The 60948-nt window shown below is 39.0% G+C and overlaps 5 protein-coding genes and 4 non-coding genes across 11 annotated transcripts; 2 read left to right on the top strand and 7 right to left on the bottom strand.

Annotated features, from left to right (window-relative positions):
- Positions 1-1020: 1020 nt before the first annotated feature.
- On the top strand, positions 1021-23591 carry LOC122639291 (glycerol-3-phosphate acyltransferase 9). The gene is made up of 12 exons (XM_043832112.1): positions 1021-1428; positions 1585-1642; positions 3856-3974; positions 8691-8790; positions 18583-18678; positions 18813-18909; positions 19219-19306; positions 19392-19488; positions 19843-19928; positions 22087-22206; positions 22395-22493; positions 23492-23591. Exons 1-12 carry the CDS (start codon positions 1322-1324, stop codon positions 23538-23540), a joined length of 1116 nt encoding a protein of 371 aa, XP_043688047.1. The 5' UTR covers positions 1021-1321; the 3' UTR covers positions 23541-23591.
- A 2519-nt stretch (positions 23592-26110) lies between these two features.
- LOC122641224 lies at positions 26111-26179 on the bottom strand. The gene has a single exon (XR_006329871.1). It is a non-coding gene; the product is annotated as a small nucleolar RNA Z105 (small nucleolar RNA).
- A 58-nt stretch (positions 26180-26237) lies between these two features.
- Positions 26238-26337, bottom strand: LOC122641229. The gene has a single exon (XR_006329875.1). It is a non-coding gene; the product is annotated as a small nucleolar RNA Z161/Z228 (small nucleolar RNA).
- A 598-nt stretch (positions 26338-26935) lies between these two features.
- On the bottom strand, positions 26936-27062 carry LOC122641174. The gene has a single exon (XR_006329824.1). It is a non-coding gene; the product is annotated as a small nucleolar RNA snoR80 (small nucleolar RNA).
- A 140-nt stretch (positions 27063-27202) lies between these two features.
- Positions 27203-27293, bottom strand: LOC122641230. The gene has a single exon (XR_006329876.1). It is a non-coding gene; the product is annotated as a small nucleolar RNA Z157/R69/R10 (small nucleolar RNA).
- A 1962-nt stretch (positions 27294-29255) lies between these two features.
- On the bottom strand, positions 29256-29923 carry LOC122640341 (protein NDR1-like). Its single transcript, XM_043833501.1, has one exon. The coding sequence runs from the start codon at positions 29889-29891 to the stop codon at positions 29256-29258; it is 636 nt and encodes a 211-aa protein (XP_043689436.1). The 5' UTR covers positions 29892-29923.
- Positions 29924-32181: 2258 nt separating this feature from the next.
- LOC122640625 lies at positions 32182-32842 on the bottom strand. The gene has a single exon (XM_043833839.1). It carries the CDS (start codon positions 32801-32803, stop codon positions 32189-32191), a length of 615 nt encoding a protein of 204 aa, XP_043689774.1. The 5' UTR covers positions 32804-32842; the 3' UTR covers positions 32182-32188.
- Positions 32843-33315: 473 nt separating this feature from the next.
- On the bottom strand, positions 33316-38112 carry LOC122641084 (thioredoxin-like fold domain-containing protein MRL7L, chloroplastic). Its single transcript, XM_043834402.1, has 6 exons — positions 38094-38112; positions 37533-37758; positions 36897-37417; positions 33739-33820; positions 33538-33649; positions 33316-33455 (listed from the first exon to the last, which is right to left on the bottom strand). The coding sequence occupies exons 2-6, from the start codon at positions 37728-37730 to the stop codon at positions 33322-33324; spliced, it is 1047 nt and encodes a 348-aa protein (XP_043690337.1). The 5' UTR covers positions 37731-37758; positions 38094-38112; the 3' UTR covers positions 33316-33321.
- A 937-nt stretch (positions 38113-39049) lies between these two features.
- Positions 39050-40104, top strand: LOC122640639. 3 transcript variants are annotated; one of them, XM_043833855.1, is made up of 3 exons: positions 39050-39071; positions 39407-39632; positions 39749-40104. In XM_043833855.1, exons 2-3 carry the CDS (start codon positions 39435-39437, stop codon positions 39902-39904), a joined length of 354 nt encoding a protein of 117 aa, XP_043689790.1. In that variant the 5' UTR covers positions 39050-39071; positions 39407-39434; the 3' UTR covers positions 39905-40104. The 3 variants fall into 3 exon arrangements, with proteins under 3 accessions (XP_043689790.1, XP_043689789.1, XP_043689791.1); XM_043833854.1 differs by having other exon boundaries at positions 39052-39071; positions 39411-39632; XM_043833856.1 differs by lacking the exon at positions 39050-39071 and having other exon boundaries at positions 39399-39632.
- The last annotated feature ends 20844 nt before the right edge of the window (positions 40105-60948 follow it).

Here is a 60948-nt window from a genome sequence, read left to right as displayed (position 1 = left end):
ACTATCTATACAACTCTAGAAGCTTCTATTAGATTCTAAAGTTTGTTACATCTCTTGTAATATATCTAGGTTGAAAGCCAATAAAGAAAGTGTGGAAGATTAGTAACATCAACAATGTTTATGGGGTAATTCAATGAGATGGAACCACCTAGTTTTGTTGATGTGGTTGGCTATGACAGATTTAAATTGTCATGAGTAAATAGTTGTGAGGAGAGCTAGGATTCATTGTTTTAGTGGTGTGGAGAATCATCCACGCCACACCAATAGTAGTGCAAGAAACGACATCATCCTTACGGGGCCTAAATGATTAGAGACAAGAAAGAGAAAATAATATAAAAACCCATGTAAGACGGTGTATGGTACATTAGTTGTGGATAACTTTTTTTTTAAGAAAAAAAAAAAAAAGAAGAGAAAAACATCTATACTAACCATTCTTTTTAGGGGAAGGGATTCATGCAGGGTTAGTCGATCACATGAATTCCATCGACTATCTGTATAAAAAAAGGGGATTGTTTTGTCATTTCAATGGACACTTTGTCCCTATCCAAGGTCTTGTGAGTGCTCGTGCATGATCGTGCACAAAACTTTTTGACCTTATTTTTATTAGGTAGAATTGTAGAAAGAATGCTACCTGGTCGTGTGCGATGCACGGTCCTGCACCCAAACATAGGGCCACGTGATGGCACGAGATGACCCCGGTTTTCATTTTTCCATGGGGGTGCAGTGGTCATTTTGCGTGGCCTTGTATTTGGTCACAGGGCCGCACACCACACGCAACCAGGTATCGCTCTTTCTCCAATTTTATTATTAATTTTTGTATTATTATTATGTTGTTTTTTTCTGTCAATTTCCTTCTAACCAAACACAATTATAGATGTCCAAATCATTGAAATACGGGATAATTTTGCGTGTAAAACAGTCTAAAAGGGGTGAAATTTTCAACGAAAATGTTAGAAGTAGCGAAACGAATCCTTAAATTTCCTCATCGATGTGATATCTGAATCTAACGTCTACGCTCCCTCAAAGTGACGCAGTATTCACTATTCCCTTGTCGAAATTACAGATTTACAGCTTCGTCATCATCTCAAGCTCTCTCAATTTCTTCGACTTTCAATGGATGGGCAAGTGTCAATGCGTGTGGAATCGTTTTGGTGCGCGTTTTTATTGTATAGAATTCAGAGCCAGAGAATCTAAGCAAAGCATGAAAGAGAGATGCTTCGTTCTCCAATTTAGCGTTTAGCCCGGAAGAGCTGTGACAGCTTCCCTCTCCTTATCTCATATTTACAGATTGGTAGTTAGAAAACGAGACACAGAAGACAACATGAGTGGGCTTAACTCGTCGAGCTCGGAAATAGATTTAGATCGACCAAACATAGAAGAATACCTTCCCCCCGATTCCATCCAAGAACCTCACGAGAAGCTTCGCCTGTAATAATCTTCCATCTCTTGTTCCAATTTTATTATTTTTCATCGTCATTATTTCGTTCTTTTGTTTTTCTTAATCTTCGCCATCGTCATCAGCTCTTCCTTTTGATTTTTGTTTGATATATATTTTTTTAACCCTGTTTTAAATACGGTGATCAGGCGCGATTTGCTCGACATTTCGCCTGCTTTGACAGAGGCTGCTGGAGCTATAATCGATGTATGTTTCTTCTTATTCTTCTCAGTCCCTTATTTGGTGTTCTGGTGCTTTTCAATTGAGATCCTTAATGGGGTCGTAATTTATTTATGCAGTGATTTCGAGATTGAGAAAAGTACGACACTGTTCATGTATACCTGTTTTAGTATTTAGTCTCGATAAATTAAGGCTACAAAAGCAGGATGAGGTCTGCTTATGTAGCCTGTGCTTGGTAATTACCTTGAACAAAATGTTTCCTTTGTGATTTATACATTGCATGAACGTGCATAGAAATATGGGTATTTCCATTCAGCACTAAAATATCAGTAACTGATGGAGAAGGTTTCATTTTGCAGAAACCTTCCAAAAAAGACCTTGAATGACACCATTTATATTTTGACACTAATAAACAATTAAATCGACGCATCACATGAATGACTTGGGAATTCAAGATGAAATTAGCTCCTCCTAGATGGCGGCAGAACACTGTGTCATTTAACTGGGTTTAGGGGGAAATGCAGTGAGAGCTCTAGTCTTCCACTTGAAGTTATAACTTCTAGCCTGACCAGGGAAAATGAACATTTTCATGGAGAAAGTAATTCTTTCAAGTAGGTTATATTTTGTGGGTTTATCTTACCAAGGGAAGAAATGTCATAATGGACCTTTCTGATACTCCGCACTACCATCGCAAATATGAATACCGACTATTTTGTTTGCTAAGTTTTTTTTTTTCTCAGGCCAAGGGTACATCCTCAAATGATCTGTGTTGCATGCGCTACCTCTCTTTCCCCTCCCTTCATTGTCATGGGTCCACTTCTTTTTGGGTGCTTAGCTCTTATTCATATCATCCAATTGGGGGAACATATAGATAGGGATGTAAACGGGTCGGATTCGGCTCGGATAGTGCTATATCCGCATCCACATCCGATTAGCTTTCGGACGGATTCGGATAGTGCTAAACGGATACGGATACGGATACAGATCGGATATTTTATCCGTTTACATGTAAATATAGCTTTTCGGATAGCTATAGCCTATCCGTATCCGTATCCGTTTAGCTTTCGGACGGATTCGGATAGTGCTAAACAGATGCGGACACGGATACGGAAACGGATTTCGGCTATTCATTTACATCCCTACATATAGATAGGTGATGTGGTTTGACACACCTTTTGCTTGTTGTCCTTGATGTCAGTAAACCTTTTTGACAATGATGATTGTTCTTAAAATCTTTTTTTAAAACCTGTATGCAACTGAATATAGAATGGCTAGTGGTACTTGTTCAACTTTTGTAAAGGTGAAAGTGGGAGTAAAACTTCTTCATGAATTCCCTTACAAGAAGAGATTTCCTTATACTGTTGGATGCCAATGGCTACTTAGTAGGGAAAGCAAAAGCGGCATATTGGACGAGGGCAGTATTACTCTTGAATGTAACTTCTCTTTGATTAGGTGATACTTGAATTCTTAGGATTCTTATGCTTAAGAAACAATGGATTATATGATTTTGATGGCAGTGATTTGTCATTGTAGAATGGAGTGACTAAAAAAGGGCATACCCAGTGCACGAGGCTCCCGCTACTCGGCCACTGCGGGGTCTGGGCCCTGGGGAGGGTCATAATGTATGCAGCCTTACCCCTGCTCTCGCAGAGAGGCTGTTTCCAGTAGAATGGAATGACTGAAAGAGATAAAACCTTGAGGAAACTGCCAAATAGATTTAGTCCTACATTGGGTGATATGTCCACTACTGGAGACAAGTAGTCACTGCCAAGGCTGGATCTCAGGCTATGTTGGTTGAGCTTGGGTCAACCCCATCTCATGAGAAACAAATAATCTAATCCTAATGATTTACCAAAGTTTGGGACTGCATTCTGCTTCAGAAAAGTAATGAAATCAAGAAAAATTATTCAACCATAGCCTAACCAAGGCCTTAAAATTTAGAGAAGGGAAAATGAATTAGAGAACAAATTGAGAAAGGATTGCTTGATTGATTTGAACCAAGCTGTGAAAGACTAAAGTGTCATCTTTTTTTAAGCAGGTTATGCATTATTCTTAAGTCTTTTAATAAGTTCATGATATATGCACCTTGTTTTGTGCCTTGCACCTTTGGCCCTAGAAGGTCATGGCACATGTTTTCTTCTTTACAACTTTAGATGTTATTTCAATATCTTAAGGTTATTGCTATTATTATTTTTCCATGTTTACATGTAATCTATTGAAATTCTTCTTTTGATGAGCAGGATTCTTTCACACGTTGTTTCAAATCAAATCCTCCAGAACCCTGGAATTGGAATATATACTTGTTTCCTCTCTGGTGCTGTGGGTTGGTAGTTAGATATGGGATTATTTTTCCAGTAAGGTTAGATCTCTTTATCCGTGGATGGCAATTGCTATCTTCTCTGCAAAGGAAAAAATTAGTATTCTTGTTTTGATTTTGCTTTTGCTTATTCTGTTATCCTTAACAACATCTTATTTAATTATGAATTCTTGTTCATCAACATACTTTTTTCTCTTTTGTCAGTTGATGGGTTATAAACCACCAATTATTTGTTTAGGACATGGAGTAAAATTCAGACCAATGGTAGTTCGGAATCAGCAAATGAGAATGATGTGATTTGTCATTAATGACAGAGGTCCACTTTATTTATAATGAAGGCAGTGTTTGGTATGCATTCTAGGTCGATTACGCATTCTCGGATGGTTAAAACATCCGAGAATGCAAAATTGACATAGAATGCATTCCAAGAATGCATACCAAACATAGCTGAAGATTACAACCCAAGGGGCAAAACAGTAAAGAGGGAAAAATAAGAAAAACCCTAAAGTAACCTAAGGTAAAGCGATAATATTCTAATCCCACGGTTCTCAATACTCCCTCTCAAGTTGGTTCAAATATATCAAACATGCCCAACGTGGAGATCAGTGGATGTAACACCTTAAAATTCAAGCCCTTGGTGAATAAATCAGCTAATTGATTAACATAACTAACAAAAGGTATGCAGATCACTCATTGTTCAAGCTTCTCTTTGATGATGTGTCTATCAATCTCAACATGTTTTGTTTGGTCATGCTGGACAGGATTGTGAGCGATACTGATGGCAGCCTTGTTGTCAAAGTATAGACGCATGGGACCTTTATAAACGATTCCCAAATCACTCAATATTCTCTTGAGCTACATAAGTTCACAAATCCCTTGTGCCATGGCACGAAATTCGGCTTTTGCACTGGAGCGAGAGATGACTGATTGTTTCTTGCTACGCCACGTGACAAGATTTTGTCTAAGGAAGGAACAATAACCAGAAGTAGATTGCCTATCATCAATGGATCCAACCCAATTGGCATTTGTGAATATTTCAAGCCTTAACTTAGAGTTCCCATTATTGGAGAAGAGAATTCCCTTCCCAGGGGCAGATTTTAAATACCTCAGTATATGATGCACTACCTCAAGGTGAGATGTCCTGGGATCATGAAGAAACCTACTAACGGTACCCACAACATAGGCAATATCGGGTCTAGTAGGAGACAGGTAAATCGGTCGTCCCACGAGTCTCTAGTACTGCTCTCTGTCAATAGGGTCACCCATGTCACTATACAACTGATGATTGACCTCAATAGGAGACTTTGCAGGCTTGAATCCGAACATGCCGGTATCCTGGAGAAGATCTAAGACATACTTCTGTTGGGAGATGAAAATGCTCTTGTTTGACCTTGCAACTTCAATCCCAAGAAAGTATTGAAGGGATCTCAGATCTTTAGTTTCAAACTCCTTTGCAAGTAGTGATTTTAGATGGGAAATTTCATCATCACTATTCCCAGTGATCACTATGTCGCCAACATACACGATGAGGGTTGTAATCCTTGTTCCATCTCTTTTCACAAACAAGGTATGGTTGGCATAACTTTGTCGATATCCAAACTTCTGCATGGCATTCAGAAAACGACCAAACCAAGCCCTAGGAGATTGCTTGACTTCTTCAACTTACAAACATGACCAGCAACAAATGGGAATGAGAAATCAGGAGGCGGATCCATTTAGACTTCTTCAAGATCCCCATTTAGGAAGGCATTTTTGACATCCAATTGTTGGAGATTCCAACCCAAATTGGCAACACTAGACAGTAACGCTCTCACTTAATTCATCTTTGCTACATGGGCAAAGGTTTCTTAGTAGACGATCCAATGGGTGGGCCCTTTGCAACCAGACGTGCCTTGTATCTCTCAACAGTGCCATCGACCCATTGCTTGATAGTAAATACCCACTTGCATCTAACCAATTTCTTCCCTTCAAGACGAGGAGTAAGTTCTCAGGTACCATTTTTATCTAAGGCTTGCATTTCTTCTACCATGGCAGCCTTGCACTTTGGATCCTTGATGGCTTCCTTTCAATCCTGTGGAACAGACACAGAAGACAAAGAGGATACAAATGCCTGATAGGAGGGTGATAGGGACTCATAAGAGACAAAGTGGTTAATGGGATGCTGAGTACATGAATGAACTCCTTTTTTAAGAGTAATTGGGCGGTCATCATGAACATTAGTAACATCAGGCATAGAATCAAGGATAGGAGAGATGTTATTTGATGGTGAGAGTTGATCTGGTAGAAGCGCCACAATGGGTAATGATTGGTAGTTGTCCATGATATCCTTTCTCTTGGTTCTGCTCCGAGTATAAATTATCAAGTCTGGAGCAACAGGAGGTGGCAGTGTAATAGGAACAGGTGGAGCCGAAGCTGATGTCTCCCCTTGAACAGGGAGACTATCAATCACCCGAGTGGGTAACGGAAGCTCTTCCTCAAGACTCTCCCCTTGAAGAGGTGTCATGAAATATGGTTCAAAAATGATGAAAAGTGACAACCAGGGTGACATAAAGACGACGAGAAGGGGGTGATAACACTTGTAGCCCTTTTGGGAGGCCGAATAACCCAAGGAAAATACACCGAATAGCATGGGAATCCAGTTTGGACCATGAGGGAGAGGAATTATGGGCAAAACAAACACATCCAAAAATTTTAGGAGGAAGAGAAGAGGCATTGGTAGGGTCCGGGAGGAAAGAAATAGGTGTCTTAAAATTTAGGACACTAGAGAGAACCCCATTAATAAGGTAGTCAGCAATAAAGACAACATCGACTCAATAGGTTTTAGGGACACTAGTAGTGAACATCAAGGCACGGGTCACGTCCAGGAGGTGACGATTTTTCCGTTCAGGAATGCCATTCTGTTATAGGGTCCGTACACAAGAGGTTAATGCCATGGGAAAGGGGATACTGTTGAAAGCTACCATCAGTATATTTTGTACCATTAGCACTCCGAAGAACCTGAATAGTGGCATCAAACTGAGTGTGAAGCATGGCATGGAAAGATTGAAAGCAGGAAAAAGCATCAGATTTATTGTGTAAGATAAACCCATGTGAGACGAGTGCAGTTATCGATAAATGTAATAAACCAGTGAAAACCATTGTGGGCAACGGTCCTAGAAGGACCCATATATCTGAGTGAATCATAGAAAAAGGAACATCACTTTTAACATCACTGACATGATAAGAATCTCGAGTGTGTTTATCAAATTCACTCACATCACAATTAAGTTGTTCTAAACCACAAAGTTTAACTAAGTCTGGAAACATTGAACGCAAAATATGAAAAGAAGGGTGTCCTAAGTGACGATGCCAATGGTGAAGCTTGGTCAATGCACTATCAGAACAAAGGGTGTGAGCTGAGGATGGGAGTGGTACTGTTGGTGGAGACTCCAAGCAGTAGAGACCATCATGGACCCCGACCATACCCAATTGTTGCGCTCGTCACCAGATCCTGAAACAAGCAATGAGTGGAAAAGAAGTGAACATAACAATTCAACTCACTAATCAAGTGGTAAATAGATAATAAATTGCCACATAACTTGGGAAAATGTAAGACAGAAGGAAGAGAAAGATTGGGAGAACAGGAAACGGAACCTTTACCCAAAATGGAGGACATGGACCCATCGGCAACACGTACCTTATCCCGGCCAGAGTAAGGAGAGTAGGTACGGAAGACCTCTGAGTTACTAGTCATGTGGTCCGTAGAACTAGAGTCAATTAACCATAAGGGACCAGATTTGATGGGATTGATTGTGAAGATCAAAACTGAAGAAAAGGGATCTGAGATGTTTCAGTTCTTTTGCCATATCATATTATTCAGATTAATTGGTTTGTTCTGGCAGCAGGTTTCTTGGATTTTGATGGAAGACAGAGGTATAGAACTAAGAGGTTAATTGGATTGGTTGGGACTTGGGAGAATCGGGACTGTAAGAACTAGAGGCTTTAAGCACCAAGAGTGCATTTAGCAGTTGTTTGTCCTCTCAATATTGTCAGACTGATTTTCAGCGTAGAGCATTGTTTCCACATGCCATATTAGCTACAACAAAACATCCGAAAATATAATATTGGCCAACCAGGATTAATGTGGGAAGAGTCAAGAGTGAGTGTAAACAGAGTCCTATTGCAATTAGGATACTTTTCGCGTCCACAGTCCCTCCTAGCTCTTATTCCTTATTTTATTTATTATTCTGGTCAAGAATACACTGATTAAATACGATGAGGACCTACATTATCCTTTCATATGCCTTTTGAATGTTTTGGTACTAATGGACTAGTATGTCCTTGTTTTCAGTAAGGGTATTATGGTCTTGAAAATTATAAATATGATTAGTAGGCACAATATGAGCATGTTTAAGGTTGTAAACAGATCAGATTGTCAAAATTTATTGAATCATATTGAATTTTAGCAGGAATTTTTCCCTTCTCTCCCCTCCGGGGTTTCTTCTTTGGATGTTTACAACTCTAGGTTTCTGACAGTAGTAGGAACCTATAAATATTGGGCCCTGATCTACCCTTTCCTTACGAATGCCATGAGCAAGAAAGAACCATAACAATGAATTGACCTCTTGTTGGATGTCCCTAGAATAAATAGGATCCTTAGGAGATTATACTTACACATCATAATAAACTTGCAATATCATGCTTGCCTTCCTATACATCATATTAGACTTATTGTGACAATTGTTCACCAATTTGATGTGTTTTGTTTTAAATCTGCAGAGCTCTGGTATTGACAATGGGTTGGATAGTATTCCTGTCATCCTTCATCCCAGTACATTTTTTAATGAATGGGAATGATAAGCGGAAGAGAAAAATAGAGGTACACCTTCATCTTTTCCTGTTTCCTTTTTGTAGTTTTTTTGCTTGATATATAACAACAGAAATTTTATTGATTAGCTAAAACCTGAAACAAAGTAGTGTGCAGCAGCTACAAAAACAATAGGTAATAAGCCTTACAAATAGAGCAGCATAGATGCTACAAGAAGTGAATAATCAGCTGAGACATTGAAATCCCACCAGTTCCTAGAAAGCCCAAAAAATAAAAACCATAAGGCCATACAATTCCCCATAACATAACTGATGGAATATTTGGGGAATTGAACTTGTGTCAATGAGACATAGGTCCTCTCTATTTATAATAATTATACTGAAAATCAAATTACAATAATACCCTTAGGGCAACACAGATTAAACCCCACTAGACAATTATACCCTTGTACCTCATAATACAACACTCCCCCTCAAGTTGGTGCATAAATATCAGCCATGCCCAACTTGCTAACAACTGAAACAAAGTTCTTACTAGGTAAGTCCTTAGTAAATATATCAGCCAACTGATCACTCAAAGGGACAAACGAAATGCAAACAAGACCTTGATCGAGTTTTTCCTTGATAAAGTGGCGATCAATCTCCAAATGTTTGGTTTGTTCGTGCCGAACTGGATTATGTGCAATACTGATCGTAAATTTACTGTCAGAGTAGAGACGCATTGGCAGCTCAAATAGAACACCAAGGTCCTGAAGTAAGCTCCGTAACCACAGTAACTCACAAATACCATGGGGCATGGCACGAAATTCCACTTCTACATTGGAACGAGCTACTACAGATTGCTTCTTGCTCCTCCAAGTAACTAAGTTGCCACCAACATAGGTACAATAACCAGAAGTAGACCATCTATCATCAAGGCAGCCTGCCCAATCAGCATCTGTATATGACTCAATACGAAGATGATTATGAGATGAGATAAGGACACCTTTTCCAGGAGCAGCCTTCAAGTAACGTAAGATCCGGTACACAACATCCAAATGGGATGAATATGGATCATGCTTATATTGACTCACCATGCTTACAGCAAATGCAATATCTGGGCGAGTGTGGGATAAATAGATGAGTCACCCAACCAGCCTCTAATAACTAGCCTTGTCAACCGGTTCTCCTTCCTTACTTCGAAGATGAGAATTGGGTTCCACAGGGGTGTCAGCAGGCTTGCAAACCAACATTCCTGTATCTGTTAATAAATCAATGGTGTATTTCCTTTGGGAGAGAGAAATACCCTTAGCAGCATATGCAACTTCAATACCCAGGAAATACCTCAATTTTCCTTGGTCTTTAATCTCAAACTCCTGTCCCAAGAATTTTTTCAGAGAGGAGATCTCCTCTACACTACTCCCAATGATAACAATATCATCTACATAAACTATCAAAATAGTAATATGTGGAGGAGATCTCTTAATGAAGAGAGTGTGATCGGCATTGCTCTGCTTGAAACCTATTGACACCATTGCCTTATGGAATCTCCTAAACCAGGCTCTGGAGATTCTTTAAACCATACAGGGCACGATTGAGTTTACACACCTTCCCCTGAGTCTTCTGAGAAGCAAATCCTGGAGGAATGTCCATTTATACCTCTTCCTCAAGTTCTCCATGTAGGAATGCATTCTTGATATCTAGCTGTTGAAGGTCCCATCCTTGACTCACAGCATATGATAGGATTGCTCTCACAGTATTCATCTTGGCTACTGGTGCAAAAGTCTCCTGGTAGTCAATTCCATAAGCTTGGGTGAATCCTCTAGCAACTAGTCGTGCTTTGTACCTGTCCACAGAACCATCAGCTTTGTGCTTTACTATGAACACCCATTTACATCCTACAACTTTCTTTCCTGGAGGAAGAGACACCAGTGTCCATGTGTCATTCTTTCCAAGAGCTTGCATTTCTTCATTCATTGCCTCTTTCCATTTAGAATGAGCCAGTGCTTCCTGCCAAATGTTACGAATAGAAACAGACGACCGGGAAGAGACAAAGGTACGAAAGGAAGGAGACAAAGAGTTATACGACACAACATTAGAAAGAGGATGTTGAATACATGACCTTTTTTGTTTTCTAACAGCAATGGGTAAGTCTAGAGATGGATCACTGGAAGACTCACCAAACACATTAGGGGCACATGGTAGACCTGAATCCGGTAAGTCCAATCGGCGAGGACAAATGGTGGTGGTCTTAGTAGCATGCTCTTTGTTTTTATTTTTTCGAGAACGAACAAACATCTTCAGAGGAGAAAGAAGAGATGGCTACGGCTCCCCCTGAACCTTGAGCTGAGACTCTCCCTGAACCGTGGGCTGAGGCTCCCCCTGAACCGTGGGCTGGAGGAGCTGGAGGGGAGCTTGTTCTTCCTCTACCATGGGCTGCTGCTCTTGACCAGTAACACCATCTGCAACTTCGATATCATCTTCCATTATGGGTAGCTTCATAGGGGCAATCACAAACTGCATCTCTTCACCTGAAGTCCTAAACTCCCCCTGATGAGATGTAGGAGAGGAGTAATATGGAAATTCCTAGAAAAGCACATTCATGGTAAACATGCATCCGTTGTGATGGAGGGTGATAGCATTTATAACCCTTCTGAGTGGCAGAATAGCCCAAGAAAATGCATCAAAGACCCCTCGAATCAAGCTTGCCATGCGCATAGTGATTGCGGGCAAAGGCAACACACCCAAATACTTTTGGAGGGAATATTTGGGGAATTGAACTTGTGTCAATGAGACACAGGTCCTCTCTATTTATAATAATCATAATGAAGTACAAGTGGACAATAATACCCTTGGGGCAACACAAACTAAACCCCACTGGACAAGTATACCCTTGTACCCCATATTACAACAATAACCTTGGGCTCACAACCCCTTGTTTCACCAGATCATTGGCCACTTCATAGCAGATCTAGGTTCCCATTGAAAGAGAAAGCGCCTTTGGGAGATGAAATATTGGGTCTAATGTAGTGAGTGTAACACCATGGTTCTGCAGCAAGATTCTTCGTCCACTGAATACCTTACTAATCAACATATCTGCTTTAGTTTTTAGAGCCATCAAACCTGCTCCACTGTGTATAGTTTGTGCTTAATATGGTTCAAGAACTCGGTCGAAACCAGTGGTTTTGACCAAGATATCTCGGTTTTCCAAGAAACCGAAACGAAACTTGGTAAATGTCAGGTTTCAACTGGTTTTGATTTGCTTTAGACCATATTTCGCACAATTCGATAGTTTTGACCAAAAAAATACCAAGTTTCGACCAGTTTTGACAGCACATGACATGTTGAGTTTTGCCTGGTTGGTTGAACCAGCCTCGGCACCGAGATTTAGAACCTTGTCTTATCATAGTCATTACTTGTGTTCTTTATTTATTGATTCCAGGAAATATAACTTCTGAGTGAGATCTTTGTTTTATTTACTTTGGTGCTTGTTTCAAAACCCCAGCAGAAAATTATGTAGTAAGTGTCCCCAAAAGTGAAGCGTTTCTCTACACCAGCCAGGTGTAGAGGGTATCTCTACAACAGAACCCAAATGTTTTTGCCACAGGTGATGTGGCAATTTCAATCATATGGATATCTAGGTAATGAAGTGAATTGGCCACACATCAAATTTCAGAGTCGGATTCAATCATACTCTCCCATTTAATAGCATACTGATGGGTTTCTAGAAGCCTAAAGGATTAGGTTTCAGAAACTCAACCAGAATTGAAGAAAAATTGATAACAGTAGATCAACAAATCGATGAACATAATATTCTTATAGAATGTCACTTGAATAGGATACCTAAATCCCTGAGATCGTTGGGAGCTAAGAACAGTTACTGTATAATTCAAATGGACCAGATTTCAAAGTGCAATTAATAATGATTTAACAGTAAAAGATCTGTTGACAACTCACAGCAACTAATATGTGATTACACCAGGAAGTTAATGGCTTAATTAGGCACAGAATTGACAGAAATGAGTTCCAGATTTACGGGGCTGTACTCAACTGACTTCTGATCTGAAAACTGAAACTGTAGGTAGGTTTAGAAGGGCCTGCGGTTGATGGATCTGAGATCAGATCTGAAATCTCAGATGTATAGACCTAAGAATTGACGAGTTTCAAGATATTTGGATACTATAGACAGAACAAGAATTGCACTTGCTTGAGGATTAATGAAGAAGAAGAATGAAGAAGGGATCTGAACTCAGCTTCCCACTGAGAACTTGTTGGAGTCCCACCAACAGTAGTGGAATAGAGTAGTTGAATCTCACAACCAGTTTCTGAGTCCCACATAAGAACAGAAAAAGCCATACCTTTATTCAATAAATCATGGGGGGTCTCCAGAGACTTGCATGTTCAAATAGATAGCTACAAACCTGAATCCTAATGGCAATAGAATAGCAAAACAACTTAAAATAAACATAACAACTTCGTTGTGAGATTAAAACCAAAACAACTTAAATTCCTATTCATAAAAGGAATTTAAAATAAACAAAACAACTTAAAATAAACTACCACATAATTCTGTAGGAGTAGTCCTAATTTAACTAGGATTACTAATAAATAAACATAAAACTGGCATGGAATTTATAAAGAGTATTCCAGCCTTACAAAGAACTATTAAAACAATAAAAAAACAGACCCTAAATAGCAGCCCACGACCTGGTTGTTATGGTGAATGAGAACACCATTCTAACTGAGTAATTCACTTAGTTGCTGGCCCAATTGTAACTCACTGATTTTGTGAATCAGCGAGTTGAGTTTTCGTTCTCTGTTGGTACTTTTTAATGTATCTATCCTACTGGTATGCATCACATAACCTCCAATGTATATCTATGCACTCTTTCTCCACGTTTAGAATTTTAAGGGTAGTCTTGTTTGTTGGCAAACTTCGTTCGAATTGAAACTTGACATGTGGCAGGAGACCTTCGGGTCTATCTGTCTACAAAATTCCAGCCTTTTCAATGTGCCATGCTGCATAACTTGGCGTGCTGGTAATAGAGATACCCTTTGCCACCCACTGGGGTAGAGAACCCCAGTGCTACAAATGGCCTGATGAGGGGAATGGAAGTGATTGACACGGGAGGTCCTCTAAGTGGGGGAACTCTTTCAAGCAAATAACTTGGCATGCATGGATCTTTTGACAAGCTTCAAGAAAGTCGTTTGAGGTGGCATGGTCATGTTCAACGGAGGCCTAGGGACGCCCTCGTAAGGAGGAGTGATCATAGTTGTCAAGGCGTCTTGCTCGCGCCTTGATTTCTGGTGTCGCCTAGGCAATGCCTTGTCGACTTGTTGGTGTCGACTTGTTTTTTAACCCCCTCGACCACCTTGATTCACCTAGCCGCCGTAACAACTATGGGAGTGATATGATCCCGATCATAGTTGTCAAGGCGTCGCCTAGGCGACGCTTAGATGCCGTCTAGGCGCCTTGGTCGCCTTGTTGGTATCACCATGTTTTTTGGACCCTCTCCAACGTCTTAGGTCGCCTAGATGCCGTGACAACTATGATCTCGATTGAATGAGTCAAAAGAGCTAGGGGCAGGCCTAAAATGACCATAGGAGAAGTTGTGGGGAAGGACATGCACAGTCTAGGGCTTGTACCAAGTATGACCATGGATAGAGCCTTTTGGAGGGCAAAGATCCATGTGGCAGACTCCATTTAGCTGAGATTTTCCTGACTGGCTGGGCTGAGCCTCATTCCTCTTAACACCATTTACATTTTTCATTTTATTTTCTGTCTTTTATTTGTCATTTTCCAGTTTTCATTGCTCATCTCTTCATTCCCTTTTTTGTTTAGACCTCAGTTTTCCCTACTTTGTTTTGTTTTGATCCGTGTGGACGACCCCATTAAGTTGGGATAAGGCTGTTTGTTGGATCCTTTGCTAAGAAGTGTATCATGTCTGAATCTAATTGGAGTTTGCGGTGGTGGAGGAACCAGATCGGAAAAAAGAGGGATTCTAGTTGTAAGATAGCTAATGAAACCGTAGCTGGAATTGAGATCTCATTCATCCCTTAAAGTGAACATTATCTTTCACACCACTTATGAAATTCTGCATCTTTTGCACCAAAATTGATTGCAATAATTATAGTTGAGGTTTTGGGCACGAATGGTAATGGTAGGCTTATCATGAACCCTTCCTTCCCACCAACTTTTGGATTGATGAAGAGTACTTACCATTGTTATTTATTTGTATCATAGTTGTCGAGGCGCCACCTAGGTGTCAGGCGTCCAGGCGCCTTGGTCGCCTAGGCAGGTGCCTAGGTGCCTTGTTGGTGTCACCTTGCGTCCAGGCCCCCTCCAACGCCTTGGGTTTCCTAGACGCTGTGACAACTATGATTTGTATTGTGGAAACTAGAAATAGGAATGAAATGACTGAAGCAGGTTTCTTATATAGGTATCTTGTTATCTTTATACTTGGACACCTTGTAAAGTATATTTTTGTATTTTGATCTTTGTGATTGGGGACCTTTCCCTTCACTTGAATAATAGTCCTACTTATCACCCAAAAAAGAAACCTTAAGGCCCAAGTGTTTGATGCGTGACACCCTTGCTTCTCAGTATGGACCAGGCGCCTTCACCCACCTGTTTGAGAATTTGTACTTGCCTAGGTTTCTGAGTTTTTTTCCCTGTCTGTAAGAGAAAATTCTTCCCGTCTGTAAGAGTTAATTCTTTAACACAACTAGTTTCCTATTAATAAAAAGCATCATTAATATGCTGTATTAACAAGGTGCTATTACAGGTTGTCAGACTTAGCTGACAGCTGAATCTTTTAATATTGGAAATGATTTTTTTTAAATGTTCTCATTATTTGATACTGTTAAAGTGTTCTAAACTTCACTCATATACTTGGATATAAAAATACTCTGATCGCTGATAAAAAAATTAAGAAAACCCATTTCCGACAAGGATCCTAATGGAGACTGGTCTAATCTTATAATAAGCTTCAAAACCAGTCCAAGATAACAGGATCTCAGCACCCAAAAGTTATCAGATTTAAGAGAAACTTCAGATTTGAATAAGAGATGATGCACAACAGTGAATATCTTCAATTGACCTTTAAATAAATGATAGAACAACTGAACAACTTCAAGACTTACTTGACATTGCATGGACAGAATACAGGAAATAAGATAGAAGATGGATATGGCTTGAAGGGTCCACCCCAAGAATTGATGTAGCCTAGGTGAAATAAATCTCACTTAGGACCAGGTTCTGTTTTAGGGTTGGCCGAATGGGCAGTTTAGGGTAACTAGGGCAAAATTAGGGTTAGGAATGGGAGATTGAGTTAGGGTTTTATTGGGTAATGGTCTGCAGAATTTTAGGAGTCTATTAGAATAGGTTTTAATGAGGTTTGAATAAGAAATAGAAATTCAGAAATATTAGGGTTAGGGTTTTGGGTTTTCAGATTTAGGATCTAAGCTGAAACTAGGGTTTAGGAGCAGATTTAGGGGCTGGGCTTTAGGTCGAGTTTTCCTAGCAGAGAGGGGGTGGTTCGGCTGGACTTTGGTGGGGTTTTGATGGCTGGTTAGGCCTAGGCAGATCTTAGGGTTTCTGGGTTTTTATGTTGAGGGAGGGATTTAGGGTTTGTAGTGGATAGGTGAGGCTGCAACTGAGATCGAGTGGGAGGGTTACTGTGATGGACCTGTGGTTAGGTTTTGAGTGTAATCTGATGAGGGAATAGGGCTGTGATGAATGTAGATGAAGCTAGGGTTTGGGGAAGTCGATTAGGTTAGATGGAAGTAAGAAGAAGAGATGATAAAGTTGCAGGAAATTGTAACTCTTACTGGAATTGCAGAATTTCAGCAGCAGCAACCTTGAAGAACTTGAAGGAAGAAGAAGACGAACCTCCCGATCTGCAAGATGCAAGGAGTCGCCGGATTACTCCAGCCCTAGCCCTTGATATTACTCACAAGGGGTCTTGATATGACACACAAGACAGAGAAGCAGCAGCAGTCATGGCGGCAGCAGCAAGAAGAAACAAAATTTCAAACATAATAGGTGGGGGAGCCTCCCACGATTCTACTATCTATAATAATAAAGGGGGGCCTAAAGGCCTTACAAATAATCAATCTAAAGCAATCCTAATCAGATTAGGAGTTGGGATTCCTAATCTGAATCCTAATTATAAAACATAGAATAGACTTATACTCGAAATAGGAGTATAAGTGTAAACAACTAAAACAAATAAAATAAAATACTAATCCCTCTAAAATCGTGGAGGGGAACTAAGAAGATAAATCATGAAAAAGACTGTTTTAACCCTAGGCTAAAAGAACAAACACATAAAAAGGCTCCAACGAAAAAATCAAAGAACAGCCAAATTAATCATGGTTTCGGCTTCTGCATCAAGAATAGGCTAGTATCTCACTAACCATCCCAGCCTCTCACCAGGAGCAGAATATCACCGCATCTCTGTTTCTCACATAAGAATTGTATAACCTCAATTTCATTCAAATTCTGATTTCAAATCCTTACAGGCAGCTCCTTTTATAGAGGTTGGGATGGTTCTAGAGCCTTATTGGTACTTCCTCCTAGACTTAATGGTACATTTCCTATGACTTACATTGGGACTCTTTTAAAGATATTAAATGAATCTTACATTTTCAAGGTTTTTCACAACTAACATTGAAACTAACTTATTGCGATCCCCAAGAACCTATTGATATCCCCAAGACCTCACAATTTTAGAGGACTAGATACAACTAACTAGTTAAATTCGTATGAGCCACTTATCCTTCATAAATGGGCTTTCAAAATAGGCGAATTACAATAGAAAACATATAAAATTCTCAGCCCATGATCAATATAACCTATTAGGCTACTTATTTAACCCATTAGATTTGGATTTGGGCTTGTTCTGGTGTGAATACTTGTGCCGGAATCTCTCTTGATGTACATCAGATCCTGTATCCATATCCCTTCCTTAAACTTTTTTGCAGTTAGCACAAGTAACCAAGCACACTTCTGAGGCAAGAATTAAATGCTGTTGGTTATCCAAAGTTGATTAAGATGGTTAACAAAGTTACTTCTAATGGTTGTAGGAGCATTGAGATTCTTATTGTTCTTAAAACTTAAGAAGAATTTATCAACTTTTTTAGTAGGCATAATATGATATTTCCATGTCTTGTGTTTCTTATAAAATTTTGGGCTATTCATTAGTGGCAAAATTTTAGTTCCTGGAATTTGGGATTAGGGGTGCAACTTTGGCTGTTTGGCTTGTAATGGTTTGAACTGTTGTTCAGACAGAGGGTACATTCTCAGAATCGTAACCCGGCCCAGTCCAACCTCAGGTTTAGGTTCCCTAACATTAATGAAGCCTGCTTTCTTTGGGGTTTGGGTTCATCTTAACATGGCACTAATAACCTATCTTTTAGATTGACTGGGTTGCATCAGTTCGCTCTTCCAACATGGGCCAAAATACAAACCTATGATCTACTTATCATAATTGCATAAATTCAATCTTTTATCCTACTAATATAGGCTAATCATATAATCTTGTAAGTTATACTAGATGAATTATCACTCTGTATATTTAGATGTATCATGTTGTATATGTTCGGGCTGCCTGGGTTAACCCAAGATAACCTAGTCAAAACTGACATTGGTTTGAGAATTTTTAGATCTAAGCCATCCATGGGCTGAAAAAAACAGCTTAGGCTGCCAACCTGATCAGGTGAGTTTAGCAGGGCCTGAGGTGTGCTGCTACTTGGAATAGTAAATATATATTATATGATGTGAATGATTTGGTGCTTTGCTTTCAACTCCAGTTATAATTTTAATCTCTTTCATTTATGTTTTCCTGGTTATTTTTCTCTTCAGAGGTACTTGGTGGAGTTAATGTGTAGCTTCTTTGTTGCATCATGGACTGGGGTTGTGAAGTATCATGGGCCACGACCTAGCATGCGACCCAAACAAGTATGATAAATTATCATCTTAGTTCTGTTGCATTGTTTACATATGTTTATACTTAAATATTTCCAGATTTTCAGTCTCCAATGTTGTTCTCTATATGTTGACACATCCAATCTATGATTTCATGGTTTGGACAGGTGTTTGTGGCCAATCACACTTCCATGATAGATTTCATAATTCTAGAACAGATGACTCCATTTGCTGTTATTATGCAAAAGCATCCTGGATGGGTTGGTAAGTAACAGCTCCATTTAGGATCAAGCTTTATTTTGAAGTTTGTTCTTTACAGATACCTGCAGAGATGTAAGTGGTAGATTTTCAAATTATTGAATGACATCTATGAAGGGGTTTGTTACCAAATGACATCTCTGCAGGAACTTCTTGAATGACTCATTGGGAGGTGATAGTTATAGATGTCCATTTGGGACAAAAATTAGAAACTTTGGAACTAGGAATCTTAGCAACCTGCCAAAGGTGATAAGTTTTGTCTTGCATAGCCACAAAAATTTTCCTGTTTGTTTACTTGTTTATACTTGTGAATAGGATTGCTACAAAGCACTATTTTGGAGAGTGTAGGTTGTATCTGGTTCAACCGCTCCGAAGCAAAAGATCGTGAAATTGTTGCGAGAAAGTAAGCATTACGTTCTTGGCATGATAAACTTTGAGTATATTCTGTTGCGCAACATAGTTAATCATCCTGGGCCTACATTTTTCAGGTTAAGAGAACACATTCAAGGGGTTGACACCAATCCTGTTCTTATTTTTCCAGAGGGAACCTGTGTAAATAACCACTATACGGTCATGTTCAAGAAGGTTTGCTGCTTTTCTTTGTATAATTTCTTCAGATAAAATGCATTCCCCCACTCCTCTATTCCCCCTCCCAAAACATAGGAAAAGGCATCCTCATTTCAAGTGTCGACTGGTCCAAACCCAGACCATAGTTGTTTTGGTTTCCCCCCCTCCGCCACCGCCTTTGATTGCCTTGTCACCATGACAACTATGGTCAGGGTTTGGGGTTTTCTGATTCCAATTTGGTCTCCTATTGCACTCCTCCAAACCATGTATCTATGAATATGTTATATTGGAGAATTTATTGCGATAACTTTGTTTACTTAGATTCTCTTAAGGAGTTCGTCTTTGACAGATGCCATTCTTTTGTATGTCCAGGGTGCTTTTGAACTCGGGTGCACTGTTTGCCCAATAGCCATTAAGTACAACAAAATTTTTGTGGATGCTTTCTGGAACAGTAGGAAGTAAGAATCTCCTTTGGTTCTAATTCAGATATATGTAGGATTTGCTTATGTTGCAATTTTCTGCTTGTTAGCTGTAAATCTGTTGCTGATATAACATATTTCAATTGTTTATTGTGGTACTGAGAGGTTTTGATTGTTATTGCAATGTCAAAAGAAATGGTTAAGCATTCAACATTTCTCCCCTTGAACACAGCTCATTATGCACAGCAGCCTCTGTAATGAATCTATCTCTTATTTCTGTAATCTTCTGGTTTGTTGAATTTTCTTAAGCTAATAGAACCATCATATTTTCATGACTGGAGAGGTTTTAAGAAAATTTGCCCTCCTGCCAAATAGTTGCCCCCTCGGTAAAAGACAGTCTCACTTCCATAGTTAGGGTCAATTTTAAAAACCCCATTCATACTTCCGACTTAAGGTTTAATGTCAAACTAGCCAACTAATTTCAGAACCCAATGAAAATTCAAAGATCTTCACTCAACACAACTAAACCTATCCCATTGAGTTTGGGTTGGTTACACAACTACTGCTTCGGCTTCAACTCGATTTTAAGTCATGAAGTGATACTAGAAATAACTTCAAGCACAAATCATCAATTAGCTAAGTTGTATAGAATAGTCAAAATGCAGATTTGTGACATTTGTCTGGTGGGCTAGCAAAGGAGTAGACAGAATACACTTGGCAGCCACATATCTTCATCAACCTTCCAATAATATAACAATTTCAGGTCAATCAGAAATAGTCGGGTTGGTTTATTGAATTGTTGTGCTTGCTGATTATACTACAAGAACTTGCTGATTTGAATATAAGAAGTAAAAGCCACAATATGAAATACTTATCTGCCATCAGATAGAGGTTTGTTGTGTCTGCCAGAATGGTCCATGCTCAAAGTTGAACCCGTTCAGGCATTACATGACAAGGCCAACAATCAAGGGGAAAAGGGAGAGAGCTATCAAAGGTAGAAACCTAGAGACCCCTCAAATGAAATGGTTCATTCAAGAAAAATCATAACATGTTCCCTTAATCCCTTTACAAATTCATCAAAGTTAGTTAACTTGGTGACATTCAGTAACTGCCTTGTGGTGGCTATGTCAGAAATGGGCTGGTCCATTTGACAGAGGATCCATGTCCATCTAATCATCAAAAAAAAAGAAAAAAAAAAATGTTGATGAATGTTACCAAGTTCACTAGGTTCGGTGAACATCCAGTGAGACCCAAAAATATGCCTCAAGGTTAAAGAGAATTAACACCCATGCAAAAATGCTCTATTATTAATATTGACCCCCAAAAAGAAGACTGACAAATGCTTAATGATTATGAGTCTTTACTACTAAATATAATTACAGACAACATCCTGAGCCATGACCAAACAAGGTGGATACTGGGCATGGGATCCCAGAGGTTAACAAAGGTTTTCTGCCTTCATATGGTGATAGTGTTGTATTACTGCTTTACAGATAAGGTTATATACCTTGTTAAGGTCGTATGAAACAACATGGATATAATTCATCCATTTGAAAATATTTAATGAATTATTAGTCTTTGTTCACAAGACTTTTGGATGCAATGGGCAAAAGTTGCAAAGCCTTGTCATACCTCTGAGCAACTTTAACTTTGGTACTGCATCATTCTATTGAGTCAGTCTTCCAGAATGGTGATCAATACTACAAATTCCAAGTCAAACCCTGCTTTTAATGCTTAGCAGTGGTGTCCCAACAAGTATCATGAAAAAACAACCTCTTATTGCTACCCGTCTGCTGCACAATTCAGTCTTCAAGAGCATGATTATACTTATACATGTGGAATCAATGCAAGGAGTTAATCTTGTAATCTGATGCATCCCAGCCGGGGAAATATTTCTAAACAGATAATTTGTTATCAGATTATCCTAACTATTTGATTTAACAATATTTTGGATTGTTGAAAAATTTAGATTCTTAACAAAGCCTTATTCCAACTAAATGGGGTTAGCTACACTATTCCTGTTTTGTCATTCAATTCTATTGAAATTTCTAGAGTGGGTTCTCTTCCAAAAACACTTGCTTAGAAGTCAGAATTCACACGAGCCATTAAATGGTTGGTTTACCTTTTGTACGTGTGCACAGTTTATGACTATGCTGTTGATAGCACAGGCATGATCTTGAATGCTTCAATTGTGCAGACAATCATTTACCATGCATCTGCTGCGCCTTATGACATCATGGGCTGTTGTTTGTGATGTGTGGTACTTGGAGCCACAAAATCTAAGACCTGGAGAGACATCCATCGAATTTGCAGAGAGGTGATAAACCTTTTTCTTGCTCTATGTACTTTCTATTTGATGATACTTGATATTTAGCCCTTCTTTTATTTAAATTTTAATGTGAGCTTCTGGATCTAACTTGTAATATAAAAAATATTTTTTTTTTCTCTGTTTCATATTCAGTTAGTGACGACTTTTCGTCTATTGAATTTTTTATTTCAATGCAGAGTCAGGGACATAATTTCAGTTCGAGCAGGTCTTAAAAAGGTCCCTTGGGATGGGTATCTGAAGTACTCTCGCCCTAGCCCAAAGCATACAGAGCGAAAGTATGTTAAACATCTCCTTTATCTTTGTATAGTTTTCTACTATCCATTTTTTGCCATCTTGTTCTGATTCCACCACATTTATTTTAGACTTTAGAGAGTCATCCAACAAGCTTTAAGCTGAAAATATCAAATTAATTAAATTGGCTGTATATCAGAACTTACAGAATATCTGGTTTGGTTATTCTGGTCTTATACACAACAATGTTGGTTTCAATGCATGACATGATGCAGCCCGCCATATGAGAAAAATTCTCCTTTTCGGTGGTGGAGGTTTATACATAAGCCTATTAATGATTTAAACCTACATTACTGCACATGATTGACAGCCTGGTCAATAGTTATATCTACTCTTCTGTGGTTATTGTGTGTTCATTTAAGTAGCCTTTTTCTAGGGGGTTTGGGTGGGCTCTTCTCTGAGGATTAATTAACCCCCCCAGGTTTTGACACAAAACTGCTGTAGGCAATAAGGGGTAAATCCCAAATTAACACCAAAAGCATGTAAGATTAAGGCATGCTGGGGCCAAAACCTCACCTGGATCACTGTTTCATCTTGATCTTTGTCTAGCAATTATAGTAGCACCTCCAGATGAAATTGAAGGTTTAGGTCATGTGCTTTAGGCCATTGTGACTTGTTTAGTAAGACCATATTTAACCTCGACTTCTGGAGAAAGAGGAAAAAGTCATTAGTGCCATGGCAAAAGGATATAGGGTTTGGTGTTGGTTTTTTAACCTGATTGGCCCCCTCCAAATCCATAAATCAGAGGAGCATACCGCCATAAAAAAAGGATGGTCCCCCCGGATCTATATTGTGGCGTAGTTTTGTTCTGCATTCATCTTTATTTTACCGACTGCTAGAATATATTAGAGCTAACAATATGCAGAATTTAACTTTATATTGGTCTTCTACGTATTTCCTCTTGTGGGCAGGTCATAAATTATAATTTTGTAGGCCAAAGAGAAAACTGCATCTTATCTTTCTGCTTCTTGTACATTTTCAGACAACAGATATTTGCTGAGTCAGTACTGAAGCGCCTGGAGGAAAAGTGATTGAACACTTTATTGTGTGTTTTAAGCATTTTTTTTCCTTCATAGTTTTGTTAAACATTTCTTCTAATCTACAGATTTAAATTACTTAAATCTAGCATTTTGTTTCCTAGGTTTCCCGTCACTTCATTGTACATTAAAACCAAATCAATTGAGCTAAACCTTAGTCCAATTAAAGTTGATTCATGAATCCTTCTACCCTGTCACTACTAACATATTGTCATGTGGCCTGTATCTATTAAAATTGGATTTGCTTTTTTAGTGCCATTTACGAGGCTGAAGGCTGGGATGAAGTTGATCCAATAAGCCATTTGCTGCAGGATCTATGTACTTACAACAACTCATAAAATATTACAGTAGACAGGAAATATTCCTGGGCCACATTTGGTCCTCTGTCTTGCAAGTTGATGGCTCTGGATAAGTTTTTCAGTGGAGCTTTGTGTGGCAATCATGTTTTGAAGGAGTGACCAAATAATTTGAAGGATTGAAAACTTTAAACCCCCAAAAAAGAGTTTTAGGAACCTGTTCAAATTATTGGATCTGGACTCTGGAGCACAGGACTTGGGTTATGGTATGACATATTGGTTATCCTCTGAATCGAACCATCTTCAAATGTGAATTGTGGAGAGGTGCATAACTTACATAATTTTTCATTTGATTGTCTGAATTTTGTGTTTCATCTTGTTTGTATCCTTACCATATTTAATCAAATGGTGGTTGCAAATCACCAGGACTTACCTGCAGTGGATTTAAAGCATCTGCATAGAAAATGAACTATCCAAGTAAAAATAAAGGAATGTGCTTCCAAAATGGTTTGCTAGCCAATTTTAAGATAGTAACTTTTGCTTCAGAAAAATGAAAAACAACACCTTCAGACATGAATTCCTTTCGAAACTAGCGATCACCCTCATGATGTTTGGCAATAGAAATGCCATATATTTTGAGTATTGGCTGGGTTTTCTTATCAATTAATATGTTCAGCGAATGTACCAAATTTTTTAGTTGGGAAATGGATTCGTCTTTTGTTTTAAGAATTAATATGTTCAGCCAAGGTTTCGATAGTGTATAGGCAAATTTGCTTCAGTTCACTATTATTGGAGAAGATAAGGATAACTTAATCCTTGATTCTATTATGTGATCTTTATGATAAGTTTGGGTGCGAGGATGAACTGAGAATCCAATCTCTGAAGGTTGGAAGGACAAATTCACTGACTATGATATCCGTGCTATGATATGGGTTTAAATTTTATTTTTACATATTTTTTTGAATCAGGACAGTTCACTTTTCCCCTCGACCCATAAAAGACGGTTCACCCACCATCCTAGGGTTCACAAGGATAAAAGTCCTCAATAATACAAGATTTGGCATTGCAATGGCGGTGTGGCCTCCGTTGAGTGCCACATGACAACTACAAATCGTAGAGTTGAAGATTGTTGCACATAGTTTCAAACGAGGTTAAATAGGCATAGCCCCTAAAATGCACCCAATATTTTTTAAAGTTTTGACAAAGTCCACACGCACCCCTGAAAATACCTTGTACCACCCCTATTTTTCCACCTGAAGCCATTTAAGTTCACACCATGCATTAAATGTTAAAAATAACCAAACTATCCTTTCTTCGATCCTTTTTATTTTTTCTAAAATTTGAAAAGACCTAATTACCTTGACCTATTTGCTAAAATTTGAAAAGACCAAAAAAGATAATTTGGGGAAGATGAGGGCATTTTGATCTTTTCAAATGTTAGCAAATAGGTCAAGGCAATTAGGTCTTTTCAAATTTTTAGAAAAGATAGAAGAAAAGGTAGTTTGGTCATTATTTAGTATTTAACACTTAATGTGGACTTAAATGACTTTAAGTGGAAAAATAGAGATGATATGTGAAATTTTCAGGGGATGCGTATGGACTTGTCAGAATCTTAGGGGGTATGAAGAATATTGAATGCATTTTAAGGGGTATGCATATTTAACCCTTTCAAATGTGCAGACTCATTTCACAAAATCACAACCCGTTTTGAGATCTTACCCGCCCCACTACAGAAATCAAATGGGTTTCGTGAATACCCAACTCTCTAATGAAATCCAAGTTTTTTCCTGACCTCTTATGCAATTAAAACTCCAGCTGAATGAGGCCACAAAAGTGGAGATTAGAGCTGGGAATTGAATTAGCAAAGCAACAGAATTTCGAGAAGGTTGTAGCCAGCAGCAATAATGGAATTACAAGCCGTTTTTAGGGCTTCAATTTGATTAGAACAGAGATTGTTGGATTGTTTTTTTAGGGCTTCAATTTGATTAGGAGAAAATTGCAACAAAAAGGGGAAAAATCGATGAGAAAAAAGGGATTATTTTTCACCATGAAAATGTGAAAAAAAATACAAAGAGTGGCACTCGGAATGAAAAGGACTAAATTGCTTTTGACAATATCATGGATCTTTCAAGCTCATGCTTCGAGTTCAATTTCTCCTCATTGTACTGAATTGAAAATATGATTACTTGAAATCCAAACAGAAAGAAAAAAAAAAAAACTAAGGACCAAACCATAGCACCATTAACTATATGTTGAGTGAGTGAATATTCAGAATGAGTAGGAGGATTTTATCCAATCATGAAAGCATCGGTAGATTGAAGATCATCATCATTATACTCACTCGTAAAATTCCGAAAAAAAAGAAAAATAAAATACAAATTCAAGAGATGAGAAAAGCCATCAGAATACATTGGATTATACATCAATATTGACACAGTAGTGTCTCAGATGACCGTCGTGAGAAATTAAATCCAATCGATCTCTTCATCTGGTTTTTATTTTAATACCAAATAAACATTGAGAGAGAGAAAGAGAGACCAATCCATCTTCTAAAAAACCCTAGCAGAAGAGGCCAAGAGAAAAGCTCGGTTTTGGCAAGGGATTTGGATATTCACGAAACCCAGATGATTTCCATAGTGGGTCGGTTAAGATTTCACAAAACGGCTTGTCACTGCACCTCCAATTCTCGAAACTCAGCTCGCCGGCCTCTTTCCTGCCCTCTCCGGCACTAGGTCCTTTTTTTTTTTTTTTTTTTATCTGTATTGGCTCTGATTTGTAACAATTATATCCAAGTATTCTTGTTTCTAATCAATCTCTATTTTAAAAAAATCAGTTTTTTAAGGATTCATGATTATTCTGATTGATTACTGATTTTTAGGGTTCAAGTTGATTTCTGTAACCAAATCAGAATCCATGGAGGTGGATTACGAATTCTGCTTGTAGTATATTGTGACAGAAAAAGATTTTAGGGCTATCCCTATCTCAATCTCGTCACTAGCCCAAGTTATGAAAAGTTGGGAACTTGTTTTGTGGATTTCTTATTTTCTTCTCCCAATTGGGCGGTGAACTAGTCATCAGTATTCACAATGTTCAAAATGTATGAGGTGTTTCCACGATCAAATGGCATGGAAAATAAAGCCAAAGATCAGGATAGCCACAATTTGGATCTAGCGCCCAAGCCATTATACCAAGAGGAACATTTTTCTCCCCCAGAATTGGTAATGGGCGCAATTCCTTTCCTTTTAACCAAAAAAAATATATATATAAATTCAGGTAAATATCATCAACTGTTAGAGCTGGTGGGTTTATAGAATAGATAAGATTAGGGCACAAACAGATACGGAGGAGATGGAAAAAGAGATTGCTCAGACAGCCAAGGGTTTGTCTTCAGATTCAGGGCAATGCCCAGATCAGAAACTCTAGTCCACAATAGCTTCATCACCGCACAGATATACTAAAAAATACAAATTTGAACACAAACACAGAGAGGAAAAACGCAGATGGTGAAGGGTTAATCAAAAAGAAGAAGACAAAAAAAGATGAAAGATCTCAAGAACGAGAGAACAAAAAAAAAATCCATCAGAAGAGAAAGAAAAACCTGGAAAATAAAAAGCTCTGGAATAACAAATAATAGCCGCAGAGACGTAGAACAGAACAGATATGGAAGAAGAAGGATCGGTCTTTATTTATAGAGTTTCTGTTCGTCAATAAGATTAGGGTTTTGTGAGTCTTCAGTTAGAGGAGGTGAGGTTGAACCGTTGAGGTTACTTTGGGATATAGCCGCCGTACAGGTGTAGGAGAATCATAATTCATTGGGCCAGTTTTTGAATTGGGTTGGGCCTTAAATCTTTATACAATGAGCTTAGCATTTGCTCTTAATGGATAAATAATGGGTTTGTGCCTCGGCCCATTGTGCTGATTCATGGGCTGGGTTTCCAATGAATACAATTTTTGTTTTTGAATGAGCACTTCTTTTTGTTATGTGGTAAGTGGATTGGAAAATTAATCTAAGGGAAGATTTCATTCCAGTTCCAGCAGAATGTTTTTGTGGGCAAAAGAAGGTGGGGCTAGCTCTTGTACTATATGTTGGAGCACGATTTGTCAGCTAAAAAGATGTGGAGGACTTAATATCAAGCTGTCTGAACTAATGAATCAGGCTCTTCTTGCAAAGAAAGGGTTCAATTATGGTTTCAAACTTGAGACCGTTTAATTAAACAGTTTAAACTGTACAGGACCGTCTAACCGAATAAACCGTTTAACACTCCTAAATATACATAAATGTACCAAAATCAAACAAAAACTGTTTACTGAAACCGATCGAAACCATTTAAAATCGAAATCATGAAACCGTCTAATAAATTGATAGCTTATGATTTCAAAATTGAGACCGTTTAATTAAATGGTTTAAATCGAATCGAACCATTTAACCGATAACAGACCATTTGAGACCCTTACGGCCTTACCCTTCACAAAGGGAATTTCATGGTGATTGCAGTAGCGGGATATGGAGCTTCTTCTCAATCAAATCAGTTGTGGGAAAACTCTTGTCCTCATTTTGTCTCTCCTTGGCTTCGTTCTGATATCTGTAATCTCTTTTACCCTTATGGTTTTAGTTTAAGAAAAATTTTCTTACACGTGCCCTCTCACATCACACCATAAATCCCACATCTTTGCACCCGTGCGAATCCAGATCTTCTATGGTGCGGCTACCCCCAGCGGCCTGTACTGCACAGACACAAGGTGATGCGCAATGATCGCCTTACCCCAACATGGGCTAGGCGCACTGCCTTGTGTTTGCACTGCACAGGCCCTTGGGGCAGCCGCGCAGTGGAGGGTCTGAATTGCCCCCGCGCTGTGGGAGTCTACTCCCATGACTTAATTAGGAATTTCGGATGACTTCCTCTTGTTGGTTAGGAACATGCGCAGCGACCAAAAGAAAAGAAAAGCGAAAAGAAAAAGAGAACAATTATTAAAGTCGTCAGATTCATGTTCTTTCTTTATAAAATCTCTCTTTTCAACTCTATTATTTCTCCCTATTTTTATTTAATTTGGGTTTGGTGAATCAAATTTGTTCAATTAGTAGTTACTACCATGGAAATGTTTTCACCTCAAATCTGAAATCTGAAATCTGAAATCTTATTACTCTACAGCTGAAGATTACAAGAGAACACAAACGAACCAAAATCCATGTCCATCTTACTCTGCAAAGTAAGTTAAAAAAAAAAATTCTGTGTTGAGCGATTCATTTCCACACTATCCATTGTTGCAGGCTTGCAGCTTTGTTAAAACTCCATGATTAGAGGAAGAACTTACCATCTTCTTCATGGAACTTTCTTTTTTGAATTAAAAAAATGAAAGTAAAAATATAAATAAGAAATGAAAACCAAACAGTCTCCATGGAGAGTGGTAAATACTATCGTACACCAAAAGAATCCGAAATAAACAAAACAAAGAGAGAAGCCATAACCCTATAAAAGCAGTGCCGGCCGCCGCCGTGCGCGGCAGATTTCAGCTTAATCGATTTCTTGTGGGTTTTCTTTCCCTGCTTGTCGACACTGACATCACCCTGTACCTTAATCTTGTGTCGTCTGGTCTTCCGACTAACGATCTTATACCTCACTTTCGTCGCCAAATCCACCCTAAAACTCACCGTTCCGTTCGACGAAACCGTCTTCACCGCCGCTGCCCAAGGAATCTTCACTTCCTGAAGGGTTGTCTTCTTGTTGGCCTTCTTCTTATGTCCCTGATAGAACCCCGTAATGGAACCGTTTCCAACGGGGAAGCTGTTTAGGTTTGGGGCGTAATAAAGAGTGATGTTTAGGTCATCGTAGTAAATTCCCTTGAACTTGTTGGAGTTGTCGATTATGAAATCGATGGCTACGGTGGTGCCGCCGCCGGTGGTGGTGGTGTTTAGGGCAGGGACATAAAAGTTTTGGATGGAGAAGGTGGGTGGGGAAGGACGCAAGCTAAGCCACAAGAAGAGAGCGGTGAGTCCCACTGAGAAAATGAAGCTCAGGCAACACTTGCAGCAGCTCATAGACTCCGACATTGATTTGTATGTTTAAGAAGAAAAAAAACTACAGAAATTAATCAAAATGGAAAGGAAGAGAAGAAATCGGAGAAGAAAGAAGCAGAGTGAGAGAATTTTTACTTTGAGTGAGAGAAAGGAAAGGTGTCAAAGTGAGGAAGAAGCTCGAGAAAGGAAAGGTGAGCAGGAATTTCTGTTCCTATTTTTTTTTTTTTCATTTTATTTATTGATAAAGTTAATTCCTTTTTTCTTCTGTAACACATCAACTCAAGAAAGTACTGGCGTAGGGGACAGAATTCTTTTTCCCTACTTTTGACATTTCTCCGCTGGTGGAGGAATTCTTTTTTTTCAACAATAACGAATATGTCCTGTTCCTGAATCGATTATTGATGGGGTCCATGCTTATAGATGGTGTGGTTGCAATGATAAATACGAGTCAGGTTTCTATCAAGGTTTTAAAACGCGGAATTGAGGACGGAATCGGTGAATGGCAATTCGGATTGTAATCGATTGGATTGATGTTCTAGAACCATAAAATTGGTCCTCAGCTTCAAAACAAGGAATTTCGAGCAAGGTTAAGATAGTCAATTTTTTTTTGATAAAAGGTAAGATGGTCATTTTTTGTCTTACTATATCTTGACAATAAGATTCTATCGGGCACCTCGATACTAGAGGATCCAAATTGAGGAATTTCTAGGTTTTCTTATATGAATTGATTGTATCGGATCGATGGAAATGGGGATTGATCACTGCGAATTCCAATCCAAATTCACCGATCCGATTAGTAAACGTTCTTTACTGTTTTACCCGATTCACCGATCCGAACTCATGGATTTGTCTCTTCTACTCCACTATAATGTCCCACTCCCAGTCTCCGACAGGAGTCAGGACCCACAGAGTAGAGAGATGACATAACCCTATCTTAGATTCTCTACGTCACTACCGTACAGCGCACTTCAATGCGGAATTGCGACTCCTTTTGCCAATAGATTAAGAAAGAAATTAAGCAAGTTACACATTAATCACAACTATTTTTGGTTATTTTATAAACAAGACTCCCCAAAATCGGAATCAAACTGCTTGGTTTACATAAAATTGGCCGGTTCTCAAAAACTGGATGGTTCAGCTTGATGTGTTGCCTCATAAAAAAGAATTAAGCAAAGTGCTATGTGATATATCTCACCAATAAGTGTGCTATGTCATGCGGGTAGGGGAAGTACCTCTTGGAGTATTGGTTGCTGCTACGAAAAAAATCCTTTGCAATGTACCGATCTAGCGGTGCAATGCGGTGCGATCTTACAAGCTCGACATGTGGATGATGTGATATCCAACGGTGTTAAGTTCAAGAAGGAAAAAAAAATGAAGTGCAAATGAGCTCACACCATTGGATGTCGCATCATCCATGTGTCGAGCTCACAAGGCCACACCAGTGCACCACCAGATTGGGTGCACTACAGAGGATTTTAATCCCCTGTACCCCTACCCCTGGCCACCCTTCCTTGAGTTGGGAGTTGGGATGCCAGCCTCTAGTGGCCTATGGGTCCTTGATAGGATTTGTTTCAACACATTTTAAATATTTTAAGAGAAGTAGTTTTCCGTCTGAGAGTGCGGTCTACGTCAGCACTCCCATGTGTCTATCTCTCTCTTCCTCAAAACAAGGGGGGCCGAGGTGTCTTTTCATATGGGGAGGAGAGAGATAGACTCATGAGAGTGCTAGCGTAGGCCACACTCCTGGACAAAGTTTTTTTTCCCATATTTAAATTATAGTTCTCTGATTGGTTTGATCAAGCCCTTTCTCAATTCGATATTCAATCCGGTTTCAAAAACATTGTCATCATTCAACAGAAGGGAGAATGTTTTCTGTGCCGGGTGTGCAGGCTGCACCTAGACACACGGGTGTGAGCAACATGATCATCCTGCCCCTAGAATAGCAGGCCCATGTGTCTGGGCGCAGGCTGCGTTGCAGCACAGAGAACATCAGCCCATCATGAAAATGGGGGTTTGTCCCCTTTAAAAAGAAAAAGAAGAAAATTTACTAGTGCATCATATCAGTTTCAATCTTGATAGATAGATAGACGTGAAGTCCTCTATCACATGAACTCCTCTATGTCTACCATTTAGTAAGAAATTATGATTAGATTCCAATGGCAATCAAATAATTATTTACTGAAAAAATCATAATAAATCTTGGGAAAAAAAAAACCCAATATATGAAGCACATCAAAAACTAGTTTTAATCCCATCTGATCTCTCTCTTACTCTTCATACCTGATCTAATTACAAATATAAAAAAGTAATTACTTAATGAAGAACACTGATTACTTGTGTTTCTTGGGAGAACGATGAAGCCTTAGTTTCTTGTTCTTAGCTGATATCTTTCCATCTTTACCAACTGGAACCTTACCTTCCATGTTAACCCCATGATGCTTGCTCTTCCAAAACCACATTTTATACTTAACTCCAGTAACCAAATCCATTCTTAAATCAGCTGTGGCCGCCGCGGTTTTCGTCTTCGTCGTCATCCGGTTCCGAACAACCCCTGAAACTGCTTTCTGAAGTAATTGTCGATCACCATTCACAATTCCATTCTCTATAATAGACCCTTTGTTTAAAGAAACAATTTGATTAAATATGGTTTCACCAAGACTATCATTACCATAGAACAATGTTACCTTTATTGCATCACTAGAAATAGTATTATCTTCGTTTGGATTCTCAATTTCCAGATGAAAGATGATGGTTGTGTTACGAATCGAGATCTCTTTAGTGGTGGTGGTGGTGTTCATGGCTTCATTGAAGGCTGGAACATAGAAGTCATTAATGGTGTATTTTGGGCTTCTGGGTGGTAAGAGAAACCATAGAAGAAGGAAAAGGATTACTGTGAGGAGTACAACTTGGATGAGCCATAGATAAAAATTTCTAGTTTCGCACATTTTTTTTTAAGGTTGAGAGGACAATGGAGGAGAGAGGTTGCAGATGAGGCTAGGTGTTCTTCTTTTGGATCTTCTTTGTACGAAAAAAGAGGGAAATTGGGGGATGTTTTTCTTGTTTGGATCGATAGTGTTCTTACACGTACTGTAACTAAGCTTGCTTCTTTTATCAGCAATGGTAGTAATTCGATTCCTTTCTTTGCTCCACAGTGACACAGACACTGGTTTATAGTTCTACAAATAAAGGTTGATGTACGTGAGAAGAGTTAGTAAATACACGCAAGGAAAAAAACCAACCAATGAGAAACCAGAAAGGGGGGAAGACGAAAGAGGGGCGTGGGAGAGTTTGTTTCAAAATCTATAGACCATCCTAGGGTCCTGTTTAAATCTGCATCACACATCTACTGATTTACATTTTGTCGCAGAGAATACTCACATTCCGTCACAACTTTTTTCATCTGTTCTGTTTAGGCAACAATATACAATTAGGGCTTAGTATGCACAACAACATTTTGCTTGGTTCAGCATTCCTTGTTGCTTGGTACAGAGGGAATAACTTCTTGACTTCCCCCAAAATTACTCAAGCATGGTGGCTTGGCTGCTCCATAGTAGAAGAATGCCATTATCCTCGACAAATCATCTGCTGTTCGAATTGCTGAACATAAAACCATGGCAAGAAACAAAATTAAGCAAAGGTAGTGCCAAAAATTACAGTGATTGCATTAATAGACAAATACCTTTCTCACGATATAATATCTTCCCAGCTTTAGTGAAGATAATCTCAGGAAAATCAGAGACTTTCAAAGCAGAGACCAGATCAAGTTCAACAACAGCATCAACTGCAATACACTGTTGCATACAACATGACAATGTTAGAAAAGAGATATGTTCATAAAAAGAGGCAGCCACAGAACAGATGATGAAATGGCCTCACTAACCCTTGGTGAAGGCAGCCTGGAGTTCCAAAAGACGTGGACTGCTTTCTCCAATTCGCCCCGCACTGTTTCATTCTCCCGGGGTCTAAGATGCATCGATCAGAACTTTCAGTACAAATACTTACGGTGTTAATAAACTATTGACCTAATTCAAGTATGATTTGTTATGGCAAAGTACTAGGTCTGGATATATACCAAGACCATTCTACATTAATTCTGGGGGCTATATAATACGCAATGTGCTTGAAGGTTTGAGTTTTTTGGGTTCCAGTGTTAAGTGGGTCCCATCTAAAAGATCATATAGAACAAAATGCAGCCCAAACAGATCACTCCAACTTGGACGACTGAGTTTCAAAAAGTTCTAAGGAGTTGCATCTACATCACATGGTTGAAAATCATCTAATTTCACTGATTATTTTCTGTATCATCTTTAGCAGTGGGACCTATTCATGTATAGGTCCTGAAACTCTAAATGCACGACATCTAGTAACTCATCTCCCCCACCCTCCCTCTCAGCTGATCAGAGAGTTTTCCTGTTATCACTGATTTGGATAGAGTTATGGTTAGTACAATCATCTTGATATAAAAAATAAAAAAAAGTACTTTAGGATGCAGTCCGAAATCAGCATTAGGACAATTCACTACCCTTTTGGAGTAGGTGTCGCACCTCAAACTTAGAACGACAGAGAGAGCTTACCCTCCTGAGAATTGAGATGTGTAGATTATGTGAAGATGACTAACATAGTGGTAATTCAAGAAGGAGAAGAAAGAGAACAATCAAAAAAATTTAATCCAGAAACAGTGACATCTTGGTAAATCTGGAAGCAATTGAAATAATGGGGTTCTAAATCTCCCAAGGCTTGGGAATTCAGAAATCCCTTTGAAAAAACCAGAATTGCAGTAATGGCTTAGAAACCAGATTAGGAAGAATTTCAATAAATTCAAATCAGCAACTCTGTTAGGTCCCCAAACTCTGGTCGAAGGTATATTTAATGGGGAAGAATAGAATACTAAAATCTCAGGTTGATCCAATAGTCGGCTTCTTAGGATCTGAAGTTTCCTACTTAGCGCAGGAATTTTCAAATCTGAGAATCGATGGAGATTTCAGAAATTCCAATTTCGAAATCAATTTCAGGCTTTCACCACAACATAACAGTTATACTGATTATCAGAAAATGAAAATAGAACTTGAAAATCAGGTTGATAAGACTTGAAATTGAAAAACAGAAATTTGTTAAAAAGATAGAATTTTGAAACCACTGTACGATACTTCAGAATAGAAACCAATTGCTAAGCAGGGAAGCAGAATTAAAATCCCTTGGTTAGATTTGAAGTTTCAAAAAATTCCTATATGGAGTAGGAATTCAAGAAACCAAAATAAAAAAGATTTTTAAGCTAAGAACAGAATCAGAACTAGAAAATGATATGAAGAGAGAAGAGAATTGCAGACACTAACCTTGTAATCAATGGAGAAGAAAAGAAGAGTAGACAAGAGAAGAAATCAATCCCATATGCCAAGGTCAACCACTCTAAAACTCTTTATGAAAAAAAAAAAAAAAAAAAAAAACTCGATTATTTACTCAAATCATGCTTAATTGATGAGTGTATTAACATATAAAGACCTCCTAAAATTCCTAAATTGACTCATTAAAGGACTCCTAATCACCCTCTTATACTGACTTAAAAGTAAATAGACTCAAAACAGAACTCTTAAAAGCTATTAAATATCATAATATAATTCAAACACTTAAGACACTAATTTTGTGTGCCAACTTTACCCCCACGTTATGAGCTTATGAATTAGGCCCATTCTAATGAAACCAAAGATAATAAAAGGCACAAAGCTTAATTTCAGCCCATTGGATTTAACCACTATTTGGGGCCTTCTTAGTTACATATAGGCATGCATAGGGGATTAATGTCTAATGCAACTGAATCATAGTTGTCATGGCAGCTAGGCGAACCAAGGCGTTGGAGAGGACCTGGACGCAAGGAAAAACCAACAAGGCAACCAAAACACCCGTCTAGGCAACCAAGGCGACAGTAAGCACCTGGATGCCAAAAGGGTCACCTAGGCGCTGCCTTGACAACTATGAATTGCATCATGAAACTTGTAAAAATAATTCATCATGGGAATTAACTTCTATAGTCCATCCCTGACCAACAAGACAAATAAGTCGTGAGAACCATGGTGAATTCAGAAAATATCATAAAGGCAGGCATGTGAACTACATGAAGGTGTTCCTCAAAGCTCTGTAGATTTTCCAGGGCAGGAAAACACACACATTACTGATTTACCAAAAAAGTGGACCTTTATTTTCAGTTCTAATAAATTTTAGAGCTCAGTGCTAAATTTTCTAATTGAATTAAAGACATCGACAATGTAAGGGTGTTTCTGAAAAGCTTTCTACTTAAGGGTTTAAAAAAAATATATATTTCAAATTTCTCTCGCCAAATGACAAATAGTCGGACTTAAAATACATACATAGAAACAATGTAATGGTTTTTAGAAGATCTCTATGATTTTAAAAGCCGTTGTATATGATGCTGAAAAGATTGTTAAAACTCCAAGGTTGAGTGAAATATTTGAAATTCTTGAACTTGTCTCAAGTCTCAACTTCATCAAAACGATGGAAGAAAAAGTATGGGGGAAAAAGAAAAGAGGACGCAGCTTTTTGAAAACCCCAAAAAAGTTTCAATGAAGATCTCATCAGTGAATGACTGTATATTGCATGGAAATGAGAAATACTAAACGAAGCTTGAAATCATAAGGACATTGAGAGAAGCCCACCATAGATACCGTGAAATAAGAACCTGCATCACAGATCTGTGCACTTAGCCAGGGTCATCTGATCAAAGAGAAGATGATTGGAACAGGCAAATCAATGACCATTTTTTAGCCAAAATCAGGCCGGAAATATAGGTTTGAATGAAGGTCGTTAATCTTTTTGCTATATTCAGCATCCACATTTTGCCAAAAAGAGAATATACCTGCTTTCTCTTTAATTAGAGACAAGACTTTCCATGTCATCTTCAGCAGAGGTCTTCATATTCTTTATTTTTTATTTTTTCAATGTGAGAAGGGAACCGGATTCAGTAATTTAGTTCAAATATGGAAAGAACATATGAACCATCAGTAGATGAACAAGTGGAAGACAAACCTTTTATATCGATTGTGCACCAGAACGACCAGAGGACTGATGTCCTTGAATACAGTTTCTTCCCATTCCTTAGTGGTAATGTCTTTTATTGGACGAATGTAATTATCATCTTGCCAAACCAATTCTTTGTCGCTATCATAGTTCTCATCATCATCTTTCCTGACATTCTTGATTGTGATATTGTTGAAGAACTGACCTAAGTTGAAGCCCCACCCATCTGCATCATCTGGCCAGTCAGGGTCTTCCTCATCCACAACTAGAGGGTAATCGGCTAGAAGTTTCTCCATTTTCTTTCTCCTTTCTACTGGGTCTTCCTCCTCTTCAACATCGGGGTTCTTGTCGATCACCTCCCTAATTTTCTTTCTCCATTCCCGTCTTTCTTCTTCATCCATTAGTATCGGTTCATCTTCATCATCCTGATCACGGAATTTATCTTCCTTATCTTTCTTCCCACCATCAGAACCAACTTTCTCTTCAATTTTAGAAGCTCTCAACCCCGTTCTCCTCCTACAATTACCCTCCTGCTCAGAAGTTACCATAAGTTACAAGAAAAGTAACTAACTATATACAATTCAAAATTATAAGGATTCACTCCTGGAATGATTTTAAATGTAAAAGAGAGCAACAGAGGCATACCACCAGAGGTAAGTTGGAAAACTTTAGAGAGGGTATCGTAGAATTGTTGAATCTCGATGAAGAAACAGAGGAACAAGACATCTGCGTTGGTTTGAAGACAATAACAGCTCCAGCGAATGCAGAAGGAAAGACAGAAATGCACCCTTCTTTTGGAGACGTAAGAAAATGTTGTAATCTCAGTGAAATTTGCAAGGCCATATCTGGAATAACAAATGCATTAACCTGACTGTAAAACTATAAATTAGAAAAGAATAATAGAAAAAATGAAAACCTTGGAACTTCTCTTCCGATTCAACAATTGAAAAGATCCAGAAGCTAGTACATTTTTCTTCTGATTTTATTTAAAAAATCATGCGGCTAGTGGCTACTTATTAGCAGGTGAAGACGGGTTATCAGGTTATAAGGCCATGACTACGAACAAAAGTCAAAAAATCAAAAGAGAAAAGCAGCATGAAATACGGTATTCTACAGGCGTTGGTGCAAAAAATTTCACTTAATAGATAGCACATGTTTAACAGAAATTCTCTATTAGTAAGAGAGGAGAAGAGCAAACGATAGTACCAATCAATAGATATACGAGTTGCAGAACAGATTCTTCGTGAACTCAATTTTCCTCCAGTTGTTTTGATTGGGAAATGAAATCTTTGTCTGCGTCGTGTTAAAACCCTACTAGAACTCTAAAACCCAAACATAAAAAAGTATGCTTAGAGGAGCAGAGAGGACTGAAAGTTAGAACTTACAAGCTTTCAATTTTCCTACCGGGATAGGCCCGGTCTGTTCCAGCCTGGGGCCCTAGGTTTTAAGAATCATGAATAGGTTTAGGCACATCGGTATTCGTTTAGAGATCTCCAGAAGAAAAAAAATCTGATTACTCAAATAAAAATCCGTTCGAAAGAAAATCTGAATACTTAATAATAAAAAATTAAATAAATAATTATCTTCAAGGTTTTGAAGATTCAACAGGTTCTAGAATATGAGAAAAAGAGAATCATGATCTACGAGATATGTATTGAGATTAAATTGTATCCGTTAAGGGGAGGAAGGTCCAGGCTACACAAGACAGAGAGATGTATCGATCCGCATCCAAATCCATTTAAAGGTATCCATATTCAGCCAAGAAATATCCGGATCTTATCACATCTGGACTCGTATCCATATCCGAGCCAAATCCCATCCATTTACATCCCTACTTAGAATTAGTCCTCAGATCCAAAGATAAATAAGGTTTTTAGGATTTTTGGGTGTCAGTCGAACGTATCGGTGGAAATCAGGATCGGTCACGGCCGATTCACGATTCTTAAAACCTAGGGCCCCAAGCTGGAACAGACCGGGTCTATCCCAGTAGGAAAATTGAAAGCTTGTAAGTTCTAACTTTCAGTCCTCTTTGCTCCTCGAACCATACTTTTTTATGTTTGGGTTTTAGAGTTCTAGTAGGGTTTTAACACGACGCAGACAAAGATTTCATTGCCCAATCAAAACAACTGGAAGAAAATTGAGTTCACGAAGAATCTGTTCTGCAACTCGTATATCTATTGATTGGTACTGTCGTTTGCTCTTCTCCTCTCTTACTAATAGAGAATTTTTGTTAAACATGTGCTATCTATTAAGTGAAATTTTTTGCACCAGCGCCTGTAGAAGACCGTATTTCGTGCTGCTTTTCTCTTTTGATTTTTCGACTTTTGTTCGTAGTCATGGCCTTATAACCTGATAACCCGTCTTCACCTGCTAATAAGTAGCCACTAGCCGCATGATTTTTTAAATAAAATCAGAAGAAAAATGTACTAGCTTCTGGATCTTTTCAGTTGTTGAATCGGAAGAGAAGTTCCTAGGTTTTCATTTTTGCTATTATTCTTTTCTAATTTATAGTTTTTCAGATAGGTTAATGCATTTGTTATTCCAGATATGGCCTTGCAAATTTCACTGAGATTACAACATTTTCTTACGTCTCCAAAAGAAGGGTGCATTTCGGTCTTTCCTTCTGCATTCGCTGGAGCTATTATTGTCTTCAAACCAACGCAGATGTCTTGTTCCTCTGTTTCTTCATCGAGATTCAACAATTCTACGATACCCTCTCTAAAGTTTTCCAACTTATCTCTGGTGGTATGCCTCTGTTGCTCTCTTTTACATTTAAAATCATTCCAGGAGTGAATCCTTATAATTTTTTAATTGTATATAGTTAGTTACTTTTCTTGTGACTTATGGTAACCTATGAGCAGGAGGGTAATTGTAGGAGGAGAACGGGGTTGAGAGCTTCTAAAATTGAAGAGGAAGTTGGTTCTGATGGTGGGCAGAAAGATAAGGAAGATAAATTCCGTGATCAGGATGATGAAGATGAACCGATACTAATGGATGAAGAAGAAAGACGGGAATGAAGAAAGAAAATTAGAGAGGTGATCGACAAGAACCCCGATGTTGAAGAGGAGGAAGACCCAGTAGAAAGGAGAAAGAAAATGGAGAAACTTCTAGCCTACCCTCTAGTTGTGGATGAGGAAGACCCTGACTGGCCAGATGATGCAGATGGGTGGGGCTTCAACTTAGGTCAGTTCTTCAACAATATCACAATCAAGAATGTCAGGAAAGATGATGATGAGAACTATGATAGCCATATCTTAAATTCAGAGTTGTTTACCCTTTACACAGACAAGAGTTTGCAAATGGGACCAGATCAGTCCTCTTGTGATGGCAACTTAAACTTGAGTTCTTCTGGAGGATAATTGCAGTAATTTAAGATGGAATGAATTTGGATGGATTCCTACAGAACAATCCAAAGAAGTGTACACAATATCTAGTAACAAATTTAGGCTCATTCAATTCAAAAGGGTTGCTCTCTGGAAGCATGAGTGATTTACATCCTGGACCACTGTGTTGGATAGTAACCATAAGAAGCAGAGATGTGGGAATATGGTGAATAATGTTCAGTTTGATTGATTGGTTCTACTTTCTGGAGGAGGATGCACAGTTCTTTACCTCTAATCCTCATATACAATGGTAGATTACAGGTGTTGTGCAGTGTTCAAAGGTTCTTTTGCTTTCCCTGGAACTCTAGATTAAGCTATTTGAAATTTTGAATTCATGTGGGTTTGATAAATGTAGGATAGTAGAGAGCCTTTACAAAGTTGTTCCTCCAACATTACCTGATGAATGTTGGGATGAAAACTACAGCTGCCAACACCATGAGAGGTGTGTTTAGCGGTCTTGTTGAGTACTTGTGATAGCTCCAAAATATGCACTTGGTTCATGGATTACTCTGGGTTTGGTCGAGTAGAGCACCTAAACGAGGTAATGAAGCTTACCAAAACCATACAGATTAAATCAGATATAATGTCAGGATTGTTTTCCTGAGAGGCAAAACTACATTCTCTGGGAAGTAGGAAATTTTGAAATGGGTTTAAAAGGGAAAACCTTCTGGGGGAAATCAACCTTTTCGGTCTCATGATCCCCCAACTCCCTTCTAAAAGAAAGGCCCAAAATAAATGAAGAACTACCAGACAATTTTAATATCCTTGACTCGAACTACCAGAATGGCCTAAAAATCCAATTCCTAAGACATTCTGTAAGGGTGGAGATTGAGAGAGAAAAGCCTGTAGTGCCCATTATAAAGAACAAAAACGAAGTTCCAGGTTAGCCTGGTTACCTGATTAGCCTCGCCGTGCTCAAATCCCTTGAATAAGATGAGTAAATCCCCTGTACCAACAACGAAATTCCCCTGATTAGGGTTTCAGAACGAAAATGAAAGAGAGTGAGAGAGAAAAGGAGAGAGAAGAAGAGGGGAGATCCAAAGTCACATTACCTGGTTCGACGTTCGCCGTTGCTAAGGTTCGTCGCAAGTTCAAGAGCAAAAAAATGGAGAAACCAAAAAGGGGGAAGACAAAAGAGGGGCGTGGGTTTTGAGGTTGGTTTCAAAATCTCTAGTCCATCGGGTCGGGTTTGTTATTATAATCGGGTGAGAGATGACGAAGGGGAGCCAAATGGGTTAAAGCTAGTAGTATAGATTAAGGCCGTTGGATGTTCTTCTGTCTAGGTGGCAACATCTTAGGGGGGTGCTAGACGGTCCAGCTCCCGCCACGGCTGGACAGGAGCCAAATCCACCCTGAGCGTGTGTAATGGGTTTTATTTAAAAAAAAAAAATTCACCTGGTCTAGCTTGTTAGTGGACTTGCTTGGGCCACCACTCGGTTGCAGGAGAGAAAAAGAGTAGCAAGATCAATGGCCAGTGATAATCTATTGAGAGAAAGAGAGAGTTACCTCTATAGATAAAGAATTCTTCCAAACGGGGGTGCTAACCGAGAAACTCCACGGCAAGTCGAAAAATCTGAAGAAGTATAACAGAAATCAGAGAGAGAGACTAACATGAGGGCGACTGTTGACGCAAGTACCACCGGCGATTTCTCCGGTGAAAGAGTGGTAGCCGCGGGAAGTGGTTCTCTAAATGTTTTTGACTAAGAAACGCAAGGGAAAGGTGATGAGGCTATCTTTGGTATAGTTTTTATTTTTTATTTTTTCCTTAAAAAACGTTTTTGATTGTGTTTGGTATTGTTTATGGAGCTTATTTCTATTTAAAAAAGATTGAAAAAATCAAAAACCAAAAACTACTCTTGATCCATTTTTGTGTTTTGGCCAAAAGCTATTTTTGTTCTATTTTTTCGCTCAATGTAAATGAACATGTGCTTATATGTCACAAAAATGGGGGTAAAAACGTCATTCGATTTTGTTATTAGAAAGTCAAGCCCCACTCCCCCTCTCTTCTTCTTATTCTTCTTCGTCTTCTTCTCACCCTCTTCCCTGCAACCATTCCCTGCTCATCGGCTCCCCACCCCTTCCCCTACAACCACCCCATTCATTCTCCCTCCCCCACAAATCTCCTATCTTCCTCTTCCGCCTCAACCCCTGCAACCCCCCCAATCTCCCATTTTCTTCTTCCTGTCCCCTTTCACTTCTCCTCCTTCGTTCTTGGGTTGCAGAGAAAACGGAGACCAGATCTATTACTCCTGCTTCGTTCCTGGGTTGCAGAGAAAACGGAGACCTGATCTATTACTCCCAATCCGGCTCAGCTCCTCGTACGAGGAGGGAGAGGACTCTCCTTGCACGGTAATGAATTGACATGTGGTTCATACAAAACCGGAAACCCACTCTAGAAACGCACTCTTGTGCTTTGTCGTTGTTCTTTATTTTTTTAATATTCAATTCCATGTTTTTGTTCTTCCTTCATCTTCTTTCTTTAAAAAAAAAAAACAGATTCTTCTTTCCAGCACCTGCAACCTCAGTCTTTCTCTCCTTCTCTATATCACTCACACACCATACCCCATCCATTCTCTTGCCGTCTCAGTATCTTCCTCACGCCCCCATCCAACATCTGATTTCCTCTCCCTTCCTATATAGAACAGACCCTTGTACTTTGATGAAGAAAAAAGAGATTCACAGAGAAGAGATGATTAGGAAGATGAGAGCTCCTTGGGATGGAGCTGCCAAGAGAACAAACTAGAATTGCCATTAAGAAACGAACCAGATTTGCCATTAAGAAACGCTCAACGAAAACCTCGATCTGAAAATTGAGAACAGATCATCATCCAGAGAGAAGAAAAGAATGGGTTCTGAAAAGAAAAGTTTTTCTTTCTTTCTTTCAAACAAAAAGCTAAAAATTTGGAGAGAAATTATATTCAAGATGAGATAAACAGTCTTACAGCGTGAACAAATCTAACATTTTGTTTGAGTTCTGAAGATTCTTATCCGGACCCTTCCTAATTTGTCCAGCCTTAAAAAGAAAGACTTGGGATTGGAATTTTGGAAGCCAAGGATGGGGCTAGGGCTGCAACAGGGTCGGGTTGGATCGGGCTTTTTAAAACCCTAGCCCAACCCTGAGTCCCCTTAGCTCGGCCCAGACCCGCCCTGACCCTGACTCAGGGCCTAAAAACCTTGACCCTGAACCTGACCCTGACGGGCCAAGCCCAGCCCAAGCCCGCCCTGATTGGCCCTGATTGGGCCAGGCTTGGCCTATTGGCCCTGACCCTGACCCTGACCCTGACCCTGACCTCTTTATTATCATATAAAAAATAATAATAAAGAAATTTGTATATGATAGTCAAGAAGAGGGAGAAAAAACGAATAAAAAATTCTGATTCACAGACTACGTTCCCCATCTTAGAGAAGATTTCAATTCAAAAGCCACAGATAAAAATTGTACACAATATCATAATAAACAATTTTCTAATCTATTAAACTATCACATTAAGGTGTCACAACTCACAAGCAACACAAGAGCTGAAAAGAGAAGATATACAAGGGGGTTTCGGCTATACCTTCCAAAAGAGAGAACCAAGCCTGTTAGGCTGTTAGAGTAGTAGCAGCAGAGAGGAGCAGCAGATCTACACTGCAAAAAAAAATTAATAAAGAGGTTTTTATATGAAAGTCAAGAAGAGGGAGAAAAAAGAATAAAAAATTCTGATTCACAGACCTCGTTCCCCATCTTAGAGAACCAGATATAAATTAAATGCACAATTTGAATGAAATGAAAGAGATTCTTACACGAATGTAATTGCTGCAAGAGAAAGTTGGCGAGGGAGGGATCCTTAAGGAAACTGCCGCTGCAATTGAACGAAAATGGAGAAGAAGAGGAGGAACCGAGTCGTTGCCGCTGCAACCGAACGGAGATGGAGAAGAAGAGGAGGAACCGAGTCGACACCGTTGAGGAGTTGAGGCTTTGAGTCTTATAAGAAGGTTCGATCTAACCTTGGTTGATAGGTTAATGCCCATACTGAAATCAAGACCAATTGGCTCCAAATCAATATGGGCCTAAATTGGGTCCACATAGTCCATTATCTAAAAAAGGCTCATTCCCATTCACAATGGGCCGATCCAAATCTAAAGTCAATTGCTTTAATAAATGAGCATCAAAATGGACCCTAGGAAGTCCAATTCACGTTACCATTGCTTGACCAAAACATTTTTCAATAAAAAGGAAGCCATTGAAGAGCTTCGAGCCAAATGGGCCTGGCCTATGGACCCATGTCCAAACTGAATCTATCTTGAGACCAAGTCCAATGACCTATGTTGGTTTCAAATTGGACCCTAAGCCCAAGCCCATCGGTCAGGGGACCAAATATGAAATATGGCCCACACTCAAAATCAAAATCAAACCATCCCATGATCTTTCATTACAACGGGCTTCAAATAACCCAGAAAAACAAAAACGGTCCTACAGTAATTCATGGTTCGACCAAATCCCTTCCCCCTTTGATCAAGGTCTCGGCCTAATATGGGCCAAAGGTTAATAATTAAATCCGATTCAGGCCCAAAACTGCCACTCATGGTCTAAATGAAGATAAAGATATAACCTCCACTTGAATTGGAACCTAAAAGCCAAGGAATTCTATTCAACAGTTTGTTTGCAAGCATATTAGATCAAATCCCAGCCAATAAACCATGCTTCGAACTCCAAAACTGAAATGGGTCACACATTAACCTTAAAATCTACTGTTGGAATTGATTTTAAACACCGGATTTAGAACAAAATTCCATCATGCATCAATACCATCCATATCATAGAGTTGCAGACAGCATAGCAAGGTATTCACATCAGCAATTAAGCAGACAACATGAAACGCAAGCAGGATATAGAAATCAAGGGAATACACATGCTAGACATAGTAATAATAACATAACAGGAGAATGAAATAAACAAAAGCAAGATATGGGAAATAGAAACCATTACGGGAGAATGAAATAAACAAAAGCAAGATATGGGAAATAGAAACCATTACCTGAGAAGGAGATTGGGGACTCACGGCAGTATGATGGATTCCAGTGGAGACTTATCACGGACTGAGCAACTCGATGGATGATCGATCAAAGTAACAGGGGGAGGGATTTATTACAGACCAAGGATTATAGTGGGAGGGGATTTAATTGCAGATCAAATAAAAATAAAATTATTACAATCCCGTTACACAAAACTAAATGGAACAAAAGAATAAGAGAAAATAAATATCAAAGATGAGCTTCACCATTGTTGTAGCAGCACTGGCAGCAATCAAATTAGAAATAAAATGGGAAAAATTCGGATGAACCTTTTGAAATCAAATGGGAAATGGGAGATGGAGATGGGATGGTGGGGGTTCGGTCACAACGGCCACTGAAGGCTGATTACCATGGCTGGAGTTTAAGCAAAAGAGAAGAAAATAAAAAATGAAAAAAATCGAGATGAAGAAGAAGAATCACACTGGCTGGGCGTCTTCTCCGGCTCAGAGAAGTCTGGGCTTCACTGTCTCAGATGGATTCTTCCATCTTTCTCTGTTTCTTTTCTTTCCTTCTTCCTCTCTCTATCTCTCTTTTCTCTCCGTTTTTCACTCTCTGTCTCCTTTGCTCTCTGCATTTTTTCCTCTCTGCCTTCCCCTATTCTCTCTGCATTTTCCTTTTTTTTTTTCCTGGTCTCTGTGGTTTTTCTCCCAACGACGATGACCCCTCTCTGTTTTGCTTTTCTCTGAAATCCGTTTTTTCTTCCCTCTCCTCTCTCTTTTTGCTCTCTGTTTTCCCTTTTCCCTCTGCCTCACTGACTCTCCTCTCTTTCTGGGGCCATTCTCTGTTTAGAAAATTCCCCCCATAAAGACGGCTTGTTCCCCGTTTTCACTCTCCTCTCTTTTCTTTTTTGATTTCTCTCTCCCCTCATCAATGACGGCTGCTCCCCTCTAAAAATTCCCTTTCTTTCCCTTTTAAACCCTCACCTAAGTTTAGGTTTTAGTTATTTTACCCTTATACCCCTTCAAACAAATATCTCATTCTTTTTAGGGTTTTAGGTATTTTACCCTTTTACCCCTTTAAACAAATTTCTCATTATTTTTAAGGTTTAATTTCTTCTTTTTACTTTCCCTTTCTACCCTCCCCCTTTAATAAGTTAGGGTTTTATTATTTTTCCTTTTTTACCCTTCTTTCTCTCTTTTCTTTCTTCTTTTGGATGCCATATGACACCCTCTTATGGACTTGGCACCCATGGGCTTTTCCATGGGCCAAGCCCACACACTCTCTTTTATTTTTCTTGGTGTGTCTGAGACAGAGGTCACCGGTCCTCCATGTGTCATCATCGTCAGGGAGGGTGACAAAAATTAGATGTCTACAGAATACCCTTCTTTGACCGAGACCTGTGTACCGGTCGAGTGGCAAAGACAAGAATCACCATAATTTGTCACTCAGAGCATGTTCTGCCGACATCCTGCTCGGGGATGGCGGAGGTGCAAATGCAAATGCAAATGCAAATCGAATGATAAAACCAAAATCGAAAAAATCGATCGACAATTCATGCAAAATCAAGTAGTACGTGTGCAACTGTGATCGATAATCTGCCACAGTCAACTAATACACACTGGTATTGATCGAACTAAGGATGCACATGCAAAATGAAAGGCAAAAATGAAATGCTTCCGAAAATCTGAGGGAGTACTCTGGCTTCAAGGGATTTCCAAGGGAAAAGGTTCTTTGCTGAGATTTTCTGGAAATCCATGGAAGTGTGCTGGCTTCCAAGAATTCCCAAGGCAAACATAAATAAATAAATTCTTTTGCTGAGATTTTCTGAAAATCTGTGGAAGTTTTGCTGGCTTCCAAGAATTTCCAAGGGAAAGAAAAAAAAAATTCTTATGCTTAGATTTTCTGAAAATCCATGGAAATTTTGCTGGCTTCCAAGAATTTTCAAGGGACAAAAAATAAATTCTTTTGCTGAGATTTTCTGAAAATCCATGGAAGTTTTGCTGGCTTCCAAGAATTTCCAAGGGAAAAAATAAATGAATTCTTTTGCTCAGATTTTCTGAAAATCCATGGAAGTTTTACTGGCTTCCAAGAATTTCCAAGGGACAAAAAATAAATTCTTTTATTCAGATTTTTTGAAAATCCGTGGAAGTTTTACTGGCTTCCAAGAATTTCCAAGGGACAAAAATAAATAACTTTTGCTCAGATTTTCTGAAAATCCGTGGAAGTTTTACTGGCTTCCAAGAATTTCCAAGGGACAAAAATAAATAACTTTTGCTGAGATTTTCTGAAAATCCGTAGAAGTTTTACTGGCTTCCAAGAATTTCCAAGGGACAAAAATAAATAACTTTAGCTGAGATTTTCCAAAAATCCGTGGAAGTTTTACTGGCTTCCTAGAATTTCCAAGCTTTTAATTCTGAGTGCTGATTCTGATTCTGGTTCTGATTCTAATGCTGATTCTGATGCTGATTCTAATTCTAATTCTGATTTTGATTTTGATGTTGATTCTAATTCTAATTCTGATCCTGATTTTGATGCTGATTCTAATTCTGATTCTGACTGGTTCTGGTGCTGACTCTGACTTTGATGCTAATTCTGATTCTGATTCTGACTATTTCTGGTGCTGATTCTAATTCTGATTCTGACTGGTTCTAGTATTGATTCTGACTGTGGTGCTGATTCTGATTCTGGAGGAACACTCTAACTCCTAATTATGGGGAAACACTCTGGCTCCTAATTATGAGGGAACACTCTGGCTACTAATTCTGAGGTTCTGATTCTAGACTTTGGTTTTGGTTCTAGGTTCAAAGACAAGAACAAATGACTATATCTCATAGTCATTAATCGACCTAAACAAGGGTGAATGCTTGGCTTTTCACTCGAGATGATTTCAACTTGGCAACATTCTAGTAAAAAATCAAAGAGGACTAGTTCATGGCTCTCTAGGTGAGTTGGTGGTGGACAAAAGGCTCACAACAATGAACTTTAAAGGTTTTGATGATTGGATGCTATGCATGAATGAGTTTGATAGTGAGATGAGACAAGTATTTCCTCTCTTCAACAGAATCATCCCAATCTGAACCGAAATTGCAAGCATGCTCCTACACTCTCTTATTGTACCATCCCCGTCAACAAGGATGTCATTCTTCTGCTATCAATGGGTATCTAGATTCATACATGATATTGAACTTCTCATGAGAGGTTTGCCCCTTGCAACCTTGTTTCCTTTTTCTTTATGCTTTCTTTTTTCTTTTTCTGTTTTTTTTTTTTTTTTTTTTTTTTTGTTCTCTTTCTTTTTTTTTCTTTTTTTTCTCTTTCTTTTTTTTCTTCTTTGTTTTTTTTGGCTATCTTACAACATAATAGATAGTATTGGAATCACGAGAGAAATGGCCAATGGTCATGTCTGTACTTGAACTCTGGATGACATGAACACAAATGACCTGAAAAGAAGACAACGCTATTATTTGAGAATGGCGAGCTCACAAGAGAAATCACGCCAATGAAGGATTAGCATAGAAAAGAAGGACTAAGAGGTAAAACTCTTGGAAATCCGCCAGAATGATAGATGGTAGAAAGAGTTTTCAATCTGAGCAGACCATCTTCTGATGATAAAAGTAGCGACATTCTGAACCCTTTCGAGAAGGAAAGCTCAAACAATGGTTGGTCGAGCCTGAAGTTGACTTCTCAGGCTGCCTACGTATCCTGAATAAATCAGGAATCAGGTCGGACGTAGTTCCTGCCACAGATGATATGCTAGTGTTAAAATCTTGATAGTTAAATTACATCATAGCCGAGTGAGCTCGAAGCTACCGAAGGAAATCTCACCGCATCTAGCCTAGGAGGACTTTCTTAGATTGTAATGGGGCTTAGGACTTGGCTTCAAAGGAAGGTAAAAGGCTCAAAGTACGTTCCTAGAGTCTACTTGGAATTTGACAACTTTTGCCACCAAGTATCCTTTTTTGTGAGGACTTCCTCTTTCTTGCCCTTGTTTGGGCTCATGAACTAACATTGTCTTTTTCTCTTTTTTTTTTTCTTCTTTCTTTTCTTTTGCCCCTGTTTGGGCTCAGATTGAAATTTCTTTTTTCTTGTCTTTTGCCAAATTCTGTTTCCTCTTTGAAATTCTTGTTCTTGCCTTCTCTTCTTTCTCTTTTTCAAATTCTTTTTCTTTTTGAAATTCTTGTTCTTGCCCTTCTTCTTTTCATTTCTTTTTTTTCATTTTCAAGTGAACTTTTCCTTTTCCTTGGCAGGCAACTTTGGACTTTGGCATAACATTTCCGAGTCAAACCTTTGGAGTTGATAGGATTAAGTAGATGAAGGGTATTCTGGTGGTGAGCTATGGGTGGGCCATGACAAGGCTTTCCAAAGAAGAGGCTAAGGCTCAAAGAGGGTAACTATTGGAGTTTAAATGCTTCCAGGATTTATTCAAGATAGCAAGCGGCCAAGGATGGCCTCCCTTAATAGGCTAGATGAGGTAAGATTCTCTTTTAAGCTCCTTGCTCTTTTGAAGTGGGTCAAATGTATGAAAAGCTCAAGGTCTTTTACTATCAAGAGACTGACACCAACAATGAACGAATGATCACTGTTGAACTTTTCCTTCCTTTCTTTCTTTTCATTTCTTTGTCTCTTTTTTTTTAAACAAGTTAAGCCACAGACCATCGCAAGATTCATCATCAGAAGATGGGGAAAAGGAAGAGGAGTCAATATGCCCGGAAACACTCATTTCATTGAAAAAAAGGAGTAATTACATCAGACTTGGTCCAGACTGGGACCGACTCAACAGAGCGTCTCCAACAAGGGGAGAAACTAAAGAAAACTTGATAACTAGACTCACTCAAATTTGTAATCACATCAGACTTGGTCTAGATTGGGACCGACTCAGCATAAAACGGAACATCTCCAACAGGAGGAGAAACTGACGAAAACTTGATAACTAGACTCACTCAAATCTGTATTCACATCAGACTCGGTCCAGCCTGGGACTGACTCAACATAAAACGGAACATCTCCAAAAGGAGGAGAAACAGAAGAAAACTTGACCACTGGACTGCCTATAACTCTAACAAGCTCAAGTCTAAACATGACCACAAAAGCTCTGCAATTATCAGCTCCAAACCTTATTACCTCAAGTTCCTGCTACCAATGCACTCCCTGACTCAACATCATTCTGCACGATCACCTGATGCTTGTACATGACTTCTAATTTGAGCGTCCTTGACCGGAATCGGGGTCGGGAATACCGATCTCAAAGCCAAATTGACTTGACATATTATGAATTTCATCCCCTGAGTCCCTTTGATGACCATACAATGGATGCTTAAATTTCTGACATGATTTCTTTTTCGACTTCTTTCCCTTTGGCATCCTTAAAAGCATGTCCCGAACTTTTCGGATCTAATGCTTCCCCTTTCAATTTCAAGCACTTCCGCAGTATGATCAGGATTTGTCACCTTAACCTCTCCTTTCTTCAAAGCTAAGTCTGAGCAAAAAATCTTAAGTGACTTTGATCCGAAATCTGCACTAACTTGTATGAACCCATTAACTTTTGTACCATGTGTGAATTCACCTAGAGGGGGGTGAATAGGTGTAGGTTCAAAAATTAAAATAACTATGCGAAAATAAAATCAAACAATAAAGATTGAAAAGAGTAAAGACATGCAATGTAAAAAGACAAACAATTTATAGTGGTTCGACCAAAATGTGCCTACGTCCACTCCTCTCACCTTAGAGAGAATTCACTATAATGAATCTTGAGTGAGCAAGAGAACTCATACAACTACTCTTAAAAAATATGAGCAAGAGGACTCAAATGACTACTCTTGAGAAATGAGCAAGAGGACTCCTTCTCTTGATTTGGAGCAAGAGGACTCAACAACAATTTTAAGTAAAGTACTAAGTAGTTTAGGATTACCTTAAAACTTAGTAGAATGAGTGCTACCTCTTAGTCCATGTAGCATGCATGCAAGTATGCAATGAGGGAGCAAGAATGAGATTGAATTTTCTTCGATCTTCTTTGATCTTAAAAGAATAATCTCACAAGGGAGTGCTTGATTGCTTAGAGTTCTTGATTGATGATTGTTGTAGTGTTTAGAACACTAATCAAGAGGGTATTTATAGGCTAGAGGCTTAGAACCAATTTGGAATCCAATTAAGAAAAGAATCCCACATTCTATAAGTAATCCGGTATGCTGGATGGGAATCCGGTATGCCGGATTACCTACTTTCCTTAAGAGATAGGAGAATAACGGCCATATTTAATTAGTCAAGCACTGATCCGGTATGCTGGATTGGGATCCGGTATGCCGGATCAGGGCAAAATACACCCAAGAGAGGATCCGGTATGCCAGATCAGTATCCAGCATAGGTAAAAAGGGTTACTGGAGGTGTTTCTCTAAGACACCCATTAATCCGGTATGCCGGATTGGACAATTACAGTATAATTTAGTCTAATTTCCTCAGGGGTTGTTTTGGGTATTTTAAACCCAATTGGTCACATGATCAAGAGTTCAAATATTCTCCTAAGGTCATTCTAGATGGATGCATGCGTGTGTATGTGCATTACGTCGAATGTGACTCAAGAAACAATGGAAATTACATATTTGTAAATAGACAAAGTCTTCAATCAAAAGTCTTCAATTCTTCAATGCTTTAAGCTTCTAAACATATGTCTTTGACTTCCAAGCTTCAATCTTCTCTGAAAGTAGTCTTTGAACACTTGTATATGCTCTCCCTCACTTAATGCTATGCTTTGAATCTAAAACACTTAGAACATAAGCATTAGTCCAAGTCTTATTTGTTATCATCAAAACATCATCATAGGGATGACTTAGAGGAAATAGAGTGTAGGACCATTTTCCTAACACCATGACCGTCAGGTTAGATAACATCCACTCTACATTAGCCACTCCAGCTTCTAATGATTCCAAGCGAGTGAGAGGGATATCTTTATTTGAACTCATGCTTAAGGATTGTCTTGAGATGGTCCTTGACAAAGAGAGGTATGGAAAGAATATAGCGAAATTATGTATCCTAACTCATAAGCATTTAGCGAAATTACGTATCTAACGAATTGAATTGGCGTCTTAACACATATCCATCTAACCTATCAATACTAACGCGGATTGGAGGGAATAAATCACAGCCACACACCACAACCACATAAAAAAAACCAAACAAAAGAAAGAGACAAGAGAGGGAGAATGAGACTAAGAGATTAGAAAGATAAAACCCGAAGGTGCTTCAACCGGATTGAAATTGCATGCTTTCACTACTTGAAATGGTGCTTCCTAATCTGAAATTAAAACAAAAATAATTAAATTAAAATCCAACCATAATGCATAATGATAAAATAACTAAAAAATAAAATCCTAAAACCATGATTGAATTAGAGAGATAGAGAATGAGAATGAAAATAAAAATAATGAAGAATAAAAATTCCTAATAGAATGGAGGGATTAGAGGTGGTGAGAATTTGATTAAAATAAAAATAATAGAGGAATAAGAAGGTTAAGAAAAAGAAGAAACTAAAAATAAAAATAAGAGATTGAGAAGAAGAAGAAACTATAAATAAAATTAAGAACTAATACTCTTTTCTACCAAAGTTGAAAATGCATGAATTAATTAGGCCTTGCATGAATGTAATTTGATGAAGCTTGAACACTTGAATAATCCTTGCATGACTTCCTCTTCCAAGTCTCTAATTCTTCTCACAAGGATTAGAAGCCTAGACTAGAAAGCTTTAAAACCAAATTAGAATTAAAGGATTACAACTATATTGAAGACATAAATTGAAATTAAAGCAAGAATTAAACCTATTATAATCATTAAACTAAGCTCATAAATCAAACTAGAAACTTAGAAAGCCAACAATTGAAAGAAGAAGAGAGAAATTTCATTAATGAATTGAACTAAAAATTGCACTAAAAATTGGACTCAAAACTGAATTAGAATTAACTAAAAACTAACTAATTACAACCCAAAGGGCAAGGGGTATTTATAGGGGGAAGGAGAGGAGAAGGGAGAAGAGAGAAGAGGTAGGAGAAATAATCCCTTCTCCTTCCTTTACAAAAAGCTTGAACGCCAAGAAAAAAAGAAAAAATAAAAACTAAGAGAGATAAAAATCTTAGCTACATAAACCTTCTATTTTTCAAAAAGTGACTTTCTAATTCTATTATTGTGCTTCTTTTTCTTTACAGGAGTCTTCTCTAAGTCATGTGATCAAAACATCTTTGACTTTTCAACCTTCCAAGGATGAGAGAATCTTCTTCAAAGAAATCTATCCAAATTAAAATCCCAAAATTACCCTTAGAAAGTTGGAGGAGAGAGAGAGTGATGACTAGGATTTCACTCACAATAAATAAAATACCCATTCTGTCCTTCAAAAAATGTGGATCATGGGGTGCTTAAATAGGCCTCACTATTGTTTTCCTTGCAAAAAATTACCCAAAATAGACCCAAATTTCGTCCAATTTGGAGTTCGGGAGCCCAAGATATCTCAAGTTGAAGTTGGACTGCTCTAGAGCCTTCCAAATGGAATCTTTCGGTTAACAGAAAAAGATAACTTCTGATAATTGTAATATGGTCCCTCGAATCCAAACTTCCGCTTCACTTTGTCACCGGCCGTTTGTCAATAATTACAAACAAACCTCTGTCATGAAAATTGAAACAGTGGCATGCCATTTCCGCGTGTTGTTACGGAAACGGCTGTAACTTCTTCTTTTCAACTTGGAATCAAATTCCGTTTGAACCGTTGCGAAGCTGACTCGACGGGCTACGCATCCATACTATTAATACCTCAAAAATATGATAAGGGACCCACTGTATTCACTTTCAAATTTGACTAATTGGCATGATTCTTTCATTGTTCAATCCAAACTTGATTTTCTCAACTCTTGGGCGCTTCCGACTACTGCCAAACACCACTAAACAACTTAAAAATGTTTCCTTAGCATCATTTGCTTCATTTTCACAAGAATTCACCTAAAACCTGAAAACACAAACAAAAACCTCGAGTAGCTCCGTTCCAAGTATAAAAATGCATGCTCATATACCCTAAGATTTCACACATTAATGTGCTCATCAATGAATAGGCAGACACCGGCCAGAACTGAACCAGCAACTGAACCTGTAGGACCAGACCAAGGTGAGTGAAATGTCATCGTGTATGTAAATGTAACATAATTAATATGCTGATATGATTCTTATCATAATGGTACTGTGTTGTATATTTAAATTCATGAATCTTGAAATTCTAAAAACAACATTGTGATAACTGTTGGAATCTATGGTTGAATATTGTATGCTGAATGTGATTGTTAGACTAGATGTCGTAGCCGGCTTGGAAATGAGGCCTGTGGTAGTGTAAGAACCATGGATTTCAAAAATCCAAATCCGCCCGACAGGGGGTTGTCTTTTTCTCGATGCGAACCGGATCTCACCGGTGAACCCTAAAGCAAGGACCCTGATCCCTCTTAAGAGGGCAAATGGGTGAGTTGAAGCTGCAACCTAGAAAAGGTCTAGGACCCATAAGTGTTCCCACTGGGGGAAAGACTAATGACTCAAGGGATAAGGTTGAGGTCCACCCAGATCATCGGGTAAGTGTCAAGTTCCGGACTGGGAAGGTGTTAGACACCCAGTCCGCCCGGCCTAGAGTCGGTCATCCTTCTTTTGACCATTTGCTTGAATAAGTCTTGCTTGCAACCCTAAAACTAATTATTCTAGATCTAAGTCATCCTAAAACTGGACACCTAAGACTAGGTATCTATGTACGAAGATTTACAGCCTAAACCAAATTCCTCTATCATTCTACTCTAGGGTATCAAATCGATATAACAAACAATTAAGCTAATTAGAAAATGATGAATATATATACAATCTAATCACATCAATATATGGCTAAATTACTCTAACTTGGCTAGACATAGCATGCATGGAATTCACTCAATGAAAGCAAATCTACTTATCCTATTCATGTCAAGTAAACAAAAAGAATTGCTAAACAACTACGGGCTAGATGACGGGCTAGCCCAAATCCCGTTCTACACATCCACATCCCACGGGGTCCCAACATGCAATGTGTTTCAACTTGGGCCACTAGATGGGCATCCTCACTCCTTCTCACACGTCCTAATTCTACGATCAATCAAGGGTCAAAGCTTGAACAATTGCTCGATTTCCTAGATAGGGTCTACTCATGGGCCTAACACATGGGCTCCAAGTCCCCACTCAATCTAACCTTGGTTGATAGGTTAATGCCCATACTGAAATCAAGACCAATTGGCTCCAAATCAATATGGGCCTAAATTGGGTCCACATAGTCCATTATCCAAAAAAGGCTCATTCCCATTCACAATGGGCCGATCCAAATCTATAGTCAATTGCTTTAATAAATGAGCATCAAAATGGACCCTAAGAAGTCCAATTCACGTTACCATTGCTTGACCAGAACATCTTTCAATAAAAAGGAAGCCATTGAAGAGCTTCGAGCCAAATGGGCCTGGCCTATGGACCCATGTCCAAACTGAATCTGTCTTGAGACCAAGTCCAAAGACCTATGTTGGTTTCAAATGGGACCCTAAGCCCAAGCCCATCGGTCAGGGGACCAAATATGAAATATGGCCCACACTCAAAATCAAAACCAAACCGTCCCATCATCTTTCATTACAACGGGCTTCAAATAACCCGAAAAAACAGAAACCGTCCTACAGTAATTCATGGTTCGACCAAATCCCTTCCCCCTTTGATCAAGGTCTCGGCCTAATATGGGCCAAAGGTTAATAATTAAATCCGATTCAGGCCCAAAACTGCCACTCATGGTCAAATGAAGATCAAGATATAACCTTACTTGAATTGGAACGTAAAAGCCAAGGAATTCTATTCAACAGTTTGTTTGCAAGCATATTAGATCAAATCCCAGCCAATAAACCATGCTTCGAACTCCAAAACTGAAATGGGTCACACATTAACCTTAAAATCTACTGTTGGAATTGATTTTAAACACCGGATTTAGAACAAAATTCCATCATGCATCAATACCATCCATATCATAGAGTTGCAGACAGCATAGCAAGGTATTCACATCAGCAATTAAGCAGACAACATGAAACGCAAGCAGGATATAGAAATCAAGGGAATACACATGCTAGACATAGTAATAATAACATAACAGGAGAATGAAATAAACAAAAGCAAGATATGGGAAATAGAAACCATTACCTGAGAAGGAGATTGGGGACTCACGGCAGTATGATGGATTCCAGTGGAGACTTATCACGGACTGAGCAACTCGATGGATGATCGATCAAAGTACTAGGGGGACGGATTTATTACAGACCAAGGATTATAGTGGGAGGGGATTTAATTGCAGATCAAACAAAAATAAAATTATTACAATCCCATTACACAAAACTAAATGGAACAAAAGAATAAGAGAAAATAAATATCAAAGATGAGCTTCACCATTGTTGTAGCAGCACTGGCAGCAAACAAATTAGAAATAAAATGGGAAAAATTCGGATGAACCTTTTGAAATCAAATGGGAAATGGGAGATGGAGATGGGATGGTGGGGGTTCGGTCACAACGGCCACTGAAGGGTGATAACCATGGCTGGAGTTTAAGCAAAAGAGAAGAAAATAAAAAAAATAAAATCGAGAAGAAGAAGAAGAAGAATCACACTGGCTGGGCGTCTTCTCCTGCTCAGAGAAGTCTCGGCTTCACTGTCTCAGATGGATTCTTCCATCTCTCTCTGTTTCTTTTCTTTCCTTCTTCCTCTCTCCTCTCTATCTCTCTTTTCTGTCCGTTTTTCACTCTCTGCATTTTTTCCTCATTGCCTTCCCCTATTCTCTCTGCATTTTCCGTTTTTTTTTTTCTGGTCTCTGTGGTTTTTCTCCCAACGACGTTGACCCCTCTCTGTTTTGCTTTCTCTGAAATCCGTTTTTTGCTTCCCTCTCCTCTCTTTCTTTCTGGGCCTTTCTCTTTTTGGAAAATTCGCCCTTGAAAGACGGCTTGTTTCCCTTTTTCACTCTCCTCTCTTTTCTTTTTCGATTTCTCTCTTCCCTCATCAATGACGGCTGCTTCCCTTTAAAAATTCCCTTTCTTTCCCTTTTAAACCCCCACCTTAGTTTAGGTTTTAGTTATGTTACCCTTATGCCCCTTCAAACATATATCTCATTCTTTTTAGGGTTTTAGGTATTTTACCCCTTTAAACAAATATCTCATTCTTATTATGCTTTTATTTCTTCTTTTTATTTTTCCTTTCTACCCACCCCCTTTAATAAGTTAAGGTTTTATTATTTTTTTTTTTTACTCTTTTTTCTTGTTTTGGATGCCATGTGGCACCCTCTTTTGGACTTGACACCCATGGGCTTTTTCATGGGCCAAGCCCACATATTCTCTTTTATTTTTCTTGGTGTGTCTGAGACAGAGGTCACCGGTCCTTCATGTGTCATCATCTCCAGGGAGGGTGACAAAAATTAGGAGTCTACAGGTAGCCCATAGAATGGGATGCGGTTGACACCACCCGACTCATACAATGCCATATAAACATATTGGGCTAGAGTTTCATCATCCGTGCTACGTATCCTTGCCAACAGGGGTTAAGGTGTTGGATGCTTGTGGGAGTGACCATATCAATTAAATGAAATGAAAAGAAAAGAAATATTATGACACCGAAATATGAATTATGAGCTATAAGCCAGAGAAAAAGAAAAGTGATGAAAAAGGATAGATGCCTCACAGATTAATCACAAAGGGCTGGTCGGGCTGACCTTGGTGACTGATGCGGGAGTTGACTGGTCCTCTCCGACAACTCAATGGGTGTATCGCGGGAAGGGGTTAAAAGTCCGCACCAGGGATACATGTATTGGGGATTGTAGTAGCACTAACCTGCCTTAGTTGTGATGTTAGGTGGCTAGTAAATAAAATTAACTGTACCTCATATAGGACTCATATGGTTGTGATTGCATGTGCATGCATGATGATGTGTTTCATTCACGGGCTCGATGGAGCTCACACTCTGTTATACATGTTCTCTGTTAGATGATTCTGTAGGTGGATGTCACTGTGGCGGGGAGGCTTATTACCCGGAGGAGAGCTATGGTGGTTATGACTATATTGGTGTGGACCCAGACGGAGGTCATATCGATGGTGCGAGTGTTCTTAGTGACTATTGAAGATGACCCGTGAAGGGTGTTGTTGATGCTTTTTGTCTTGGGGACTCCTTTTTATTTTTGACAGGAGTTTTTCCCCGTTTCTACTTTTAGCTTTCTTTTTTTTGGGGCTCAGGTTACTTTGCCCTGTATATATTTCTTGTATATGGTAGATATAGGTTTTACTGTTTTATCTGTGAGTGTGAGTGAGGGAATGATCAAAGATAGTATTGTACATATTATCATTTTCTGTACTACTTTACTTTTAAAATGTTTTAATGAAATTATAGTTTCCTCAGCACTCTGAGTATCATATGATGTGTTATGGTGGATGTGTATGTCTATGAATGGATTAACTGCTTCTAGATCCATGCGATTTGGCGGATTGCTTACATGCAATTCGGGTCACCTACCTAATCCTCCTAGGGGGTGGTTTGGGGTGTGGCAGAGCTTGATATCAGAGCGAGAAGCTCTTTCTACATTCACAGACAGCGGAATAGGAATAATAAATTGCAAGAAAATAAAACATGCAATAATTAAAAGCTATAGGGGGTAAATATAAATAAAAGACAAACACACACATTGAACATTAATAAAGTTAATTGTGGCCGAAGCCACTATATAAAATTTCAATGGAAGTACTACTTCTAATTACATCTACTGGAACAAAAAAAAAAAAAAGAAAAAAGAAAAATTACATAAACCATGATAAAAAAAAAAAAAGGGTGAACTACATCAAGTCAAGCTAAGATAAACTCGTGCTGGAAGGCTACTCCTGGGGAGGTATGTCGCTCAGCAAAGGTTGAGTCTGACGGGAGTTGATGCGATAGTAGGAGTCCTAGAAGTCTAAGCGCTGCTCCACAGAACCTACTCTTCCCTCCAGGGAAGTAAAGCACTGATCCATCCGCATCAACATCTGTGTAAGCTGGGTGCGGAGGCCCTGAAACTGTGCCATCATATCGGACCACCCATAGGACTCCGGCACCTGGGAACTGGTAGGACCGGTCGGCTCATAGGAGGGCAGATCTACAAACTGTGCCCCAATACCCTCTGGACCACCCTGCTCATCTAAACTAACCTCCTGCTCTTGCTCCTGCTCCATCTCCATCTCCTCTCCACACTCAGGATCGCTCTCAGGCTCCCCTTGCATGTTCATCTTTTGAATTGAGGTCTTGCTAATGGGTCTTGACTTGTCCCCATCTGTATACTCTCCAGCTAGAGGAACTCCAAAATGCTAAAACACCAGGGTTAGGAACTTCCCATAGTGTAGGTTCCCATTAGACAGGTTCTGAGTGTGATAGAGCATCACCTGCACCAGCAAATATGGGAGGTTGATCACCGGACCCCCCTTACCTGCCCCCAACAGACAATAAGTAATGTAAGCCCAGAGCATAGAAATACTACCCCGGTTACCGCCCTTCGGATAAATATTGCAGGAGATGCATCCGCTAATGATCCTAGGTGTAGGCTTGTAGTCAGCCTCAGATTTTGGAATCCCATCCGACCTAGTTATTGCCTTGAACACTATCCTCCTGGTCTCCGAAGAAAACATATCAGAGATATCCACCCGAGGCTTGTAATAGCATCTAGCGCCTATGTTGAGCAGTCCCAATATCTCTGCCAAGATGGCAGGGGTGAACCTCATGTCAACTCCCTTCACCAAGCTCTCTAGCCCAAATCCTTGCACCCCAGAGGCTGGTACAAGGTTGCAGTAAAAGTACCAAACCAGGTTTGGGTAACATGGCTATGTGGGTGACAGCATCGATGCCCAGCCTAGGGCATTAAACCTAGCATACAACCCGTATTGGTGGAAGTCATCCACCTGCACCATCCTCCCATTTACTATGTTATTGGACTTAAATTTTGCCCAGTCCTTTTGAGTGCTCCAACCTAGAGAACCAAAAGCGATCGAACTCCGGTTCCTCGGACGAGGAATCCTCTCCTGGTGAGGCAGTGGGTATTGTAGATGGTGAAGAAGGTGCGGGATCAGACCGCATCCACTTGCGGGTCACTGCCTTCCTTGTCGCGCTATGCCTACCACTTGCGGACATGGTGCTGCAAGCAAGAAGAGAGAATAAAAACAAAATTAGGGCACAAAAATCTGTATTTTTAAACCAAAAAGACAAGAACATTGTGTACAACAGTCTAAAATAGGAGAAAAGTGTGAGAAACATATATACCCTAGATTCGATTAGGTGCGCGGGGGACCCTTGAAAACACGTGGATTTGATGTAGAAATTGTTAAGGAAGCCCTTGGAGCTCTGCCCTAGAGGTTTGGGAGACTTAGGATTGAAAATAAAGTGAAAATGATAGCTCTCGGACAGAAATAGCCTGGGCCCCGATTCTCTGGGCGATGCATTGGGCGATGGGGCCAAACGTCCAGAGAATCGCCCAGAGAATGGAATCTTCAGTAGAATTGAATTTTACACTTAGGGGCTTAGTGTTTCCACCTTATGTGGGCATTGATGAGCACAGTAATGTGTGAAATCTTAGGATCATAAGCATGCATTTTACTCACATTTTACGGAGCTACTCGAGGTATT

This window comes from Telopea speciosissima, chromosome 9 (genome assembly GCF_018873765.1).
Source record: "Telopea speciosissima isolate NSW1024214 ecotype Mountain lineage chromosome 9, Tspe_v1, whole genome shotgun sequence".
NCBI classification, from domain to species: domain Eukaryota; kingdom Viridiplantae; phylum Streptophyta; class Magnoliopsida; order Proteales; family Proteaceae; genus Telopea; species Telopea speciosissima.
This window is presented reverse-complemented; position numbering and strand designations above follow the sequence as displayed.

Excerpts from the sequence above, each read along its gene's own strand:
- LOC122639291 (XM_043832112.1), top strand. The coding sequence starts at position 1,322 with ATGAGTGGGCTTAACTCGTCGAGCTCGGAAATAGATTTAGATCGACCA. Across the intron at positions 19,929-22,086 it reads GCTTTCTGGAACAGTAGGAA|ACAATCATTTACCATGCATC; the intron begins GTAAGAATCTCC and ends TCAATTGTGCAG. Across the intron at positions 22,207-22,394 it reads TCCATCGAATTTGCAGAGAG|AGTCAGGGACATAATTTCAG; the intron begins GTGATAAACCTT and ends ATTTCAATGCAG.
- LOC122640341 (XM_043833501.1), bottom strand. The coding sequence starts at position 29,891 with ATGTCGGAGTCTATGAGCTGCTGCAAGTGTTGCCTGAGCTTCATTTTC.
- LOC122640625 (XM_043833839.1), bottom strand. The coding sequence starts at position 32,803 with ATGTGCGAAACTAGAAATTTTTATCTATGGCTCATCCAAGTTGTACTC.
- LOC122641084 (XM_043834402.1), bottom strand. The coding sequence starts at position 37,730 with ATGGCCTTGCAAATTTCACTGAGATTACAACATTTTCTTACGTCTCCA. Across the intron at positions 37,418-37,532 it reads TTTCCAACTTACCTCTGGTG|GAGGGTAATTGTAGGAGGAG; the intron begins GTATGCCTCTGT and ends ACTTCTGAGCAG. Across the intron at positions 33,456-33,537 it reads GATATTATATCGTGAGAAAG|CAATTCGAACAGCAGATGAT; the intron begins GTATTTGTCTAT and ends TTTTATGTTCAG.
- LOC122640639 (XM_043833855.1), top strand. The coding sequence starts at position 39,435 with ATGGCCTTGCAAATTTCACTGAGATTACAACATTTTCTTACGTCTCCA. Across the intron at positions 39,633-39,748 it reads TTTCCAACTTATCTCTGGTG|GAGGGTAATTGTAGGAGGAG; the intron begins GTATGCCTCTGT and ends ACCTATGAGCAG.